Source organism: Haliotis rufescens, unplaced genomic scaffold (assembly GCF_023055435.1).
Source record: "Haliotis rufescens isolate VD_foot unplaced genomic scaffold, xgHalRufe1.0.p SCAF_17, whole genome shotgun sequence".
Lineage (NCBI taxonomy): Eukaryota > Metazoa > Mollusca > Gastropoda > Lepetellida > Haliotidae > Haliotis > Haliotis rufescens.
The window spans coordinates 8,732,654-8,793,601 of NW_025963857.1; the positions used below are offsets into that span (position 1 = coordinate 8,732,654).

Consider the following 60,948-nt stretch of genomic DNA (forward strand, 5'->3'; position numbering starts at 1 on the left):
GACAAGGTTACAGTACACACATGGATTTCAAGAGGTAGGGAAAAGGCCATTGTCAATATTTCTCATTTCAATATCGTATCTCGCCTACCAGAGAGCAGTTTAATGTCAACCAATTGATCACTATGTCAAACCACAATTATTTTGGAAAATTCAGGCAAAAACATTGATGCTGCTACCTCATATTTACTCAGTAAAATACCAAGAAAGGCAAAAGAATTTATGAATTATTCAAAAGAAAGATTTTCCGAAATTCTTTCGTAACCTCATGTTAAGTCTGCTCCCGCGATTCAGAAAGTGGTCAGAACAAATTGTTACTGATCGTAATAAACTGTTACAACACAGTTTCAACATTTAGCACCTTTGGTAATATCAACTGTTGATTGGCATTCTAGATGTTTGTGAGTCAATAAGAAGACATACAACTTTGTGGATGACTTCTGGTTTATAGCCCAAGCAAAGTTTTGCACGCTCTGCATCGACACATTGCTTAAACAATAATTTGTCTTCCATAAGGTTGTATGTCTTCTAATTGCAATATCAGATAACATTTTATCATAAAAACGTTTTCACTGCAAATGCACTTGTCTGAAATTCAAGATACTTTATAACAAATGATTTTTTTTATTAAATCTTAAGGCCAGCGAACAAAATGCAACAACAAAACGAAAATTGATTTCTTTTTTGCCAATTACATCTAGTATAGTAGACATAACACAGAGAGTCAAATATTGCTGGGAAAACTGACCAGACCAGAAATCTTAATCCCTTTGATTGGATAGATGAGGATGAGGTATATATGTAGCATCGTGCCATTCACACAGGAACAGGTCAGTCAGACGATGTACCATGGTACATTCACAGGTCAGCTGATTGATACAGAAACAGTTCAGGTAGCAGATGTACCATGGTACATTCACAGGTCAGTAAGACAGTGTACCATGGTACATTCACAGGTCAGCTGATTGATACATTCACAGGTCAGGTAGCATATGTACCATGGTACATTCACAGGTCAGCTGATTGATACAGAAACAGTTCAGGTAGCAGATGTACCATGGTACATTCACAGGTCAGTAAGACAGTGTACCATGGTACATTCACAGGTCAGCTGATTGATACAGAAACAGGTCAGGTAGCAGATGTACCATGGTACATTCACAGGTCAGTCAGACGATGTACCATGGTACATTCACAGGTCAGCTGATTGATACAGAAACAAGTCAGGTAGCAGATGTACCATGGTACATTCACAGGTCAGTTAGACGATGTACCATGGTACATTCACAGGTCAGTTAGACAATGTACCATGGTACATTTACAGGTCAGTTAGACAATGTACACTGGCCCAGGAACAAGTCAGTCAGAAGATGGACACTGGCCCAGAAACAAGTCAGTCAGAAGATGGACACTGGCCCAGAAACAAGTCAGTCAGAAGATGGACACTGGCCCAGAAACAAGTCAGTCAGAAGATGGACACTGGCACAGAAACAAGTCAGACGGACAATGTACCTGGGTACAGACATAGGTCAGTTATCAGATTACCATGGCAACATTTTGGCAGGATTTCACACAGGAAAGTGACAACGTATTTACAGGGCAGAAAAGGAGGAATGTCACAAATTACACAATGTTGGAGGGGTTACCATGGTTACCAGATAGACAGCATCAGGTGCTGATATTTGCTGATTCTAGATAAAACCTATTAGGACAGGCCATTGTCTTCACTTCTACAATACACCGAAAACTGGGCAGCAAAGTATACAAGATCTGTGTGCTCAGTAGATTTCAGACAGAAAGTTGATAATATTTGTCTTTGAACAGATTTGATTATTACAACTCAATATCAAATTGTCTTTAACGAACAGATGTTAACAGAGTAGAAACAATTTATGGATAACAACTGCTTGACAATGGTATAAGGTTCTATACCGAAATGTTGCCTTTACAGTATTAAAAAAGTTGTTATCCATAAAAAGTGTCTACTTTGTTATCCGTCAACATCCAAGTAATCCCTATCATACAACTCAGAGGCTAACAGTTCCATAACGACAATGTCAGCTTAATGTGGGAGGAAAGTAAAAAAGGTCCAGGCATGGACGCTTACCACATGGATATGTTGCAGACAAAGGATCCTTATCAGGCAGATCCTGGTATCAGTAAGGGATGTAACTCTGCACACCTAATTGCAGAGCCTAAGATCAATGGGCCATCCATTTCTCTCAATAATTATGTTACATATACAGACTGATGATGATGACTGAGTTAGTGGGTATGGTTTTACGCCGCTTTTAGCAATATTCCAGCAATATCACGACAGGGGACACCAGAAATGGGCTTCACACATTGAACCCATGTCGGGAATCGAACCCGGGTCTTCGGCATGACGAGGATACTTTAACCACTAGGCCACCCCATCGCACAGATGATGACTGAGACACACGAGCGGAAGCACCTGCTGCCCCGGATGAGATCTGGCTACATGCCCACTGTGGCGTGGGGGACACAGGTCACATGAGATGCTGCAGGGAAGCATGTATCATCAGATGCACCCTTTACATGACTCTGGAACTACATGCTTATTATAATCCAATACATGCGGGAGCAGCTGAAAATTTGACGTCTGATAAAAATCTTACTTCAAATTCAAGCAGAAATAACAGCTCATATAATCCTACTAACTCTGAATGTGTGGTGTGGTGTGGTGTGGTGTGGTGTGGTGTGGTGTGGTGTGGTGTGGTGTGGTGTGGTGTGTGATGTGTGTGGTGTGGTGTGGAATGTGATGCGTAGGTGTGGTGGAGTGTAATGTGGTTGTGTGTGTGTGTGTGTGTGTGTGTGATGTGGAGAGCGTTGTGTATGCATGTGGTGCATGTGCATGTGCATGTGGTGTACAGTGTGTGCACGTTTTGTGAATATCTCCAAATTTAAGGCATTACATCTTTTATCGTACATCATACTTGCAAACTGCTCCCTAACTCTGACTAGAATCTGACATTATTACTCTATTATGATTGCATTGCATTTATAAATCATTGGCCAGGATATTACATATCCAAATATACATAAATAAATAATAGAAATCATGTTTCAATGTGAAAAGAAGCCAACGTTGTTGGTTGGATATACAGATATTGTTTTACAACTGACAAAGAACAGACATGTCACTATTTGTGGCCTGCAACAGTGAGTGAGTGAGTATGGTTTTACATGGCTTTCAGCAATATTCCATTAATATCAGAGCGGGGGACAGCAGAAATGGGCTACACACATTGTACCTATGTGGGGCATCAAACCCGGGTCTTCGATGTGATCAGCGAATGCTTTAACCACTAGGCTATCCCGGCTTTCAACAGAATAAAGAAATGCAATATCATTCGTATCAACACTTCTGAAGTCAAACGATTGTAATATTTGCACAAAGTGTCGAAGTCTTGATGTCAATGGTATTATTTATACCGTATTCGCCGTACTAAGCACCCTGCTTGTAAACCAATATGTAAGTTTAGTCTATATGAGCGTCCACTACAAAGTCCAAACATGTACAAGTTGTCTATATATTTCTTGTGTATATTACAAATATTATAAAAAAACAGCAGCACAGAAGTGGTATTTTCTTGCCAGGCAACTATTATCAAAAATGATTTAGTGTCATTGACATTTGAACTAAGGTTGTTCACTGCTGTTCAATCCCTGACAATAAATTAACTTGTGTTTTTATGAACTGGCCCCTTTTAAGCACCCAGGGCTCTTATTACAGCGAATACGGTAGGCCTGACATGCTACACCAAAGTCACAATGTGTTCAAGATATGATACATGTAATACGTTTTTCAGAGAAAACGTAGATGGGTATTACCTAATTCTGAGAGGAACAGAGGAAAGCAAACCTCAATTGCCAAATAATGTTATTTTGAAACAATAGCACTCGTGAGTGTGGTTTAACGCCGCCTTTAGCAATATTCCAGCAATATCATGGCGAGGGACATCTTAAATGGGCTTCACGTATCATACCCATGTGGGGATTCAAACAGGCTTTGGCATGATGAGCAAACGCTTTAGCCACAAGGCTACCCCGCCGACCCACAATTGCACAAATGTACAATGAATAATGGGCTTCTCATGCTAATGCCTAAATGTCAATCAATACCAGACTGTGGACCATTTGACAACCCTTTGTTGAATGATATGTACCACGGACTTGGTTATATAGGTCTGTGTATGTACTAAGATAGTGTGAAGCATCTCTATATCATGTTGTTTAATATCACAGTACATCAGTGTGATGTTTCTGTCTTAGCAACTCACAATAATATATCATAAGATTCATTTCAACAGACAGTCAACACAAACAATGAAATATATCATACAACTTAGGTCATGTGGTCTCTTTCAATGAATTGATATGTCATGAAAATATCCATAGAAATGCAAGGTCATATCAAAACTAATCTGACAGCATAGCCTTAATATTTTCACAACCAATAATGTAAAATAAATTGTCACAACCATTCAATATCCTATTATCATCATAATTATATGAATAGTGACAGAGAATTAGTCATTTCATCAAAACCATTTCTACTGATTATATTATGAAGCACCCTGTTGAACCCAAGAGACTTGTAATCTTTGATCAACCTTGGTATACTGCTTGGGTAGAAGACTAACATGGGACTACTGAAGGTAATACAAGCATCAAAAACAGCACCAAAAATCACTTAACAAATTTACTGGTTTCTGTTAATTAACTTTTCATCATTTGAACAAGAAATAAGGCTGAAACTGCCTGACACCAGTTAACAAGAGGCATCAAGAGGAGTGTCTTGTGGTCTGCCTGCTTTAAAGTCAAACAAATTCAAACACATTTTAATCTTATTTTTTTTACTGAATTTTTATTTTTGGATAAAAAACAACCTGCCTGCTTAAGGTTTTATAAAACTGAGATTTTTAATACTTTTTTATATCAAATTTCAATTAAAAAATATGTTTTTTAAAATCTGAATTTCTTAAAACCATAAACATGATAAAGAGGCAGATCTGTGGTTCAAATAATCAGAAAAGGTTGGCAGAGTTCGAAAATAAGTACTGTAGTCAAGAGGTCCTTGTTATAACCTTAATGTTAAAAGTTACAGAACTAGAGGGTCCGTAGATTCAAATACCGTAGAAGACGTCTAGGACCAGCCTTAACTTCCTACACTGGCTGGTGTCACCATGAAGGCAAAGCATGACATAGCTATACACAGTACATTTAGCAACTTCCCTACCAGGAAAGTGGATTCCGGGTGTTCTAATGAGTAAACATTTTGGCTGAAATGATTTTGTAGAACAGTTTTCCATTGTGAAACACAATTGCTGATACACTGATAACCATGCATCTGTATAGATGGTCAAAAGATCCTGGGAATGTGAGAACTGAGGCCACAACCGTCACTGGCTGGCAGGTAAGGGAAGCAACTCTGTGTTGCCTACTAAGCTAACCCTGGCACCACCTTGTGTGTAATCTGATGCAGACTACGTTGTTCATGCTAGTGTTTTTATGAAACTGCTTTTAATTTTAATTTCAATCTGTCATCATTGGTGCAACATGGCAAACAGAGAGAAATAATTGATTGTGAATTTGTGTCATATAATAGTCATGAGTTCTGAAAATAACATCAAAGATAATTGTCATTGTGGGAAATCTTTAAAAAAAAATCAGTGTAGTCAAAATGACATCCATTTCATTTTCTGTAAATAATAGATTGCTGACACACATGCTAGTCTTAAAAAAATCAAAGTTGATAACAGTATTCTATAAGCGAGATATCATCCAGTGTGAGTGAGTGAGTAGGGTATTACGCTACTTTCAGCAATATTCCAGCAATATAATGGAGGAGGCCACGAGAAATGGGCTTCACACATTGCACCTAGTGTGGAACTGAACCCATCTGTTAGGATTCTGTACAATAAAAGATTCACCAGTATGACAGTATTGCAATGAATATAACATCTGGAATTCTGACCTATGCTCAGTAACGCTACAGAACACACCTGTAAACCTCAAGTATGGGTGTGCATCTCCTGGAGATGTGTAACTGTCGTGCAGAGGGTTACTGTCATCCAGGATGTCCTTGTCACCTGTTACCATGGTTACGTCATCAACCGGACATCCTTGAAACTTTAACAACATAATGTCCATACCTTTAAAACATCCGTGTGTAATCATCTTCCTGAGGCAAGGGAGTTAACTGACCATAAAAATCCAGTTCCCATGTTTGCCGAACTATGCTGGAATTATGGAGTTACATTTTGGCTGGACAAATGAGTCTATGCATAGTCTAATCAAAATCGTGTAACGAACTAGACATCTGGTTCATAAACAACATGGACTTTAACATGCAGATTTCGATCGACTTAAGGGTTAAAAACCATGTCTACCGTCAACTGGGCGTCGACAGATATTTTCCAAATCTTTTCATATCTTTGATCAAGGTGCTTAAGTGATTTGATGCACTTCGCAGGGTAAGACCCCTTTTATGACAATATAGATCTTGATCATGATCAGATCGTTTTGACTGGGCACCATTTTGTTTAAAGCAAATGCAAGCGAAAGAGAGATGGAATCTGATTGGTCCATAGGAGGGACGTAGAAGGGACATAACTCTTAACAGCCACTGGTGGCGCTACTATCAAGCCTGGAAATTCAGGCCTCGTTTGGCAAGGGTGGAAACTGGTCTTTCATAGTCGGTTAACGCCATTGACCTGTGAAGATGAAATGTAATCTGTAGTGAACATCCCTGTGAATCTGTATGTTGGTACTACCCGATTCTCTCCATCCAACTCAGTCCCTATAAACATTTCATTCAATGTGGCCCCTTTGGATTTTACACTTGCACAGTAAAACAAATGCAAGTTTTGACATTGGCGGTCTGTTGCAAAAGCACTACTATTCCATGACATAAACTTGTGTTTGATTGTTTGTTAGTTGGATGCTTCAGATCAATCTTCGACCAATCGCCACTCTTGCTACCATCCAATCAGAGATCACTACACATGTGTAGGGAACTGCATCTTCACCCTATGACTCACTGTAAACACAGGATGGTAACAGTCTTTGAAAGCCTCGTCCTCTATTATCCTCTTTCCGACTAGAGTGTCTCCCCACACCGCACTGGTCAGGGTATACGTGAAAATCAAGCGTGCACTTTGATCAGTGATAGCGGAGACTGTAACAGACATAGGGAGAGTGTCCAACGGCATCAACGTTTCCATTTTCCCATTGTGAGAAAAATGTAAATTCCCATTTGAACAAACAACTGCATAAGACCTTTTACTCATGCCTACTTGATCCTTGTAGTTTAGCACTTCTGAAGATATTCCTACTCCGAATAAATAGCCCGTCTTTATATCTCGTATCTGGTTTGTGTTTTTCTCAATTGTAATTGTCCACAGTGAATTTTCTTCCAGTTTTTCGGCTGTGAAGGTGGTGGAGTTGAAGCCCCATGTTATTAGGCTTTTGTTTTGTACTCGAGGGGCGTCACTCTTGCCAGGGGAGGCAACTGACCGGATTGTTGGCACAAGGCTCACACACTTCTCGCTGTCGTCACCTGAAATACACAAATATAATCGCCATGACAACCAGTTCAGAATTTTGTCTTCATCAGGCCATACTGAAGTCTCTCCTCTGGCCTTTATTATGCAGCAGCAGGAAGATGTTGCTCAGGGTTTCTTCTTCGATATTAAGCTAATTAAGTGAGTGAGTGAGTTGGGTTTAACGCCGCTTTTAACAGTATTGCAGTTATATCACGGCGTGTCAGCTTAATGTGGGAGGAAAGCCCCAAGTGATGCAGGTCACAGACGTTTACCACTTCGGTGAAACCCACGAGCACGGGTATGGTGCTGACAAACCTAGAAACATAATCGGGGCGAACCGGGATTCGAACCCACAATCATAGGTTTCTGGCGTGTCCAAGGGACGCAACTCTGCACAGCGAATCGCGGCGCCTTAGACGACTGGGCCACCTGTGCCCCCTAAGCTAATTAAGAGCCCATGACATTCAAATTTGGAAAAAAAAAAAAAAAAAACCCCAAAAAAACAAAAAAAACCCCAAAAAAACAACAACAAAAAACAAACACCCTCGTGTCCAAATTTGGATTTTTACATTATGTTATCTTCTTAAATTTGGGACCCATGAAGACCCAGGGTGGAATAGGTCTTCAGCAACCCATGCTTGCCTTAAAGGCGACTATGCTTGTCGTAAGAGGCGACTAACGGGATCGGGTGGTCAGGCTCGCTGACTTGGTTGATGCATGTTATTGTATCCAAATTGCGTGGATCGATGCTCATGGTGTCAGTCACTGGATTGTCTGGTCCAGACTCGATTATTTACAGACTGCCGCCACATAGCTGGAATATTGCTGAGTGCAGCGTTAAACAACAAAGCTACCAACCAACCATCTTAAATTTGGAGGTAATTTTGCAGGCAATAATCTGAAACTAAATACTGAAACCTGTTTCTTTTCATTTGTATTTTAATCAGTCACCCTTGAAAAGGGAAATTAAAAAAAAGCTTAAGGTACAGTTATAATTACCCGAAAATAGCAAGATCAGACAATTGTAAAGTTGCTGTAATAACCGGCCTAATACCAGCTTCTCAGAACACCTAGACAAATGTCTAGTATATTTCAAGTAAAGATTGTCTAGCCACCTTGCCAAACAGAATCAGGTCAAATACAATGACATGTTACTCCTCTACTGACTGCAGTCCAGTGTATGTTGTTACCCTGAAAATTTTGAACAGTACTCCAGTTATATCATGGTGTGTCAGCTTGATGTGGGAGGAAAAGTCACGCAGGTCTCAGACGGTCACCACTCTATCAAACCCACGGGCACACGTTTGGTGATGAAAAACCTCGAAACATACTATGATAGGTTACTGGTGTGTTTGAGGGAGGCAACTCTGAACAGCGAAATATTGCGTTTTACCCATCGACCCACCCACCGCTCCACCGCCCACCACACACACCCTAAAGTGCCATAGAGTTAGTGTACCTGTAAAACACTTGAGGCTGTCGAAGGCCAGCGATCGGAACCTGAGCACTGAGGTGCGGATGTCCTGCTGGGCAGACTGATGGGTAATCAGACTCTTGAAGGACGCATCACGACTCTGCGTACTGAAACAAGAAAATGAAACGTGCTGACAAAGAATGAACATTGCAGCTCTTTCAAAACTGATTGAACCTTTACTTCAGAAGCCACATAATGCTTGGATCCACACCTAGGTATTGGTCGTGATTGCCTAATGTACATGACATAAGAAAAGCATAAACAGAGGGATGGTACATAGAGATTAATATGTATGTCTTATTGTTTTCACGAAATAAGCATCAGAAAAACAATATTTCCTGAGCAAGAATCCCCAATGCCCAAACATAGCAACTCACTCTTTGGACAACTGGTCCACCTTGGTGACGATAGGACTGACATCCTTGGCCTTCTGGAGGAGCTCCTTGGTATGTTCCTCATCAAGGAGTTTCTTGCAGGCTTCTGCCAGGCTCTCCATGGACTTGACTAGCGCCTTGTTGGCGTCGCACTGGGAGTGGTACTGCAGTGAGGCCTGCGACTGCTGCCTCCCGATGCTGGCCAGGACAACCTCCTTCTGGAGGTCCAGGGCCTGCGTGACTTCTTGCAGCAGACGGCGATGCTGCCTCTCGATCTTCTCTCTCGCGAGTTTATGGAGGAGCTATGTTGGGGAGAAAGAGGCAGAAATAATTCGCACATTCTCAGCAATGTTTCATTTCTGAGTGAGTTGGGAAAACAGTATTTCTGTTTTGTCACAGCCTTTAACCTAATTGTGAAAAGATCAAATTGGGACCATTCACTACTTTTCCCTCAATCTGAAACTTGTGATTCATCCTGACATCAATTTAGATAAGAGCAGAAATCTCAGTTGAAAATTAGTCCTTAAAAATATATATGGTACTTATTCAAGTTTTAAAATCCTTGAAAATGTCCTGATACCATTGGTCTCATGCAAGAATTGACCATACCTCTATTTCATCTGTGACTTCGTCCAGTCGAGTATTCTGCTCTGTCAAGTTGGTCATCATGGACTCCAGTCTCTCTTTGGAATGTACAACAGATTCCTGAAAAAAACAACAATTGGGATGAGCTCCAAAGATGCCTCAAACAAATGCACCCCTGTGGTGCCATTCTATGGTGCTGTCGCGTATCACCATGGTGTACATCAAGGGCTTGGTTCACTCCTTGTACAGGAGATGTGTTGCAGTAAGCGGTGGCCTAAGGTACAAACTTTGCAAGTACTGCTAATATTCTAATCACCTGCACAATGTCTTCATTTTCCCATGTTCAGATACTGATTGGCTGAATGATGTTTTACGTAATGTTCAAGTGTTTAAATAAACACAATGTACATGATTTAGGTTTTAGACCTTCCTGCTTTTGTAAGATGGCATTCCTGCCCATTTCTTTCACAGGTAATTGTTACTGAACACATGAGTATTCAAATCAATCTGGCACTCATGACATCAGGTTAGATGCTCCGAAAAAACAAACAGGTTTCATTTTCATGGAACAATTCAGTTAGGACTAGAGGCAACTATTCCCTATTGCAACTGTATTGCGATGGTATTAAACCAACTTAAAGGATTGATAATTATATTAACTAATGTAACAGAAATGAATCAAGTATGATGCCAGATTCGCTGCGACCTACGATATCATTGATACTAAGGTACATCTGATACTTGATTCATCAGTTTGTGTGAGAGTGATATGCAGAAATAGAACAGAAACTGATAGATTTATCTCTCGTAATGGCAGAAGTAATGTAGCACAACTTGTAAGCATGGTGGAACACGAGGCCGTAGTGAGGACGTGCCGGCTATGAAACTTTAACATTTAATAACCATCCCTTCATTTAAAACTGTTTTATTCTAATTGTTTTGTTAACACATTTTAGTTTTTTGAGATAATAAGTAAATGTTGAATCCAGAGGTTTTAGAGTCATATTTAAGTGATTTCATATTTTTTTCCTATTTGGTGGTGTATCGTGATATGAGTGGTATGGTCAGTCTGTATCAAGATACGTATTGTATCTCAAGGTACAAGGCAATACTCAGCTCTCATGTCAAATGATGTCGAGAATGTCAAAGTCTGCCATTTTTCTCCTTGTCGTAACACACTCACTCACTCCCAAGCTCCTTCCCAGAGCGTGACGCCTTCGTTACACTCTCAGTAACATCGCTGCCATCAGTGTGGGTGCGGCAATAACAACAATCTTGAAATTTGCCTTCTAATCCCAAATGTAGTGATGTGCATATACTTTTGTTTATGTCTTTGGGAATACTTCCATAATGAATTTTGAAACGGTTTATGACTAATCAGTTTTCCCAGATGAATCTATCTTTTTGCTTGTGCAATAAGAAACTTAGGAAACTGGTTAACCTTTTGGTGAACACCGTATTGAGGGATTAATGCGTTTTTCTCTATAAAATAGAAAAGTGGCAACTCACCCTGAGATGCTTCCAGGCGGCATCGAGCGCCAGGATCTTGTGACCTGAATGTTTGCCTACTCCCTCACACACACACAGGTGGCACACCAGCACCTTACACGTATCACAGAATATACTGGTCGTCTCCGAGTCATGGTCGCGACAGAACACCGGTTTCTCCTCAACCTCCACCTTGGAAGGTTTCCGCACCCGATGGTGTGTCAAAGGTCCTCTTTTTGGGTGATACGTCTGGAGACACTTTTGACAATACAACACAGAACACTGTTGACAGAACCAGGTGGCTTTGGCCGGGGATTTGGAATCACAAAGTCCGCAATCCTTGCTCATGTACTCTGGGAACACCGGAACATCACAGTCATCAGAGGAGGTGTTGAGTTGAAAGCTTGTTCCAAGGTCGAGGCTCTTGCTCTTCGTGAGGTTCGAGCTCTGTATTTCCTGGAACCGGAATACAATGTTCTCGAGAGCCAGGTTCTTTGGCAGACTCACTAACTTCTCGTTGGCCACAGCCATTGATTTGCGACAAGACGGACACTCGACATCTGCAGCAGGATAAGAAAAATATTCAACTGAGATCATGAGGACCAAAGTTACAAAATATTTGCGCACTAACATTCCTGAAAAAGAAATCTATGTAACTTGTCATTATGAAGGTTTGTCCTTCAGTCTCTGAAATTGTTTAAAGGCGGGGGCACGGGTGGCCCAGTTGTCTAAGGCAGAGTTGCGTCCCTTGGGCATGCCAGAAACCTATGATTGTGGGTTTGAATCCCGGTTCGCCCCGATTATGTTTCTAGGTTTGACAGCACCATACCCGTGCTCGTGGGTTTCACTGAAGTGGTAAACGTCTTAGACCTGCATCACTTCGGGCTTTCCTCCCACATTAAGCTGACACGCCGTGATATAACTGGAATACTGTTAAAAGCAGCGTTAAACCCAACTCACTCACTGTTTGATAGGCATTACTTAGAAGTTGACGGATGACAAAGGTGGACACAATTTTATGGATAACATCTTCTTAACACTATAAAAAGCAACGTTTCAGTATAAATCCTTATACCGTGACAATGGTATAAGGATCTATACCGAAACGTCGCTTTTTACAGTATTAAGAAGTTGTTATCCATAAAATTGTGTCCACCTTTGTCTTCAGTGTCTGAGTTAAAAAAACCATTGAGCTTGCATAATCTTGCTATTACTTCAATTGGCCACACATGCACCTTAAAGTTGGCCACACATGCCTCTTTCCTTTGGCAAAACATGCACCTTCCTGAAGCATATAGATTTTATATAGAAATAAGTCTGTACATCCTCTATTAACCGATATCCTGAAGCATGTAAGCTGAATGTCTCACCCTCCTTGCCCAGCTTGAGTCTGTTGTCGAGGATGTCCTGGAGACACTTCTTACAGATGCTGTGGGAGCAGGGCAGCATGAGGGGGTCAGCAAACAGCTCCAGACACACCGGGCAGGTCAGCTCATCCTCCATCATGTCATAGGTCAAGTCTGGAAAACAACACCGCCTGGTTAGTACACTGTCTCGGACAGAACACCTTGCCTGTCTTGTCTGTACAGACACCTGCACACCCTCATGGGACCTCCTGTACATCTTCACCCTGTACACTGTGAATAGAGGGGGAGAATGCTTTCAGCAGGATTCCATAAAAGCAGCTTCAAAGGCTGCACCCTTATTGGCACTTAACATCAGATATTCAACACCATTATTACAAATATGATAGTGAGTGAGTGAAGTTTGCTTATTGCTGCAGTTGGCAATATTCAAGCTACGACATGATGGCCAAAAAATAAATCACGCCTGGACCAGAAAATCAAGTGATTAATATAATGAGCAATGACCATAAACCAAGTCAACCAGATAATCAGAATTATCGTCGATCGGAAGAAATATTAACGACTATCGATATGGAAATTGTGTTATCGATAATATTTTACATCCTGGTGTCAACTACACCTGTAGCAGACAAACAACACATTTCATACCTGCTGGCCATACACCATGCACATGTGACTTCAACTTCCAACTCACACTCACATCGCCATCAATCTAACAGTAAAGGCAAGTAGTCCCTGGAGTTGAATGAGTCCAACAAGTCCACAGCTCACACTAATAAGCTTGATGGAACATTACATACTTTTGAAAGAAAACAAGTCTTCCAGGCCTTCACAAGTCTCGAGACTCTGACACTAGGGCTGTGTCTAACCCTGTGATCATCAGTAATTCTGTCCAGTCACCCTCTCGCCTCTCATCCAGCAGATACTTCTGTCACGAGACAAATGCACACATAACACTGTGCATCCTCCTGCTGGCGACAGACTACACGCAGGTCTTCCACGGAGGAGTCTGGTGATTATACCAGCATCACACCTGTCAACTCCGTAGCTCCATGAAATAATGATTTATTAAAAATCTGCTCCAGAAGAGTTAAAGGATGTTTCTGGTCTGTATCAAAGGAGTTCCTTCCTGTCAGAGAGACACTATGTCTTACTTCACTTTTCTTTACCTAAAAACAGTGAACTGTTTTACTGTGTCAAATTAACTTGTTTTTCTATGTGCCAAACATACATGTAATTACAAAGACAGCCTGGCAACATCCAGTCATCTCAGAGTTAAATCAGCTTGTGTTTGATGGTCTGAACTTATACATGTAAAAAAAGTTTCACAATATATTATAATTATGTTTGTTCCTTGCTTAGTCAGCAATTTCATGCCTTTCCTCAATTCCTTTATACAGATAAAGAACGGCAGTTTCCTTTGTACAGGTAAAGAACTGCAGTTTCCTTCGTACAGGTAAAGAACTGCAGTCTCCTTCATACAGGTAAAGAACTGCAGTTTCCTTCATACAGGTAAAGAACTGCAGTTTCCTTCATACAGGTAAAGAACGGCAGTTTCCTTCATACAGATAAAGAACGGCAGTTTCCTTTGTACAGGTAAAGAACTGCAGTTTCCTTCATACAGGTAAAGAACTGCAGTTTCCTTCATACAGGTAAAGAACTGCAGTTTCCTTCATACAGGTAAAGAACTGCAGTTTCCTTCATACAGGTAAAGAACTGCAGTTTCCTTTATACTTGTAAAGAACTGCAGATTCCTTTATACAGGTAAAAAACTGCAGATTCCTTTATACAGGTAAAGAACTGCAGATTCCTTCGTACAGGTAAAGAACTGTAGATTCCTTCATACAGGTAAAGAACTGCAGATTCCTTCGTACAGGTAAAGAACTGCAGTTTCCTTCATACAGGTAAAGAACTGCAGTTTCCTTCATACAGGTAAAGAACAGCAGATTCCTTTATACAGGTAAAGAACTGCAGTTTCCTACATACAGATAAAGAACTGCAGTTTCCTTTATACAGGTAAAGAATTGCAGTTTCCTTTATACAGATAAAGAACTGCAGTTTCCTTCATACAGGTAAAGAACAGCAGATTCCTTTGTACAGGTAAAGAACTGCAGTTTCCTTTGTACAGGTAAAGAACTGCAGTTTCCTTCATACAGGTAAAGAACAGCAGTTTCCTTCATACAGGTAAAGAACGGCAGTTTCCTTCATACAGGTAAAGAACTGCAGTTTCCTTCATACAGGTAAAGAACTGCAGTTTCCTTCATACAGGTAAAGAACTGCAGTTTCCTTCACAGAGGTAATAAAAAAGGACAGTTTACACTTGGTAAAAAACAGAGTCCCCTTTTGCTCTTCCTTGTTTGCCATTCAGCTTCAGTGAACATCACCAGTTTTTATCAAACACAGAAATTATAACAGCTTTAGACATGAAAGCATGGCTCCTTATTAGAAAGATGGTCACTAGACCTAGATGATCAGATAAAGAATAACTTTGAAGATTGATACTGACAAGAGCTGTTGGAATGCCACACTTGATTAGTGATTTGCCTGCTTCCGGGGCAGAATATTGGTGATAGGCTGCCTGCACTCCATGCTTGTTATGAGGTGACAAAGATGAGGACGGGTTTTCTCAATGTGTGACCTGGCTTATTGTGTGGCATCATAATCATATGGTGGAAATAACTGTTCATGCTATCAACCACTGGTTTGCCAGGCACAGTCTGGATTATTTACTGGCCATGATATACCTTGAACAGGGCTGGCATAAAACAACATGCACTCAGTGATTGATTAAGTGACTGTTAAATATAAAGAATAATCCTAATCATTTGTAGAACATTTGATTGCCCTTGACAAAACTCCATACTTTGACATGTTGTAGGGAGTCTTGAAAACTATTTATTTTATGGAAAGTTGTCATAGCGACTGATTTGGGACAGAATTGAATGTAAGAACATTTAATTCCAAAGGCTAATTACCCTGTAGTCATGACATGTATTTGCCTTGAATCACTTAACTGCCGTTATTCATAAGATGCTAATCCCAGTTGTTAATCCCCGTTGTACTGTACATTGACTGCCAGCCATCCTTTGTTGTTTGTTTGTTTGTTGTTAAACGCCGCACTCATCAATATTCCAGCTATATGGCGGCGGTCTGTAAATAATCGAGTCTGGACCAGACAATCCAGTGATTGATATCATGAGCATCGATCCACGCAATTGGGATATGATGACATGTATCAACCAATTCAGCGAGTCTGACCACCCGATCCCGTCAGTCGCCTCTTACGACAAGCATAGTCGCCTTTTAGGGCATTAGCATGTCAGCCATCCTAAACGAGCTGTGCAGCTATGTCACTGATTAATTACTGTTGTTTCTATTTATGACTTAATCCATGTCAGGTGACCTTGGCTATATAATCAGAGTGAGAAGGTCTCACCCTCAGCCTAGCTAGGGTCAGGCTTGGTGCTCGGGGTCACCAAGACAACCACTACCACTATGTGTTGACCTTGCACAGAGTGCTTCTTGTATGAATCTACCTTTGTATATACTGCAAGCACTCGACTAGATGTTGTCACTTCCTACCGAGAGCCATACGCCGACCCAGTGCATATACGAGTATGTAAATAACATTAATCAACATCACACCAACAATTGTCAGATAATCAAAACAACTGTATAGTGTTGTAGGGGTGTCACGATAAATTGAAATATCGATATATTGCTATTGGTAAGCACTTAAAGTAAAAAAAATCGATTGTTAAATTAGTTTCCGATCAATAGTATCGATTTCAGTTAGGAATATTGATAGTTTCGATTGTATTTACTGTATTAATAAAATACATGCAATTTTCAAATTTGTGTTTCTTTTGACCATTCATCATGTTCATGAGTGGTAGTAATTTACACATGGTAATTAATGTGGGAGTTTCTTTTTCTTAAATTATCAGGGCAAAGAAAAAACAAATCAGTCATATCTCAAACTTTACTTTTTATTTGTTGTTATGGTTATCACATTCAAAGGAAACTTCAGTTGCAAGGCTTAATTCAACTCTAAAATCCATCTTAAATGAACCACTGAATACTATCGATATTTATCGCAATAGTTGCATGCAATATCAATAGTTATCGCAATAGTGATTTCCAGACCAATAGACACCCCATACTGTTGAGAACCTTGTAAACAGTATAGTTTGGTGAATCTCATACACATGATAAAAGAAACATCATTTCTACACATACAGTTTACAACAACACATTTCCTGATGAAATATTCCAACAAAACCTAAGTTAAACATGAAAACCGTGTATAACAAGAGCACCTTTCAAAGCCTGGTCACAGAACACACGCTGACACGTCCAGCTAATCTTGCAGGCCTAATTACAAGAAGGGAAATCTGTCTGGCTTCACAGATTGGGAAACAAACCTGTTCCGAGGTATAGCATTATTGGCTGATCAATACATCACGAGCACCTCATCTCTCCTACAGATTGTCTGCAGCACTGGCACGATATAGTCGCCTCGTTCGGTCATCACTCATTTGCCCAGGCTTCGGTTTTGATTGATGCTCCACTGTTTTAAATGGGGACTGGGCTCAAACCAGTAAACAGTCCTAGAAGATTTGATTCAAGTCATTAAAACCCTACGTTGTTTGTCGGCTAACGCAGAACCTATGATGACTATCAATCTGGCTGTTGATGGTCACACTGACTTACAGATACCATGTCTCCTGTGGACTCATGACTACATCAAGAACATACATCAATCATGGGCACCTGGTCCTACTTCCACGAAATGATCTACATGATCTAAGCGCTATGATTGTCGTGACTCCCATACATTAACATGAACATTCAACAATCTTAGCACTACGATAGTCGTTACTCCCATACATTAACATGAACATACAACAGTCTTAGCGCTACGATTGTCGTTACTCCCATACATTAACATGAACATACAACAGTCTTAGCGCTATGATAGTCGTAACTCCCATACATTAACATGAACATTCAACAATCTTAGCGCTACGATAGTCATAACTCCCACACATTAACATGAACATACAACAGTCTTAGCGCTATGATTGTCGTAACTCCCATACATTAACATGAACTTACGACAGTCTTAGCGCTACGATAGTCGTAACTCCCATACATTAACATGAACATACAACAGTCTTAGCGCTACGATAGTCGTAACTCCAATACATTAACATGAACATACAACAGTCTTAGCGCTACGATAGTCGTAACTCCCATACATTAAACAAGAACATACAACAATCTTAGCGCTACGATAGTCGTAACTCCAATACATTAACATGAACTTACGACAATCTTAGCGCAGCATTAATCCCTGGTAAATGCTCAACTACTGGAATATCTGGTCCTATTATTTACTAGCTGCCATGTGGTGGAATATTCTTGACTTGCAGCATAAAAACATTCACTCACAAGCCTGAAGTGGTGGTGAAACCCACAAGAACGGGTATAGTGCTCTTAAACCTAGGATCATAAATCAGGGATTGGAAACTCGATCCTCGGTTTCAGGCGTGCCCAAGGGATGTTACTCTGCACAGTGAATTGTGGCGCCTTAGACCACTGGGCCACCCACGCCCCCTCTCTCACTTGAACTATCAGGAGCATGTTATGGTGAAGGTTTTCCACAGAATGCTTACAAACACACATAGCTGTGTTTAATGTTATGCTTGTTTGTTGTTTAACGCCACTGTGAATATTCCAGCTATCAATGACAGCGGCCTGTAAATAGTTTAGTCTTGGCAAGCCAATCGAGTGATTGACATCATGAGCATTGATCTACGCATTCGGGATACAATGACATGCATCAACCAAGTCAGCGAGTCTGACCACCCGATCCCCTTTGTTGCCTCTTATGACAGGCATGGGTTGATGAAGACCTATTCTGACCCCGATCTTCACAGGACTGTTATTTAAAGAGGCATCCCGAAACAACACATTTTTTCCACTGCATCAACAGTGATCAAGGTACACTGTGAGTCACTTCCCACACAAGATAAACAAGAAAGGGATAAATGTCACAAGTTAGCATCACTAGCAAGTCGGTTTTAAGAAATGCTGAAAAGTAACTACCCTTAACCAAGAATGTGGCAAATACTGATTGGTCACTCAGAGGTTTCAAACCACAATAACAACCTCTGACTGAAACAACTGATTCGATGGCACAATCACTGCAGAATCAATTTTTAAGCAAATTGCTGAATAGTTTCAAAAATTTAATAGCTAAGTAAAAGCTACAGGAAACCGAGCTCTACACTGAAAACATGAATCTCATTACACATTCCCTTTTCCCTGTTAAATGATAAGATCCTGTTTTGCATCTTGTTTATATAACAAATCTGAGAGAAAAGACAAACATAACATCATGTGCACAGCGGTGCACAGCCCAGCTCATGGCATATCTTCTCTCCCACATACAGCAATAATGCAGATCATATAATCATTGTGTATACTGACACGCCCACATCTGAAGCATATCTACATCCACCACATCAACTACCAGCCATCGACAGAATAACAAGTGAATTTCCTAACAAAACATTCAAGGCTCAAAATAGTTCCATTGATGAGGAAAATATTTTCTCATCATCAGATGTCAACATGGATGAAATGTCAGTTTGACCTAGTTTGAATTGTGGAAACAAGGCAAGAGAACATCGTTGTTTGTGTTTTTCCACAGTGGAAATCTAGTTGCAATGGTAAAGTAAATAGCTTGCGTGATGCATTAATGGGCATTGATAATGTGTGTGATACACGATACGGTTGACGTGAGACTGACGCCAATGGACATGATGGAGTGGATCTATACAAGCTGTCCCTTACATACACAAGCAACTAAAACCATCATCCTGAATAATTCATGACAAACACATGTGACGTTTTCTGACGCTGAATGAAAAAGAAACACTGAAATTGGTGACAGAAATAAAGACATTCTCATCCATTTTCAAAGAGGATTGTCAATTCTCAAGAAAATCTCTGAGCTGTAAACATTGTAAACTAAAACACTAGGTTGTATCTCCTGACAGGGACCTAAACTGTGGACTGCTTCTCGTCATTTGTGTGAAAACATCCCAACTCCAATCTGTACTATCTGGCCACTTTCAGCTGGGCCTTGACCCACACTTTTCTATATCACATACAGATTTCTACTGTCAACTAAACATCGGACCTAAACACATCCCCAACTTCAAACATTACAAGCAATGTTTGAGTGAGTGAGTGAGTGAGAGAGAGTCTAGGGCTAGCAGACATAAACAAGAACAAGGAAGGCTGGGCCTCAGTGACCATCAAGTGGCAACTCAAGTTATACCTGACTAGCATACCGAAGGTCCACATGAAAATGTTCAGTGACAGCATGACAGTGGGCCTGCCAAGCCTAAGCCTTAAACAGACCTGCTAAGATTAGCTCAGCCATGTGCAAACATCCAAAACAAACACAAACAAACTTAAAAAGGTCAAACAATAAATTTACACCACGACAGGAAGTGCATGCTTCATAATTGTGAGAACAAAATATGCTTTAGTAAATTCCAACATGGATATATAAAAAACACAATCACTGAAACTCAAACTATTCAAAGGAGGATGTGAAACGCCTGTCATCTGACTACCCAAGTCTTTCTTTCACTAGACTCCCCAACTGGATGAGTAAATCTGTGTCATAAAATAACAGTTAATCACAGACTGTAGTCACGTTTGCTTCAAAGAAAATGTATCTTTTGTTGCAGGGTATCAACATTAGGGTCTGTTATTTTTAGAAAGGTCAAGGTCATGTTCCTTTTTTATAATTTTCTTTGACAGTTGACAATACCCCAAGAGGAAGGGGCATAAAAGAAAACAAAAACATGTAACGTTGGTAATTCTGGGTTGTTTAAACAAAGTAACAGCTTTAAACATGTTAAATAACAGTTTTTACAAAAAGAAAACATTAATTTCAATCAAACACAGAATTATAATATAAAATATTTTGGTGTAGTCAGAATATGTCGTCTCATTAGAGAAAATATATGGGCTTCGTCTAGTTGATTTACATGTCCACTGGATGTGTATAAAAAAATAGTAACACATAAACAACGAGTTGCATATAAACTGGCTGAAGTATTTGACAAGGGGGATAACTTGAACTATATGAATATCATGACCCCTACAGGAGCTCACAGTACATTAGTGGTGTTCTGATTAACTGAAATAGTTGAAGATTGATCAGAAGATCCAAACAACTCTGCTATCGAGCGCATTTTCAATCCAACTCAGATTATTCTGCCCCTTCTCAGTTCTCAACTGTTCTAATCTTTATGAAGTTTGTTTGTTGTTTAACGCCACATTCAGAAGTATTCCAGCTATATTTCAGTGGTCTGTAAATAATCGAGTATGGACCAGATAATCCAGTGATTGTGCAGTGATAAGCATCAATCCATGCAATTGGGATACAATGACATGAATCGGCCATGCCTGTGGGGCCAGCTCAAATTTTGTTAGTCGCCTCTTATGACAAGCGTGGGTTGCTGAAGACCAATTCTAATTCTTCACAGGTTTCTAATTTTCAAGAAAATAGATTATACAATATATTGCAAAAGTATTTGAATGACAATGCTCACCAAGAAGATCACTATTGCAGCAAGGCAGCAGTAATTGATTAAGCTGAATTGCACTTTGGTAAGTGTGATCTAATTTTACTGAAAATAACACTAAGCACAGCAACATGACGCTAACAGATCAATGGATTGTGATGATCCAATCATCCATAATAAATAAATAAATAAATAAATAAATAAATAAATAAATAAATAAATAAATAAATAAATAAATAAATAAATAAATAAATAAATAAATAAATAAATAAATAAATAAATAAATAAATAAATAAATAAATAATATGCAGATATAAAATACTCCAAATCCACACTCTAAAGCATTATATCTCAAAGTGCTACATTAATCCCCCGGTCAAATTGGGTCACTGAGCATTCCGAGCACAACTATACATGTCCAAAACCTGTCCAGTTACGACATTCCATTACACCAAACAGAACATCTAAACATTGCTCAAATAGTCTCAGTTACCTCCTTGTTTCGACCCAGCTCAAGTACAAGTGGACACAAGTCTCCACTGCTGTCAATGTCTGCGATGATCTCCAACTTCAATGGGGATAAATCCACAATGCCTCTCAAAAGCCCCAATTATTCCTAGAGCCTGAACATACCCCCCACTTAAATCTATCCTAATCTCCAGCAGGCATCAGCAGGGTATGATAAACCACACAGTATTTAATAATTAAGTATTCCGTGAACCAGCTTAAGCTGTATATATGTGCTGAAATATTTATATACCGTATTCAACGTAATAAGTGCCCAGGGCACTCTCAAAATTAGAAATAGGGGGCTCTTATTAGAATGTTATTTTGGTGAAAAAAAACAGTTGAAAGATAAATTTCGTAATTTATGCTGACAGCCTGAAATGTTTATGTACGACAGATATATTTTTCCAGAATTAAATGCCCAAAATTAAGGGTGCATATAACACACGAGTGCGTATTATACGCGAATAAATAAGTCTTGTGTACATTGATCAATGGGAAGGGGTGCTAATTGGGATTGTTCACTGGCCAATATCTTAGCAAATGTCGCCTCGGGCGCTTATTAGAGCGGGGCACTTATTACGTCGAATACGGTAGCTGGGTTATGGTAATTCCACACCAATACCAAACAGAGGGTCCCTTCCTCATGAATATCAATGGGGCCTGAAGCACCAAGTATGCACAAGCTCTACCTGAAGATTATTGTATCAGCTAAGCTGAATAAGTCAGACAGTTCTCTTCAATTTGTGTTCCTTTGTATGAGGTGGACTTCCTCTGTTATAAGATAATATTGTTGTTCCTCAGCAATATAATAGCTATATGACGGCGGTCTGTTAATAATCGAGTCTGGGCCAGACAATCCAGTGATTGACATCATGAGCATCAATCCACCCAATTGGGATACGATGACAATGCATCAACCAAGTCAGCGAGCCTGACCACCTGATCCCGTTAGTCGCCTCTTAGACAAGCATAGTCGCCTTTTTATGGCAAGCATGGGTTGCTGAAGACCTATTCTACCCCGGATCTTCACCAAGCGGACTTCCTCTGAGTGTGACGGAACAACTTGTCCCTGTTTATACCATATGGTCAGTGAGTGAATGTTGTTAATTGCCGTAGTCGGCAATATTCTAGCAATGTCAAGGCAGCCAGTGCTCCTTCCAGATGACAAAAGGACTTTTTCAGAATGTCACTTGTGTCATCCGCTTGCTCTTTCACATGAAATTTGACTGATCTCCAAGTTTAGGAATGGGAAAGTCAGCTTTTGCCGTCTTTGTTTTGGTAAAAAACGCAATTGCATCTTTAAATACTTGACACCCAAACTATGTTTTGATTTTCCGATACGCGGAGAGCAATCTTTGCCCATGTTGGCCATTAGATTGTTTATACATGACAAGAATCAATCTGGCTGTTAAGTGTTGTCTACTTCACTGATTGGTCATTGTAGATGGCTAAATTCCCACGACTTAGCCTTATATATGTTATAACAGTGTTCGCGTTTACCGGTAATTACCAGTTTTTTTACTGGTAAAATTAGGGTTGGACCGGTAGTCATGTGACTGTCAGTCCCTGTGGACCGGCAAATAAAATACCTTATAAATCTTTGTTGTTGAACAAAACATTGGTGATCATGGTGATGATCAATGAAGTGTATTTTCAAAGTTGGGACTGACAAAAATTGGATAGGACTGGTAATTTTAAGAGAAGTTTCCAAAGCCAGTAGGAACACTGGTCATAGTCAGTACATGTATGTTTCCATGCATTCAAAGCAGTTCGGATAAAGTCAGCACTTTCTTGTCACAGATACATACACCGATGCATATTGCATAAGGCTTCAAATACAAGCATACTTTGTTTCTTTGTAGGAACACCTAATCTCTGAATATCATTTGTCATGTTTACAAAACATACATGTGTATGCATGGTATAGTGAAGAAGAAACTATTTTAATCCTGATAAATGCCAAATGAATTCCACCTCTCATAAACTGATAAATCCTCTTAGCAATATAAATATACACAAGATATATTTCCACTTGTCACACCTGGGTATCAAGTTCCCATCACACACACGTCATCAGGATCATCCATTAGCATATCTCCTATTACTCGTGACATAATTTCTCACAGCCCCACAATCAGCCAGGTAAATCAAATCTCATGCAGCTGAGGTTGTGGTTACAAGTGACAATTAGACCAGGTATTTGAGATTTATCTGTGGCCTGCTTCCCAGGTGGGTCACGATGACTGCCTGCCAGCTGTGCTGGATGTCTTACTGTGATGACAGATGTCTCATTTTCCACATGATAGAGCTCAATCATTTAAAGTTGACTTTAACTGTCTCCCATCAATGGAGGTTCCACCTCTTGACAGTTATTCACACAGCAGTGACACATATCAACATCATTTAATATTCCATGTCAGTTTCTCAGAGCTCAATATGGTTTTTTTTTCATCAGTAGTTAATAATTGATTACAAAGCAGAATTAATAGATTTTTAATTCAAAACAATCAATTCTATTCCATTTGAAACCGATGTGCTGTGTAACAATATTAACAAATGTTTGTTTGTTTGTTTAATAGCACACTCTATAACTCAAGCAACATTCCAGCTATTATAGACATTGGCCTGCAAATCAAAGTCTGGACCAGACAATCCAGTGATCGATGTTGTGATCCACGCCCTCGGGGTAGGAGAACACACTATGAACATAGTCACCGAGCAGTCATCACCCAATCGTTTCTTATACCCAGAACAGGTTGTCGGAGACCTGTTCTACGCTAAGTCCCCCGGGAACATCAATAATGGAAAATGAATGTTCTGGACTCATGATACTTTACAGTACTTACTTTGAATATAAAAAAACGCAAAACCTCAGCAAGAAATGACATTAATTTCTATCACAAAAAACAGTTTAGAGAGACTTCAAAGGATTGCTTCACTTTTTAAAGGCATTACTATGAAGCTGACAGATGACAAAGTGGACACAATTAATTGATAACAACTTCTTTATTGACATGTAAATAAAGAAGTTGTTATCCATAAATTGTGTCCACTTTGAGACTTCAAAGAGTTCAAGGTATTAGAAATTTAATCATTCAAACATCTGGGAAATATTCATTTATCTCACTTGCTTTAATTAATTGATTACCAGACTTTACTTGAAAAAGAATACAAGGTCCAAAAACAAATTAACAAAATGTCAAATCCAGTCAAAAACATGAATGTTTTGAAATCTGAATTTCTTTTGAGAAGCTGAGCTGTGACAATTACATCAAGTCACAGTTTTACAGGCGACTCACACAAGCATAAGACATCTATTTTCATAAACATGGCAAAGCCTTGTACTTTCACCAGTTGATTTATAGGCATAATACACAGGGGTTACTAAGAAACTAACACTTTTAGTCTACTAGTCCTTATGATACCTTAACTGTTGGGCAGTTTGGCAAGGACTATAGGACTAGTGCCAATTTCTAACGCTGAATACATAGTTAAAATAATTCATAAAGAAATTTCAACTTCCAAATTAATTGAAAACAAACAAGTTCTAACAAGGTAGGTCATTCAGCCAGCAAGTACTGGTAGTCAATTTGAGAGAGAAGAAACACAATGTCTGCATGAGGATGACTTCCCTACCTCCACCCATGAGAGTACAAGGATCCAGTGTTGCATCAGCGATCGTAATACATGGCATATATATATATCCACCAGACCAGCAGAGAGGTTGACCTACATGATCTTCCCTACCGAATTGTTTTTAGGACATTAAAAGCTTAGAGCGGAGTTTACCAAGCTAGACTGTCACGCTGGATGCATCTGTTTGGCACAATTATTCAGGGAGGAGATGACGAGAACGGAGCTGAAGATTCATGAATGGATATTCACACATTGCTATGTTTTTTTCAATGTTATTGCTGTCTGCATTTGAGCGATTTTAATCAAAACGATGTGATCAGTCATGTAGAACTCTGATAAAGTTCACATGAAAGCAGAAACAAGGAAGTGTGGTTGTATACAAAGGCCACAGGGCTGTATTGTGATACTCCACATTGATACGATGCATTGTGTTACACCAGGTGTTTTGGGATACTCCACTTCGATGTTATACAATTACAGACTTAATATGAGGTCAATACCTGTTTTTTAGGCCCAAAAATAAAGCAAAATTGACTCCACATCGATATTATGCATTGTCTTACAAGAGGTGTATTAAGATACTCCACATCAATGTTATACAATTACAGACTTAATATGAGGTCAATACCTGTTTTTATTGACCTCCAAGAAGCAGTATTGACCCCACATTGATCATGATGAATGTATTACCTCACAAGGGCTGTATCGTGTGACTTTATATAAAAAAGAATGCATCCTTTTAAAAGGGATGTATCGATATGATATCACAATATTCCAGCTATATGATGGTTGTCTGTAAATACTCTTTGGGCTTCCCTCCCACAGAAAAATGCAGACACTTCAGTGTACAAGTCCTTATAATGATAACATGTAACAAACCCCTTAAAAATGGCAAATATCTACTAGTCCTTATGATACCTAAACTATTGCGCAATTTGGCAAGGACTACAGGACTAGTGCCAAATTCTAACACTGTGACACTATGATATAACTAAAATACTCACTGTGTTCAAAGTTGTGTAACACTCACTCACTCACAATGGTGACCTACATGAAAATCTTCCAAGGCGTAATATTTTCCACCAATCCCATTTATCCATTTACAATTGATCAGTAGTGGTAGGTTTGGGCTACACAGGAGCCACGGGGCTGCTTGAAGCTGGCCAGAAGATAATCATGATTAATTAAGTATATAGTTCTGCATTCAGTCTGACATGCTCCGAGGCAGTTCAAAATCGTGTAGCTACCAACAGACTCCAGAGAGGCAGCAGACAACATGGGAGACAATGTATCATTGCCACACAGAGTCCAGTGGGACCTGACCTGCAAATCCCTGTGACCATCTCTTGTCATTCAGTGTAATCTCTTCCCCAAAGTGTTCATGAGGGATTGGATGAATTGTGGCAACATTACAAATGACATTACAGTCCTGGGATTTTATTATTTTTAAGTGGGTACTGCCATCCGTCTCCTTGTCATTGTCTATTATTAATCAACATCAATGCTATGTGGATTCTGCTGGGACAGGTGTCAAGGTTTCAACTGGTAGGAATTGCTGGTGCTGTTGTAGCAGACTAGTCCAGGGGGAGATGGATTTACAGAGAGTGACTGTGGTCTGTGCCACTGCAGTAGGCATTATTCCAGTTATATCACAGATCTATAATAATAATGATGATGATGATGATGATGATGATGATAAGTACCAAGTTGTTCGACTCTCCTGTTGACTGGCATTGGGAGAGTACCCGGGTTTGCTACCAGGAATACAGCCCTACTGACAATCTGGGTAATGCAGAAGGCTACAGTGTTTGGGAGTCTTCACATTCTCCAAAAAGCACTGGGTGGGTTGGCTGACTTGGTAATATTGCTGAGTGCGGCGTTAAACAAACAAACAAACATTCACTATGCACAAAGTAAAAAAACATGGATCAAGGGCCATAATTCTGTAAAAATACATTTTTACAGAATCAATTCTCGAACACAGTCTTAAAATCTTAGATGAGCATGCAAAATTTATTCATGTAACTTCAGTATTTCAGCCCTTCTGGCAATCTGGGTGATGCAGAAGGCTGCAGTGTCGGGGAGTCTTCACATTCTCCGAAAAGCTCTGGGTGGGTTCGGCTAGGCATCGTTGTCCAGACTGAATGTAGAGGGGGCAAGGGCCCTGAGCTGATGATGAGCCTAACCAGCATGACTTTTAATGCTAGGATCACCCAAACAATCTTTGCTGCATTTTGTTATTTCAATCTGTACATAATAATATTGTACATTATAACATTTGATGCTGATAATAGTAGGAAGGAAGGCGGAGATCAGTTAGGAAGTGAGTTGTTGTTTTATTGGACATGGTCAGATTTTGTGATGGTGACTGAGTGGGTTAGATTGCTGACTTTGTGTGCTGGCAATTAGGTGCCTCACTCTGGCAGTGAGGGTTTGAATCCCGGATTATGTCACTGGTCATTTGTTTGAGTCAAAATCCATCCGAAAGATATACAGTAAACTACGGTTATAACGAACTACGGTTATAACGAACTACGGTTATAACGAACTCAAAGGGACCACTAATTTTAGTTTGTTATAACCGTAGTTCGTTATAAGCATATATATACAGCATATATACAGCAAATGGTCGGGACTAAAAAATAAGTTTGTTATATCCGTCAGTTCGTTATAAGCATGTTCGTTATAAACGTAATTTACTGTTATCTTAAAGGTCATCATTTTGAAGAAATTATCATATCATGAAAATGACTATCAAATCATTTGTGTGCTGGTGTGCAGGTATTTCAATTTACTGTCATTATTTGCTGTGCTTTCAACAACATTTGCTATCAATACCTGAATATTTTTCCAAACTGTTTTAAGTTCGACTTCTATTACAGTGCAACAAGATGTCCATCAACCATTTCATTTTCATTTGATGCTTAATGCCAAACTCCACAATATTCCAGCTATGTGACAGTGCCTGTAAATAATTGAGTCTGGACCAGACAATCCAGTGATCGATATTGTGAGCAACGATCCACATCGCCGTGGTACAATGACACACAATCAATGAAATCACGGCATGAGACTGACCACCCAAACCATTTGGTCGCCTCTTACGACCGGCATAAGTTGTTGGAGACCTATCCTTGCCCGGAACCTCCACGGGGTGGTGCGACCATTCCATCACATTGCTCACTAAACCAAGACCACCTGATCAATGTGATCATCACCATGACTTCTCGGCTTCAAGAACTAGAAACGCTACATTAGTCCAAGTAACATCTGTCCAGTATCCATCACTAATGACTGCTCCTAAACAGCAATGCATTTAGCATACCTTAACCATCTAATTGTTTTACTGTACAACTCAAGCAAATTAAGTGGCTGAAAATCTTGCAAACTTCATATAACAACATAATTCACAAAATATAACATCTTGATCATGTTGGCGTCACATGAAATATTAAAAAGATATATTCTACACAAAATGTTAAAAAATGAGTACAGCATATATTCACAAGAATATAATTTGTACAAAGAACATATCCTGATCTTGCACATAGAACACACGAAAATCACTTAAATATTAATGTAAAACAACTTTAAATGTTTTTAACTCACAAGAAGCATGAAGGTGCAGCACGCACGTCATCCGTGAGAAGTTCACTATGTATATCTCCCACCTAACTTGCTGCAGAGATTGATCAACCTCGCCATCACAGTTAACCCCTTATCTGCTATAGCAACATCATGAGGCAACAATCCGTTAAACTAAGGAAGCATGGGAGCCCTGGTATCTGAGGTGCCATAATTCACCGAGCAGAGTTGCATCCCTGAGATGTGCCAGAAACCATATGATCATGGGTTTGAATTCCAGTCTGTCCTGATGTTTCTAGGTTTGTCAGCACTGTACCCCTACTTGCCGGTTTCCAAACTGGTAACATCTAAGACCTGACATTTCTGGCCCACATAGCAACACAACTGTATTATCAACAGGACTAGTTGTACTACGAATGATTTGACGTAACTCCTCTCAAAGTTGGTTATATTTTCAGACAAGGTAGCAAGTTTGTAACACAATAAAGACACTTCAGTTCTAGTTTTATTGTGTTTAGTAGTGGGATGCTACATCAATTCATCAGTGGATCACAATTTTTTACTTCTCAATAAAAGTACTCACACTGTCAATCACACACTGAGTAAAAAGTATCGAAAAAGTATTGAAAAAGTAATCTTACCTTAATTGTGTTCTTTAACAAATGTTACACCAAACACTAATTGCAAGTGAAAATGAGTAGCGAAATATTTTCCCCAACGCACCGTACTGTAAATTGTTCGTGTGCCAGGTACTTGGCCATCCCGTTTATGAAACAGATGGCTTTTGCACCACAGTGAAGAGCACATGCAAGTGTCCTGATACGTATCGGGATACGTATTTGGTGTATCGTCCCAGCCCTAATTTTGTTGTCACAACATTCACGTGAATACAGATTGTTTTGCCTTCAGAGATGCTACTGAGGAAGCTCCTGAGTGAACCTGAATGTTTTGAAAGGTAAACATTGTACACCTGGGACATAAAGTGTTAACTCAGTGGATGACGCTCTGATGTAACAGCGAGGTGATACACCTTGACAACCGTCTTCACCTGTGTAAACAATGACACCTCTGTTGTTAGGCAGAAAGTTCAACATTTTGTTCCATAACTAATTATCTGTTTGTTGAGTGAACAAGGAATTGCAGACAAACAAAATGGCGCAATGTTATAGGCTTGGAGAACGAGTAGAGCTTTATCCATCAATAACCTCAGAAAGAATCGGGATGGGTGCATGGGTACAGCAACAGGTGACTCGTTTCTGAGTAATACCTTCAGTTGTATGGGCGGAGACAGTATCTCCGTCCTCTATGGGGCTTAAAGTGCATCTTTATGGGTAGGGTCTTATTGGCCTAACTGGGATATTAAGATTTGGGCGTAGTGTCTCTGCTCTCTGTGGGTGACTGGCAGTGTCGGAAATAACTGCCTGCCAATGTTTGGTAAATTTTCCGTTGGTTTGCATGAAATTCATGAGCATCTTTCTACACAATTGGGATACGACAACATGCATCATACAAGTCAGCGAGCCTTACCACCCGATCCCGTTAGGCGCTTCTCACAACAAGCATAGTCGCCTTTTACAGCAATCATGGGTTGCTGAAGACCTATTTCAACCCGGATCTTCACAGGTCCAATGTACTGTAGCAGCATTCAACAGACAGTTTTGTTGATTGATTGTTGTTGACACATCCCTGTATGATAAACGTTACACTCTGGTGTCATGTCTGCTTGTTCCTGTTGTCACTTGCAGCCAATGGTGGGCATAGGTGGTCCAGTGGTGAGTGAGTGAGTTGGGTTTAACATCGCTTTTAACAATATTGCAGTTATATCACTGCGTGTCAGCTTAAAGTGGAAGGAAAGCCCGAAGGGATGCAGGTCTCAGAAGTTTACCACTTCAGTGAAACCCACGGTACGGTGCTGACAAACCTAGAAACATAATTGGGGCGAAGCGGGATTCGAACCCACAATCATAGGTTTCTGGTGTGCCCAAGGGACGCAACTCTGCACAGTGATTTGCAGCGCCTTAGACGTTCAGCTCATACTAGCCCATATAAGAACATAAAATCTACTAAAAATGTAGCTGAGAACACATTTGTGCTTGTAGACCCAAAAGACCGATGTAACCCTGGTAACTAAGGTTCATATCAATTTTAACTGACATTGACTAACATTAAAACTCATAAATAAAGTTTTCTTATCTAAAATCTTTAATATCTATCTTCAAAATAAAATGTAAACTCCAAATGGAGCCCAGAGCTTAATTTCAGAGATGAGGCAATCTAGACTTGCTAAATCATTCTTGACTTGGGTTGAACTATTTTTTTTATTTCAACTGACATAGACCTGAAATAGATAGACTTATTTCATATACTAGCAAAGGAGCCAGAGAATCTCTACATTTTCATATACTTGAGAAAACTAGACTTGCCAAACTATTATAGACTTGCATACAACTTTTTTGTATTCAATTCCAGACTCTAGGAGAGATGGCAGCCGGCAGTCCTCAACCCAAATGTTCAATAGTAGGTCTTAACAACACTATCAGCAATACTCAGGCAAAAACTAGTTTTGGAAATGGGATATATCTGGTTGGTTTGAAAAGGCAACTGACAATTGACAACAGAAAAAAAAAAAAATTCAGAGCATACTGTCTGTTTCATCAGACTCACATTCATCTATTTATCAGAATGATCAGTATATAAGAAAGCAAAATAAATATTTTATCGTATTCTGCAAAAAAACAAAAACATTTCATCAAGCCTACTTGAAAATGGAGTTGCCATGACAACAAATTTTTTGAGACTCATCAGCACAATGCATCACCTTTAGCATGGTTCGTCAACAAGATATCGGCAACAAAACACAACTCACGACTGGTTTGCCATGAAGAGTTTTGAAATGCAAAACGGAAAGATATGGAACAGCCTGTTGATTGAAGCGTGCCATAATGAACGTTACACCAAACATTTCCTGAACTGACTGTTGAAAATAGGTTGTGTCAAACATCTCCTTGAAAACATGATAAGGAGCATTTTGGATGATTATCAAAAATGCAGAATTACTGCGTCACGTGGAACCCTGGTACCTTGCTCCATGAATCATGATATAACCACTCCTATCATCCCGACATATTCAACAAAATGATTCAAACTATTATGATGATGCGGTTGTTCTTGCAGGTGATTTTGAGCCAGGAATTCACTGGCCATTCTAAACGTGCGTTTTAACAAATAAAACTGATGCAACTAAAGGTCATTATGCAAAATTAGAGAAATCATACATCAACCATAACATGGTTAAAGTCTGAGTAATCACCCAAATTTGTTGATTCCGAAATTAGAATCAACTCCCGGAATAAACAGATTGTTATCATGGTTATGATTTCTTCATTATACAATACAACATGATCATATTATATACTTTTTTAATTTTATGTTTCACAGATTTATACCTGCTCCTCCACACAAGGTCAGTCGAAATAAAAATAAATAGCTATGTCAGTCGTTTATTTATTTATCTATATGAAAGTCATTCTGCCGTGGAGTTTAAATTGCTGCTGGCTTGTTGAATCACGATCGTGATGTAGACAAATTGAATTTATATGCAACATTATATATTGTATAAGAGGGTCTATATTACTAGCAGGAGACATAATTTATTTCTTTTCCAGCTGCTTTTCAGTAGGGGCGGCAGACCGGTGAAACGGAAAATAAAAAATGTGTGGCCTCACTATACAAAACAAACTATACATACACTCTCAACATCAAATGCAACAATGTGACATTTTGGGAGGTAAATAATATTTTAGAAATCCAAATCATCATATACCGTATACGACGTAATAAGCTCCCCGCTCTAATAAGCCCCCATGGCGACATTTGCTAAGATATTGGCTGGTGAAAAATCCAAATTAGCACCCCTTCCGATTGATCAATGTACATAAGACTTATTTATTCGTGTATAATACGCACTTATTTTTCCACCAAAATACTATTCTAATAAGAGCCCCCTATACGCACTCATGTGTTATATGCACCCTTGATTAAGGGCAATTAAACTCAGGAAAAATATATCTGTCGTACATAAACATTTCAGGCTGTCAGCATAAACCTCGAAATATATCTTTCAACTCTCTTTTTTCACCCAAATAATATTCTAATAAGAGCCCATATTTTTAATTTTGAGAGCGCTCTGGGTGCTTATTATGTCCAATACGGTAAGCAGGAATTTTGACATAGCTTTTTTAAACTACACAATTCGTTGTTACAAAAATAGTTTTCCACTCAATACTTTAAAAAAAAAAAAAATACCACATACCGTATTCGACGCAATAAGCGCCCTGCTCTAATAAGCACCCACGGCGATATTTGTTAAAATATTGGCTAGTAAACAATCTCAATTAGCACCCCCTTCCAATTGATTAATGTACACAAGACTTATTTATTTGTGTATAATACGCACTCGTATGTTATATGCACCCTTAGTTATGGGCAATACAATTCTGGAAAAATATATCTGTCGTATATAAACATTTCAGGCTGTCAGCATAAACCCTGAAATTTACGATCTTACAACTCAAAATAATATTCTAATAAGAGCCCCCTATTTCTAATTTTGAGAGCACCCTAGGCGCTTATTACGTCGAATACGGTATTGGTAAAATCCTAACACAGTTAGCTAACAATGTTCATGTGGTACTGACATCCTAGGTGAGGTGATCAGTTCACATAGTGCTAGGCAACTGGACCTCTCTGTTATTCATAACACGATACTGAAAGTTAGCGCAACCACAAGATGCCGAACACTACATTTCCTTCCAGTTGGCCTTGCATACCTTTAGTTAACCAAGCAAGGATTCCGTACAGCAACTTGAAGCTCACGCAGGTTGAGAATTTCATTAGAGATCCATTGATTTCCTCACACCTCTGGAAATAGATGTTATCAGAGGCTTTCATTTCCCCATCATCAATTGATTCCCCATCTGTGTCAGCAGCCCCATCAGTTGTTACAAGGCCAGGTTACCGGCTACAAACACAGTGCTATCAACACCGGAGACCTGAGGCAGTGGCTTCAACACCCCCATGTATACAAACATATGTTGTGTGTATCAGGCAAATGTATAGACGGTACGTCTCATGCTTCACGCCAAACCCTCTTCACAAACACATGATTGACCTTTTAATTCAAGGCCTTATCTAATATCAAGTCTAAAAACTATTAGAGACTTAAAAGAACGTTTCAAGTCAATCATCAGACAAAATTGCTAGATCATGAACCAGAGCACTTTCTTACTTAAAAAGTAGCATGGAATACTAAAAAGAGAAGGATATTAATTTTAAACATGCTCCACTCTCTTGAAGGATTGTGATTTACTTGATGCTGTGAACTTTGTGCATGGGAAATAAATAAATAAACTTGGCTTTATGGCCGAGATGCCGAGAGGCCTTGTGATGCTTACATGTCGTTTGTGAGCAAAATCTTCTGCAATGATTTATTTATTTATTTATTTATTTATTTAATAACACATACTGCTACGAGGTAACACATATAATCAATGTCGGATCACTAAAGAGAATGTTGTGAGTTCCTACCAGTTTTCAAATCCATAACGGGGCGGTCGGGTAGCCTAGTGGTTAAAGCGTTCGCTCGTCACACCGATGACCCGGGTTGATCCCTGACATGCGTACAATATGTGAAGCCCATTTCTGATGTCCCCCGCCGTAATATTGCTGAAATATTGCTAAAAGCGGCGTAAAGCCATACTCACTCCAAACCATTACACATAGCCAGCTGACTTACTCCTCATTGTAATCTACTGGTGATCTGGTTTGCATAAATTAGTTACTGCAAGTTTCCACACTACAAACTGTGAAATACAATGTATCTCTAGCCCTAGAAATTCATTTATTAAAGACTAGTCCTAAGGACTAGAGTAAACCTTATCAATTATTCCACTGAGTCCTCCAACATGTCCAAGTTGTACCATGTCAAGCTAAAACAAGACAAGCATGGTCACTAGGTTCACATTTGCCGTTTTATTCAGTTCCAGTTTGTTACAAAATTGAAGAATCCAGACCCATTTCAGAATTATGGCCCTCAAATGATACTTTACTCAGTCAATGACGACTACCATCATTGGATTTTGACTTGTCCTCAGCACAAGTCTCGTGCTAGCGGACTACGTTTGACTTTTGAAGGCTGTATCTCATTGTGAATGCAAGCAAAACACTGTTCCTCACAGTACCATCAGCACTAGGGAAATATTGGGATGATGGTAATCACGATAATATATAGGCAAACTGTCAAGACAGAAATTACAACGTGCCTAACCAGCCGAAGGACACCAATATCATTGGGCAAATTGTCTTGGCAACTGTCTAATTATTTTCCCAGCCCTTGTATAGTGATGCACAGTGATGTACAATGTTGTACAGTTTCATTTCCCATTTGTTATGATAGTCCTGAAGCTCTCAAGGTCATAGCACTCCCAATATAGTGGGATAGGCCTAGGTTACATGCTGCATAAGGAAGTTATTTCAAAGTTTTGTTTCTTTGTTTATTGTTTAACCCCGCAGTCAGCAATATTCCAGCTATATGACGGCGGTCTGTAAATATTCGAGTCTGGACCAGACAATCCAGTGATTGATATGAGCATTGATCCACGCAAATGAGATACAATGACATGCATCAACCAAGTCAGCGAGCCTGTCCACCCAATCCCGTTAGTCGCCTCTTACAGCAAGCATAGTTTCCTTTTGCGGCAAGCATGGGTTGCTGAAGACCTGTTCTACCCCGGATCTTCATCGGTCCATTTCAAAGTGAATATTCTCTTGCATGACTGCCCATGCTGACTGACAGCATTTGGATTTGATGAAAGTCCGTTATACAAACTGTGGTGTATTTCTGTAAGCAGGTCAACTCACACAACTGAAACTATTGGATCTTTTACGTAATGTCATTTCACTTAGATTCTACTTCCATGTTCTCTTTACATTGTTAATTACCAGCATTCACAGCTTGATCACAACAACACTGCAGCTCAATATCCCTTTTTTTTAAAATGTGTGTTCTACAAATGTATTCCAAGATCATCTTTGTCCCCACATGTTGACAGACAAATTAACAAGTTTAAACAAACTTAGTGAGACGGCAATGAGGAGCAATGAGAGTATTGCCTGAGACCATCAAATATTGACCTGGGTATTACGCCTTCATTAGAGTAATCTACAAGGTCAACAGCAATGGGGGTCAGGGAGACATGTACCTTTCAGGTCTTATCACACAGACACTGGACACAGCCACAATATTACTTCCCCATTAGCTCAATCGAAATCTCTCTCTGATAACCTCAGCATCTGTTGTTAAGGTTGAGAGCATTGATATTGGCTCTGCATTGAAGTTTTGAAGGGGTGTCTAAACATTGCTAAAAGTTTGAACACCCCCCCCCACACACACACATACACAAACACACACACGCACGCACGCACGCACTCACTCATTCACTCCCGGAGTATGGTTTTTATGCCGCTTTTAGCTATATTCCAGCAATATCATGGCAGGGGACACAAGAAATAGGCTTCACATATTGTACCCATGTGGGGAATCGAACCCGGGACTTCGGTGTGACGAGCAGGTGCTTTAACCACAAGGCTACCCCACGGCCTCTCACACCTCTGGGATGCACTTGCCTCCTCACACCTCTGGGATGTGTGGCTGAACTGATCAATTAGAAAGAAATGTGTAAAACGTTGGTGTGATTTGATGTGTTTACTTGATCAGCAGGTGCTAGAAACTGCCAAGCTGTCATGTTAGTGTAATTTGAATTGTTGGGTGTTACGATTCACTCGTGTATTCAGTGAATCCAAATGTTTCCATTCATGAATTGAATTTGTTATTCGTGGCCACAAGATTCAAATATTTATGAATATGCAATCATGTGCATTTACATACCCTGTACCTAAAAATATCAATGAGAACATTGTATGCACAGCTTTCTTCAAAGTCAGCACTCTTATAATATTTAATTTGACAGTATTGTGGTCACTGGTCATTGTCGTATTTGAGCAGATACTAGTACCTGGATAAGTGAAGCATGTAAATGTTTAATATATTAATAATTATCAAACCATGTCAAATAACTTATGTTGTTATTGTTTCACTGAATATAACAAATAATAAATCAACTGTTGACTTGTTATTGTATTCATGAATAAATATTCATATTCGTTACCCTATACTCATGATACGAATTGTATTCCCCTCATAGTGTATTCGTTGCAGCCCTAGTGGGTAACTTCTATTTAGCATGGTTAGTTCTATTTAAGCCATGTCATAATGGCCTGTGATTCTGGCCAAGCTGCAGCAGATTGTAGCCAGGTTACAATGACATACATCAGCAACGTGACACACTGAACATGACTTTGTCACATGGTAGTAGTTGTCATCTCATTGTAGTCAGGTGACAATACTGGATTCTGGGTCCAAAGCCATCTATGATGTCTACAGTTGTAACTCCCATTCTTTAACAGACCTATGACCGTCTTAAAAAGATCGTTTGAGGAACGGAATCCCGGTGACCGAGTCAACACTGCCTTGGCATTCCCACTGTGAGGGAGAAAGTTATTTGTTGTTATTCCTTGAGCATGTTGAGAGTTGAATTTTACACCGCTTTTAGCAATATTCCAGCAATATCATGGCGGGCACACCACAAATGGGCTTCACATGTTGTAAACATGTGGGGAATCAAACCTGGACCTTTGACGTGATGGGCGAACGCTTTAACCACTAGGCTGCCTCATTGCTCCGTCAATCATTGTGATGATCACCAGAAAGAATACAGATTCCTTGATTTTTTACTGCACTAGTTTCACAATGACAACTTCAATTCAGGAAGTTCTTACGCAGTTCTCAATTAAATATTTGAAAACTGAACAGAAGAAAATTCTGGGTGTCTAATAGATGGCTGAGATTGTATGTCAGAACTCCCCTAGGGCAAGGGAAAGTCTCTTCCGTATCAGATGTTTATCCCATTAACATGATTAAAGTGAGAAATACTTGATGTCTAGCATTCGGTATCAGTTGACAGCACATGACTGTAGTTCAGAATGCCATGTCTTAACCTTTTCGAGGTTCCATGATTTAGATAACGGGATCTCGTAAGTGATGGTGAGGATGGTTGGATGAAAGGTCATTCTGACGTGGCCCATAATTATCAGGGCTGTCCTCCGATCTTTGTGTAGTAGTAGCGAGCACCTAAAGATCTGATTTTAATGAGATTGTATTTCAGGCCACTGACAGTTAAGCTTCCAAATTGTCCTCAACCGTTTTGTAAATGTTATTAATTGTGAGTGAGTAAGTGATTTTGGGTTTAAAGCCGCTTTTAACAGTATTCTAGTCATATCACGGCGTGTCAGCTTAATGTGGGAGGAAAGCCCCAAGTGATGCAGGTCTTAGACGTTTACCATTTCGGTGAAACCCACAAGCACGGGCATGGTGCTGACAAACCTAGAAACATAATCGGGGCGAACCGGAATTCGAACCCACAATCATAGGTTTCTTGCATGCCCAAGGGACGCACCTCTGCACAGTGAATTGCAGCGCCTTAGACGACTGGGCCACCCGTGCCCCCTGTTATTAATTAAAAGAAAGAATGTCCAATAACATATAAAAAACATCTTGCAAGTGTCATAAGATAAACTATATACACCAAGACTGGAACAATTTCCTTGTGTGCATTGTGCAGCTGAACTCTGTGAAATGAGTTTACATAACAATGATAAAGTTACAATTCCTATTTTGACTAAATCATAATTGTTTCCACTGAAACTATACCATATATATATATATAAGGAATAGATCAACAACGTTGCACAAATCAGGGACTATTCTGTCACTGGAATATCAATAAAGAATCCTTTACAAAATAACCACACATTTCCATAGATCAATGTTGTATGTGCCATATGGGGGTCCGAGTGTATAGCTGTATTGACTGTGTTTCACAGAAACGTGATGGAGGCTGATGGTTGTCAGAAAGTCAAGAGACGAGTGTCTTGTTACAGGAGAGGCAACAGTCAGGGGCCATTATCACCTTCACATATTGACCTGTCTGTAATTTCATTAGACAGCTGCTTCAATGCCCTAATGCCCAATGTTAACACTGTCTACCTACACCCATGTCTTCTTTCATATTGATTTCCATGAACTGGGCCAAACGTTCACTGCTCGTGCTGAACACTGGGGTTTGGCTGGACCTTTTCCTGTAGCGTAATTATGTAGATTTGAAAGAATGATTCAATACTTGCCATCTGCTGGATTCAAACAAGGTAACAAAATAATGTGTATGTGCAGTGCTTCGAGGATACATTGTGTATGTTCTTAAGCGCTTTACAACAAGACTATTAATATAATTATTATAATCATTATTATTATTATTATTATTATATTATCCTATCTTCCGGAGGCAAGGGAGTTAACTGACTATAAAAGTTCAGTTGCCACCCTTGCCTTACTAGGCTGGAATTTCTGGGCTCTAGTAGTGCCACCAGTCGCTATTACGAGTTATGTCTCTTCTATGCCCCTCCTACTGACCAATCAGATTTCATCTCTCATATCACTTGCTTCAAGCAAAATGGCGGTGCCCAGTCAAGACAATCTGACCGATAACAAACAAACAAACCTTTGCATTATGGTTATGATCATTTTCTGTTGTCAGGTGTTGGCAGTCTTGCTGCAAGACAAATGTCGTCACAGTGACGAGTATGGTTCTGAACCACAAAGCATGGATGGTACCTGGTACATGCATGTATCTTACAGTAAGATATTACTGCGTCGGTGACTGGCATGGTTTTATCAAATGAAATGGATTAAGCCCGTGTTGTGACAGGGTTTGTTAAGTAAATTTCAATCCAGAGTAAATACGTTGCCAAGTGCCACAGGGGAAGCCACATTGTGTTTGTTGTCTATATCTGGCTTGACGAGGTTTAGAAAGAGAACTGAATTCATTTCACTTTCTGAACAGTACAAATATATATACACTTCCACACTCAATTCTCCTCCAAAGCCTCGTTGAGCCAGATATAAACAACAAATAAATATATAACAAGAGCCATCAGAAAGATGACATATCCCCCCGGCAGCTGTCTGTAAAGTAACCACTTGTAAATGTGCAATTCTGTATGCAATGAGTCAACAGTTGAATGTTCTTTAAGAAGCATACATTGTTTACCCACTGAATTGTTTTCAAATTCTGGCCCGGAAACGAACCCTTTCCACAATGGAGTCTAGGTCCAACTTCTTTCCATAAAAATTGTAAAAAGAAATAATATCAAAAGACACCACTTCAGTATGTGCCTGATAGATTTTCCAAGTTTCGATCAAATACATTGAATGGTTTTCGAATTCTGCCCCGGAAACGAACCCAATCCCCAATGGAGTCTATGTCCAACTTCATTCCATAAAAATTTAAAAAAATAAAAATTAGAAAAATCCCAAAATATCAAAAGGCACCACTTCAGTATGTACCTGATAGATTTGCCAAGTTTTGATCAAATACACTGAATGGTTTTGGAATTCTGCCCCGGAAAAAGGAAATGATTACGGACGGACAGACGGACGGACAGACAGACTGGCTGATCGCTATATCCCCCTGCATTATATGCCGGGGGGATAACAAAATGTTTTGGGGCCCCAGTATGTATTGTAATATGTATCCCAATCAAAACACATTGTGAATACGCTTTCAATACAGTTTTCTTCATTTCTTTCTCCAAACACCCCCAACCTACTCAAATGGCTGAGAAAGTTAAGGTAATAAAATATATACAAACATGCCGTTAACTCAAGAATTACTAACAATTGAATGCTCTGTGAGCCCACTTTGTTTTATATCGGCTTCCAACACTAAAACCAATCTGTATAAGCTCTGTCTCCCAATTCAAGACATAAAACCCTGATTATAGACAATACAGCCTGGGTCAGGTGTGACTGCCACAACCCCCAGGTGAGATACTACACCGTGTGAGCAGGACGCCCCCTATACTACCAGTTCATCAGTCAATAGATCATATCTAGACCCCGACTTCACAGAAACCGACACAGCCCTGAACACACAGTGGCTTCACAAATGTCTTTATCTTGAGGAATGTTTTGTCTACAATAAGGCTGTGCGAGGTCAATTATACTGTACAAAAGAGACTGAATTGCATGTTTAAACCTAATTTGAAATAAAACTTGATAGCAGTGACTGAGTGCTTGCAGGGGATCTTGTGACAGAAGTATTTGGATGGATACGTACAGCTTGTCCCTGGGGCACTACAGTGTTATAGTTATTACCTTGTTGGTATGACAAGAATAATGTTTGTGTTATGAATACAGGTGGTTTTACTTTGATACGGCTAGAGTCACCCTTAAGTCGAAACATACCTGTGGGGACCTTGAGTCAAAACACACCTGTGGGGACCTTATGTTGAAACATACCTGTGGGGACCTTGAGTTGAAACATACCTGTGGGGACCTTGTGTTAAAACATACCTGTGGGGACCTTGTGTTGAAACATACCTGTGGGGACCTTGTGTTGAAACACACCTGTGGGGACCCTGTGTTAAAACATACCTGTGGGGACCTTATGTTGAAACATACCTGTGGGGACCTTGTGTTGAAACACACCTGTGGGGACCTTATGTTGAAACATACCTGTGGGGACCTTGTGTTGAAACACACCTGTGGGGACCTTGTGTTGAAACATACCTGTGGGGACCTTATGTTGAATCATACCTGTGGGGACCTTGAGTTGAAACACACCTGTGGGGACCTTGAGTTGAAACATACCTGTGGGGACCCTGTGTTGAAACATACCTGTGGGGACCTTGTGTTGAAACATACCTGTGGGGACCTTGAGTTGAAACATACCTGTGGGGACCTTGTGTTGAAACATACCTGTGGGGACGTTGTGTTGAAACACACCTGTGGGGACCTTGTGTTGAAACATACCTGTGGGGACGTTGTGTTGAAACATACCTGTGGGGACCTTGTGTTGAAACACACCTGTGGGGACCTTATGTTGAAACATACCTGTGGGGACCTTGTGTTGAAACATACCTGTGGGGACCTTGTGTTGAAACACACCTGTGGGGACCCTGTGTTGAAACACACCTGTGGGGACCCTGTGTTGAAACATACCTGTGGGGACCTTGTGTTGAAACATACCTGTGGGGACCCTGTGTTGAAACATACCTGTGGGGACCTTGTGTTGAAACACACCTGTGGGGACCTTATGTTGAATCATACCTGTGGGGACCTTATGTTGAAACATACCTGTGGGGACCTTGTGTTGAAACATACCTGTGGGGACCTTGTGTTGAAACATACCTGTGGGGACCTTGTGTTGAAACACACCTGTGGGGACCTTGTGTTGAAACATACCTGTGGGGACGTTGTGTTGAAACACACCTGTGGGGACCTTGTGTTGAAACACACCTGTGGGGACCTTGAGTTGAAACACACCTGTGGGGACCCTGTGTTGAAACATACCTGTGGGGACCTTGTGTTGAAACATACCTGTGGGGACCCTGTGTTGAAACACACCTGTGGGGACCTTATGTTGAAACACACCTGTGGGGACCTTATGTTGAAACACACCTGTGGGGACCTTGTGTTGAAACATACCTGAGGGTACCTTGTGTTGAAACATTCAATTATTTACAAACCACCGTGATCATGGTGATATGGTGGGAATCTTGGTGACTGCAGCATTAACCAACACACAGTTTGAAACATGTATTGTCTGTCGTGACCCACCCTATATTGACAAAGTACATTACACTTATAGACCCATGCAGATTTGGGGTAGAATAGGTCTTCAGCAACCAATTCGTGCAGTAAAAGGCTACGCCGCACTAAGCAATATTCCAGCTATATGACGGTGGTCTGTAAATAATTAGGTCTGGACCAGACAATCCAGTGATTGACATCATGAACATCGATCCACGCAATTTGGATACGATAACATGCATCAACCAAGTCAGTGAGCCTGACCACCCGATCCTGTTAGTCGCCTCTTACGACAAGCATAGTCGCCTTTTACGGCAAGCATCAGTTGCTGGAGACCTATTCTCACCTGGATCTTTACGGGTCTATTTACTTTTGAATCCAGAACACTGGAATTAGAAACCCATGATGAGAAACCTGGACATAAACATGATAAATGATAAAATACTTCCTGTACCATTCAGCAATGGAAATTGAAAATTTTACAAAAAATTGTATATTTATATACTTATCCTATCTAATAATAATAAGTGCATTTAATATTTATATTTATATTCCATTCACCAAGTGGATGCTCACAGCGCTACACTATTATTACCCCGGTCAATGGATCAGTGAGCACTCGATTTTCATTCTCAGCTCCCTGGGGAGTATACAACCCAAGCTGCCTGTGAAGTGCTAGAAGGTTAACAGCCACATTACCATCTCATCCTACCGGGTACCCACAAACTGCTGGGTGAACAGAGGCACATTTTGAACAAAGTCACTTGCCAAAGGAGACACCACATGTGGTACATGTGCTTCAGTGTGGGGCAGGAACTCACACAACAATGCATTTTTCTCTTAGTGTGAGCTAGGATAAGTTCAAATATTTAAATTATGTTATCAATGTTTCCCATGATGAGTAAGGTATGTTTCTCTGTATGTTCTTCCTTATCATAGATCACGATGAGGTCAGAGATATTTCCTTGGTGCACTATCTTTTCTTCTTACGAAGCATTCTAAGCAGGTGAATATGAATCATATGGTCTTGATAAAAAAACAAAAATAACCCCAGGTTATCAGTCGTACTTGAGAAGAGGTTCAGCAAACACATTGCCTTGCTGTCGCGTACAGTAGAAGAATACAGAGACTGAAACCACTTCTTTGAGTCCAACACGTCTCGTCCGATTACTTTCAGTACATTTAGTCTAGAAACCAGTTCATAACCTCCCCATCCAGGAGTAACCATGGTAACGTCACCTGAAAACGATTCTTAATTTTCTATCAAGATTACTGCATTCCCAATTAGTTACAAAATAATGTTTCCCCTAGTCTGTCTGCCATGGGCATGTTTTTTAACATCCTGTGATAAATACCTGCATCTAGATCTTTTTGGTGCAATTTCAATACTAAAATGTAGCCGTCAATATACACATGGCAAGGTACCGTATTCGACATAATAAGCGACCCGCTCTAATAAAGGCCCACGGCGATATTTGTTAATACATTGGCTAGTGAACAATCCGAATAAGCACCCCTTCCGATTGATCAATGTACACAAGACTTATCTATTCGTGTATAATACGCACTCGTGTGTTATATGCACCCTTAATTATGGGCAATTAAATTCTGGAAAATATATCTGTCGTGTATAATACACACATACCTTTCTTTTGTATCATTTCAGGCTGTCAGCATAAGCCACGTTTTTTTTCATATTTAATAATTATATCTACAATTACTGGTTACAAAATGCAGATGCGGTTACTACAATATTCAAAGGATGTGTGGCAATACATTTCGTGCAAAAAGCATGATAGAAATCTACAAAGGGAATGTATTTACGTTTTGGAGACAACAGAGATTGGAATTTTGGCACTTTTCTATGTACGACTAGCGTCATATATTTTGCGTCACAATAAGCGATATGACGTCATAATGGTGATGTGCAATGTAGAGCGAAAGCCTTGCAAAGCTTGCTTTGTTTTCTGTAGGTATTCCCCACCTCATGTTAGCTTACCAAGCTGCGCGTTCGGTTCCAAATTCAAATTAGCGCAGTTAAATCTACAGGTAACCAAGCTCTACATTGAAAACACAGTATGTTTATCTTCTTATTGTACCCAGTTCTTGACAATATATATATAGGTCCTGTAATTAATGTAATTGTCTTATCTTTCAGTACATTAAACCCATTTTATTACTTTACATGACCCTCATAATTCCTGTATGGGCCCTTGAAATAAATTATTGGTGGTTCCTACTCTTGTATATCAAATAAATACTGTTTCTATAAAAAGGCTATGATTCACTGAAGTATCAGTACCTGAAGACATGTTTTACTACAGTAGAAGTATGTACTGTCTCAGATTTTCTTCACCTGTCAAAGGAACTGCTGTGCAGAGTTGCGTCCCTTAGGCATGCCAGGAGTCTATGATTGTGGGTTTGAATCCCAGATTTGTCCTGATTTCTAGGTCTGTCAGCACCATACCCGAGTTTGTGGTGTCAAATGTGGTTATAATAACAACTAGGATCTGCTTCAATTCTGGATTTCCTCCCACATCAAGAAGCCATGCTGTGATATATATGAAATTCTGTTCAAGGTGACATTAAACCAAACTCACTCACCATGCTCACTCACTATTCAGGGTGTTTGGTTGTGGAACTCACACAGAATTTGTACTTTCCCCTTTGTTGTTGTGGAATCGGTTAGAATATACTACTAAAAAGAAGTAAAGGACACCCGTTTCTTTTATATTTTGAGTTAATCTGTCATGCCATGGCATTAAGGGTATGAAACAAGGACTGGTCGGTTCGGAGCAAGTATGGTGTGGTTGAGTGTGGTATTCATGTTAAAATGCAGCATCATATCTCAGTGGACACACACACATATATACATGACATATGTGCAATAATACTGGACGTGATGTTAAACCCAATTTTCCCTCAGCACATTCATATCCTCAATCCTTTTTTAACAGTATACAGTCTAGACTCACCAGGTGTGTCCGTGGTCGTGCTGTCAGACCGGAGATGGACGACACACCCCTCCTCCACTGTGGCCGTGCTGGAGTACGCCCCCCACATTCTGTAGTGCCAGGACCCCCCCGAATATATGGTCTCAATCAGGCCCCTCAAGTCAACAGCACCGTGGCTCTATAGATGGCGGCCCTTGTCCACTGCTTACTGTGTGAGGAATTTCCTCGATTGTGTCACTTCATCCGATCCAACACATGCATCCGAGTTGTGTTTCATAAAATCAGTTTCAGATCAATGACCTTCAGCATATCAATCTCATATCAATCACCAGACTGTTTCATCAATAATCCAAACGTTTCAGCCCCCCTTATCCAAGGCATGATTTTCTTCTTCCTTCAAAGCAATATATCAATGTTTTGAAAGTCTACCAAAGATCAATGTACACAGATCAATACACAACAGATCAATCTGATCAAGAACAATATCCTGTCAACTGTGTCAGCATGGCCCTGCCACATCAAATAGTCCACTTTCAATGTCAATCCACAATAATCCATACACCAGTGTTCTAACTCCCCAAACACAATCACAATGTCTCCTAAGTCGGTTTATCTTGTGACCAAATGAGCATCGACTGAAAGTCAAATTCCTCAAGATCCAAGGTTGTTAAACTTTAACACACACAGCAACAATAAACTCTGCAGGTGATCCCTCTGTACTTCCTGACGTAACCTCCCAATCAGCTTGTCTCCCCCTCCCTCCAGATCCTCCACACGGACATGACAAGCATCTGGCGGCCATTACATTAGCGTTAATACAAGGCAAACACAGCCATAACACAGCCACCATTACCTGCTCACCGATCCCACTCTCTCCCAGCCGGACACAGAGTAATCTCAACCACTGATAGCAAGCCAGCAGCCATTCATCATTGTAGGCCATGCATGGTTAATCAATTGCTTGTGGTGAGTGAACCCACTGTGGTCTCCTAACCTGGTATTACCTATTGTTGGCCTGCTGGCATGTGGTATTTGTTTACTCTGCTCAACATCCTGTTGAATTTTGTTTATTTATTTGTTTATTTAATTGTTTATCATGATTATTCAGTTTTTGTTTATTTTATCTGAACTTGTGTACATATTCATATGATACAAAAATCTTAAATTCAGTCCCCATATTTAAAGCCCTCTTGTGGAAGAAATATGTGCTTTCAATACAAAAAGTGCAGGTAAGATTGTAAATATAAAATAAATAATCTGAAGATTTAAAATTAATCTTTACAAGGTTGGTTGGTTGGTTGGTTGGTTTGTTGTTTAAAGCCGCACTCAGCAATATTCCAGCTATATGACGGCGGTCTGTAAATAATCGAGTCTGGACCAGACAATCCAGTGATTGACATCATGAACATCGATCCACGCAATTGGGATACAATGACATGTATCAACCAAGTCAGCGAGCCTGACCACCCGATCCCGTTAGTCGCCTCTTACGACAAGCATAGTTGCCTTTTACGGCAAGCATGGGTTGCTGAAGACCTATTCTACCCCGGAATCTTCACGGGTTCCTTTATAAGGAATGTTGAACATACAATATACAACATGCAACAGTTCACTGAATACTTCATGTGTACTATGGCCGGTCGCATAGTCCAGTGGTTTCAGTGTTTGCTCATCATGCTGAATGCCTGGGTTTGATTCCCCACATGGGTTTGATGTGTTACCCACTTAAAAAAACTATAATCAGTAACAAAAATAATAATTATATACCTCTTCACTTTGTATTTCTACTATATGCTGCATCTCAAACTGACGGGGCAGGGGGTAGCCTCGTGGTTAAAGCGTTTGCCCGTCATGCCAAATACCTGGGTTGATTCCCTTCATGGGTACAATGTGTGAAGCCCCTTTCTGGTGTCCCCACTGTGATATTCCTGGAATATTGCTAAAAGCGGCGTAAAACCATACTCACTCTTATGCTGACAGATGTAGAGTTCATACAACTTATGCTGTCATCAGAATTTCCAAAGGATTTGAACAATGGGGGTTTAGTTCAGCTGGCGAGACCCTGAGTGGGCTTCACAAATTGTAGACATGTTGCATGTTTGGATTCATAAACATCAAAACCTTTACTTAATGTTTGTTCAGCATAAACAATATCAAGTTAGAAAGACAAATTCTAGACCATTTGTTCAGCATGTTTAGAAACTGAATAAACATGGTTAAGTTCAAAGTTTGGAAAATGCACATTTTCTCAAGGCTGTGACCTCAGCCACTTGTCTGAGTGCTCAAGTCTGGTAACATCCTGCTCCGTCTCGCATCGCTGTTAACGGTAGTCAACATAATAACACTAAAATCTACTGAAAATGATTTTTTGAGCCTTATTTGGATGAGCAGACTCCAAAGTATTAGGCACTAATTGTTTTCAATGTTGACTGTGGATATATTTGCATGTACTGAATGTAGGTCACGACACGCCTGACAATGTGTAGTTCCAACCCCTATAAACATAAGTAGTTGTATAAATGAGCTTAAAGTACAAAGCCAAAACTTGACAGACAGTCTGTCATATCAGCACCAAGGGTAACCTTCCTCAACGATACAGTCTGACGATGCTAATCCTAACTGTGCCACCAGAATAGACATTTCCTCCATTCAAGCCTCCTGACAATCTCTAACACAGTTGTCGCCATATCATGTCGAGAAACACAGAACACAATGTAACATGATTTAGAGCCAAAGTGGAGGATTTATTCTCTTATTACTGTCATAAATAAACTTGAGATTGAGGAAATCAATGGGATTACTGCTATAAACCAGGGGTCCTTTATTGCTGCTGTGCATGCAACAACGGGCTTGTATTTAATAACAAGCAATGCTTGATGGAGCTCTGGAATTAGCGCCAGAAAATTATATGTCCTGCAGATTCACAACTGTTTAACGTTTTCATTTAGAAACAAGTTTGATGTTTGTAAGGGGTAAATATAATGAAAAAAATGATTGTGATTTTGTTGAGAATATCAGTTTCCCTAGATACATTGAATTAATCCCCAGAGTAGGCAACAGAAGGCATCTTCTATGCTGTTACTAATCTTACTAATAAGTTGTGGACACGGTAATCAAACGGAAGAGCAGACAGAAAAGCCACATAATGCGATTAAAAAATCCAAGGCGGAAGTAGGCAGACTGCTCACAGTCCTTATCCTGGGAATTGCGCAGTGCGAAAACCCCGGAACCCGTTTTAACCCCAGTGGCGAATTGTTTTGTGCCGGTGATGATTTAGGCTTTCATTTTTTATCATCTTGAATATGTTATTTCCATTTTTCATTAAATCATTAAAATCTGCGATGTTGCTGTGGTCAGAATACTTGACCTTTAGCATTCTCCAAAACACAACATGCATTCATGATGTTAACAAGGAAAGGGAGTTTGTGACAAACTTGGGTGGTAAATCGAGTGTTTGGAAGTCTTTTGGCTATGTTAAAGAAAATAAAACTCATCTAAAATGATACACTGAAAACTATTTATATTTATCGCAATAGTTGCTTGCAATATCAATAGTTATCGCAATAGTTTCTTTCAATATCAATAGTAATCGTCTGAGATGCATATTGAGCACTTTAAGGTATTTACATATACATAACAACCTCTGAGATGCATATTGAGCACTTTAAAGTATTTACATATATATCAGGCCACAAAGTTAAAAAAAATTCAAAGGAGCCACTTGGCTCCTAAATCTTTTTTTCAAGGAGCCAAATAGAATTTCAAGGAGCCAAGGCAAAATGTAAGGAGCCAAAAGTAATGACTTGTAATTTAACTGAGCTTCTGCATAACAAAACACAAAAAAATCCATTAGTTTGAATAATCAGTTTTATATCATGAACAACAACTGTTGTTGAAGCTTTTGAGTTTTTCAGACAAACAAGCTTTAGAACATTGTGTCAGTAACATCATCTGACAGTTTACCAGTGCCAGTTGCAGGTTTTGGTTCATCGAACGTGTCGACAGACGATGAAACTTCCGTGTCAGCTTCAAAGCATTCTGTATTTTCTTGAGTATACTGCGCATTATCTTAAAAAAAAACCCACAGCTGTGTAGAAGGGGGTGCGCATTATACACGAAATAATGAGTTTTGATGTTTTTCCCCCATGGAAAGACATTACCGTGAGCACGTAACACCGGAAATACCATGTCAACAAATCCATACTGAAGTATGCAAATTAATCATGTAATTACACTGTCTGACTATAAAAAGTGTTCTTTGTATATCTGGACTTATGTTTGTAACTTATTTCATTAATTTTATTCAAAATTACTTTTAATATTGTTTTAATTAATTTCAGCGAGATCGTGTGTGAAGCGATCGGAAGATCGCACAACTCACCGTTATTGACAGAAACCACGGTCAGATTACCGCTATTGACGCCTTGAAACGAACTTTAGTTGACAGAGAATGGATACATATGTCATAAATGCCATACTTTGACACGTTAAAAGTCATATTTGTTTTGGGAGTAGTGCACTTTACCGGGCGCACTTTTTCAGATCCAATTAGCGCTGTGGGGGCTCGAACGCGCTTCGCCGGCTCACCGGCTCTGCTAATTAATGCGTTAATTAGCCTACGCTCTACCACTGGACCACAGGCGCTATCACATGTAATCAGTGCTCGTTTAACAGGTCATCAGAATCCCCATTGACATGCATGCGTAATTCAGTAAACAATGAATTGCGCATGCGTGTGACGTCACTGCCCGCTCTCCAATTCATCTTTTCTTGAAACCACACCCGCAATTGTTTATGTCAACATGACCGACCAATGGGATTAACTGGATTAACGTTTGAAAAGGTAAGAATTTATGGCTAACCCTTGCCCAAACCCACTGACCCTAATGACCGAAAAGGGGTTTTGGATCGTAAAGACGTGTAAGTTTCCCTAAGACCGAAAACGGGTGTTGGATCGTAAAGACGTGTAAGTTTCCCTAAGACCGAAAAACGGGTGTTGGATCGTAAAAAGTTGTGTAAGTTTCCCTAAGACCTAGAACGGGTGTTTGATCGTAAAGATGTGTAAGTTTCCCTAAGACCGAGAACGGGTGTTTGTTTGTAAAGATGCGTAAGTTTCCCTAAGACCGAAAACGGGTGTTGGATCGTGAAGCGAGAGTCACCAGAGCGTGAGGCACGGTAACGGTATAACGAGACAGCGGTGGCACTATAGCGCGGTAATTGAGCGGATGGTAGAGCTCGGGCTGCGCCCGGTAAACTGCATTGTTGCCTTTGTTTTTGTTGGACGATTCTATGTCAACATGTAATTCCCGCGATCACGTGCGCGGGAGCCTTGACGGTGATTGGTCAGACTGGTTCCATGTAAAACCATGTAATACCCGGGTATTGCAATCAGCTGCTTCGCTTTGGGTTATTATTATTTCAAATATGTTTAGCAAAAGCTGCATCTAAATTAACAAGATATTGGAATATATTATTCCTGATAAAAAAATAGTTTCAGGTACAATTTTTGCCGATCCTTGCATTAAAACCCTGTAAAGTTATATCATTGGGTGTGTCTTGACTGAATCACCGGTAAATTCCAAGAAAATGTGTGTACAGCTGATTGCTGTGTCCGGCTTAGTTTACGAGAAGATACACATGGTATATCCTGGATATAAATCAATGCCTAGCAGAACAAAAAATACCATTTAAACGGTAAATCAACATGTCTGGTGATTTTTTTCTCTCAAATCTCGAATTTGTACTAACCAAGTTTCTCATCACCCGTTCGTTTGCCGGACTTCGCTAAATGGGTAGATATATCTACGGTGTAATTTTTTTTCTGCGCTTGGAAGATCTATTCGAATTTTTTTCCCAAAAAAAATTCTGAATCCGCTAGAGAGGGGTGTGCACTATACTTAAGAAAATACGGTATACATCATTTGCCGACTGACAACGATTTGTTGTTGTTTTGACTTGCGCAAATATGGAAAAATACTTCGTGTTTTTGAACGGCGAAACGACCGCCACAGCTGTCACCTGGGCGGATGTCGTACAGCGCATGCGTGGGTACTAAACTCTTGACATCGCTAGTGCATTACTTAATAACGGAAAGTGCTTCCTTCATTCCAGGTATGGAGCTTCATATCGAAAGCGAAAACAGTACACATGGCCTAGCAGTGATCTAGTCAATGTTATTATGTTCTGATATCGATTTTTTCCACTGAAGGTACCGCTCTTATATTAAAAACGATCTTTTTTAATATCTAATGACAAGAGATATTTAGTTGCCAAACTTAATTAAAGACAAGGAGCCAGTTGGCGGCTGACATGAAAATACCAGTCGCAAAATACAAAACTAGATCGCCATGGCGACCAATTTAGACGCAACTTTGTGGCCTGTATATACATAACAACCTCTGAGATGCATATTGAGCACTTGAAGGTATTTACATATATATATATAACACTGACCCTGCTGATGTATGTACATATCAGCCACTCCAATATGTTTACAAAGCATCAATCAACAGACACATATCTGGTGTCAGGTTGTATTTGACACTGAACTGAAAACATTTTTATAGCATATTTACAAACAGCTACTAGAGCTACATGATTTATAACATGTAATACATACATGTACTGACAAAGTAGAGTATTAGCTGAAGTCGACATTGTAAAGTAGTTCCATAAAACTAAAGATTATTACTGTCTCACTACTTGTGAACATGGTGAAAGGAGAAACATATTAATATATTTTACAAATATTTAAACGTGTTGAATGTATGATTTGTTTTGGCTGGTTTATCATGTTTATTCCACTGCCCACATAACCAATGACAGCAGTCATTTTCTATTCTGTTGATCAGTGAGAGAGGGTAGGTTTTTTCCTGCCACAATATTACAAATACTCATTAATACAGCTATATTACAACTATATCACAGTAAACCAATGGCTGACAGCATGAGCAAGGACCTCATTTGTCTGCTCTTGAAACTCAGTAGTAAGAGGTCTTTCAGGCCTATTCTAATCAGATTTTGAAATTTACTTAAGTTTGCAAGCTTTAGCCACTGATTTGTGCTGAGGACAAGTTAAAACGCAATGGTGGTAGCCCGCATTGACTAGAATCATTTAAGGGCTATAACTCTGAACCAGTTCTCACTGCTTCAATTTAAGGACTAGCTACAAACTCTGAGGACTACTCTTATAAGGTTTTACAATCGTCCAATGGACCATGTGTACTAGTCTTAATATTTTCTTCAAAATTGTAAAGCTGCAGTTTCTAAATCCTTACAAGGGACATTATCATCAAAATCAGTGGTACCTGCTTATCCAGACCCCAGGAACCTTGCCTACTGGAAGATAATTATTTGAAACAAAATACACACTTAACATAAAATGCTTCTTTCTGGATACGGACAGTGAACTTCGATCACCAACAGTGTAAAAACTCAGACTATTGTGTCCCACTTGCCAGACAGCGACTATCACTTGACGATGTTTGTTTTCACCATCATCATTTGCAAAACATCAAAGAGCCCGGTGTCACGTGATGTTAATTAGTCACGTCTTCATCGATAGTTGGGCAGTCTTTGTCATGTGACATTGAGGTAGAGTTTGGGAAGGGGAGGTAATCATGGTCAGTTCGGATATAGGAAAACTCGTTTATCCTGAAAATATTTGAGAAAACACAAGTATCGGGATAAGTGATGTTTGACTGTACTTCAGCCCGGGTGATGGTCGATTGTATTGTGAAGAAGACCTTAAAGTATTAGCAATGAGGAGACAAGGAAAATGATTGTCTGACTGTTTGTTTTTTTTAATGCTGAAGCAATATTCCAGCAATATTCCAGCCATAGGACAGTGGCCAGTGTTTGAAAAACAGTCGGGCAGGTCTCCCATAAATGTTGCCTGTCCATCTTCAAAGTTGCCCGCCCACATTCAGACATTATCAATATTGAGAAATCGTGAAAAATGAGAAAAATCGCATCTGGATTCATTTGAAATAACGCAAACAATTACTTGAATCTACGAGCAGCTAGTTTAAAACTGAATACGTAAGTAGTCTTAAAATTACCTGCCAGATAGTCAGGCAGGTGGAGCAAAAGTTCATGCAGCCCGACAGAAAAGTTAAGTGCTACGGGCAGGCCGGCAGGCAGTTATTTTGGTCAGTGACAGTGGCCTGTAAATAATTGAGCATGTACCAGATATCCATTGACTGAGTGAGTGAGTATGGTTTTACGCCGCTTTTAGCAATATTCCAGCAATATCACGGTTGGGTACACCAGAAATGGGCTTCACACACTGTACCTATGTCGGGATTCAAACCCGGGTCTTCGACGTGACGAGCAAACGCTTTAACCACTAGGCTACCCGACAGCCCCCTATCCATTGATTGACATTATGATCAGAATCCCATGGTTTCAGGGCAACAATGTAGACAAGCACAGTCTGTTAGGGATTAACATGGAAACTTCAGGACAGGTAGTATGAATAATTGACCTACCTGCCGATGCAGCCTTGGGGTGGAACGGCCTTGGCCTTGGCCTTGAGGACTCCGACATGTTGATGTCTAGATGCCTACCACAGTGTAGCTGTCAATCATCTGTCAATCAAATGTTGAGTATTAAGCAAAGAAAAGTAGTGCTTGTTTCACCATGTTTACAGGAGTGTGTAGTGAGGTCGGTTTAACACTGCTTTTAACAGTATTCCAGTTATATCACAGTGTGTCAGCTTAATGTGGGCGGAAAGCCCAAAGTGATGCAGGTCTCAGACGTTTACCACTTCGGTGAAACCCACGAGCATGGGTATGGTGCTGACAAACCTAGAAACATACTTTGGGCAAACCGGGATTCCAATCTCATTAAAATCAGATCTCTTAGTTCTTGCTACCGTTAAACAAAGATCTGTGGACATCCCTTACGGGTCACGTCAGAACGACCTTTAAACCAACCAATCAGAGCTTGGCTGACCAGATCAAGAAAGTGACAGTCGGAGTGTGTTTTCTGATCATGCAACCTCGAAATATTTAACAGAGGGAATTCCGAACGACAGTTACAGGTTTTATGATTATATCCATACAATCTAGGCATTCTATAACATAAAAGCCATTCCAGAATGTTCTTTTGATCAGTTATAAAAAAATTTAATTGAGAATACGTCCAAATATATTTCGAAGCGCAGTCGCCAGTTTGAAACTAGTGTCGTAAAGCTCAAGAAAGCTGGCTTCTGATTGGCTAATGTCAGTTTCTTGTCAGTCATTTCATTTGTCAGTCAAAGTTTGCGAAAGGTCGTTCTGACGTGACCCGTAATGGGATGTCCTCAGATCTTTGCTTAGCGGTAGCGAAAACTAAGATCTGATTTTAATGAGATTGACCAGGATTCGAAACTCACAATCATAGGTTTCTTGCATGCCCAATGGAGGCAACTCTGCACAGCGAATTGCGATGTCTTAGACGACTAGGCCACCCATGCCCCCTATGTTTACAGGAAAACCTGTTCGATAATGACTGTACTAGAGCTTAGTATTTCTAAAGCAAGAGGAGAACATCACAGTTTGTAATTTTCAAAATTACTTCTGTAATACGACACGATACAATGCATGGCAGTGTAAGGATAATGCAGGGTACCATGCCAGAGCTGCTTTTAGCAATATTACAGCAATATCTGGGGACACCAGAAATGGGCTTCACACGTTGTATCCATGTGGGGAATTGAACTGGGCCTTTGGTGTGATGGGCAAACGCATTAACCACTAGGCTACCCCACTTCCCCTGACCCCACCAGAAAGTAAAGTGCAATATACATGATTATCATATCTCCATGTCAGAATGATGAGATCTGATTGGTCCATGTGATCTTGATAAAAGTGTGTATCCCGCCTTGGGGGGAATAAATTTCTCAGTGGGGAATAAATCCCTATTTCCCTGCTTCAAGCAAAAAGCTGCACACTTTTCCTGAGTCAATGGAAGTCACGTGACATAGGTGCACGCTAACCTCAGCTCAATCGAACAGCTGTTTTCTATCAATTTTGAATTTGTTTGAATTATTTTACAATTTCACATTAAAACATTGTCGATAAGATAAATTCATTGTCCTCGGGGTACATGGGGTTTTATGCCCTTGGCTCGTGGCACACATAAAACCCCATGTACACCTCATGATCCTGCTACAACTGATATTATCAGTGTTTGAAATTAACATAAATCTGCTGGGACAAGTGACATTTCCTTGCAGACCACTGTTTTATCATTAGCATGATGAGGCAGATGGCTGTTCTGTAGCAGGTAATGTTCACAGAACGGTGAAAATAAGATCCTCATCAAAATAGTTCTAATTAACTTGTCATAAATGTTATATATGATAAGATTTACGACTGATAGAGGTCAGGGGAGTGAGTATGCTTGCCCTGACAAGGTTTAATAACACTTCTAATGGGCCATTTGCCCTTCCTAGCAAGTTTGATGTAACTTCCTCAAGCAGCCTCTTCATTTCTCTGCTTCCTCAAAATTAATTACACTTACAAGTACAAATCTAGCAGTTAACGGTTACCGCATTCACTGTAATAAGCACCCTGTGCACTTAGAAAATTGACAAAGGGGGTGTCTATTAATTAAACACAACAAATTTAATTTGTTTGAACAGATCAAGTGGCGGTGAACAAACTAAGTTCAAACGTTGATGAAACTAAAACATTTTAGATAATCATAATAGTTACCATGGTTACATGGCAATATTTATACTCATTCTACACTGCTGTTTTCTGTGAATAAACATCAGAAATGCACACCAGAAAATATGGACTGTCATGTAAATTTTCAATCTTAGAAGAGGCACTTATAGAGTTTACTTACAGATTGGTTTAGAAGTTGGTCAGGGGCACTTGTTGGAATGGGGTGCCTTATATGGTGAATATGGTACTCTAATTACCATTGATTACATGGTTCACTCTAGGAATTTTCTGACATGGGCTCTGTAAGTGAAAATTTCAAATATTCCAGAGGCACGCCCACACTTGCCCATGCAGCACAATGTTATAATGACCCATTGTATTTAATAAAAAAAAATTAATTTACAGGCTAAAAGCACCAGGCCCCGCCCTAGAAATATCCCTGTAAGTACCAGGAGATACATTCTCAGTTACACCATGTACACATAGGCACCAACTGTGATAACTATGTCCAATCAATGACTGCAACATCACCCACTGTGAAGCAAGGGGTCAACTGAGGTAAGGCATCTGCGCACACATAATGAGGCTGTGAATTGGGAAAGGCTGCTAGTGTCCATGTTTTTATCAAATTAAGAGTGTGTTGCCATGGTTGTTGTGCATGTATTTTGTGGAGTTATATAGGCAGAAGGGATACTGGATGATGCTGGACAATACTGAAAGATATTAATCATTGTAATCATTTTTTATCCAATTATAATTTTTTGCTTGGTTTTGTTTACTCTTAAACCTTCACCATGTTCACTTAGCTATATTCTAGCTACATGATGATGGGCTGTAAATAATCGAGTCCGGACAAGACAATCAACATGATCAAGTGATAGATCGTGAACATTGATTTACATAATTGGTATACAATGACATGCATGAACCAAGTCAGCAAGTCTGACCACCCAATCCACCCACCATGCCTGTGTGCAATTTTAACCCAGATGTTTACAGGGGATCGATCAATTATATAGGTGAGTGAGTGAGTGGATTTTGATTAATTTCCCCTGTATTTTAGACATGTGAGAAGTTATATCATGGCACATGTGGTAGGATAGCCAGAAGTGATGCAGGTATTTGGCGTTTATAAGTTTGGAGAAACCTATGGGCACAGTGAGTGAGTGAGTGAGTGAGTGAGTGAGTGAGTGAGTGAGTGAGTGAGTGAGTGAGTGAGTGAGTGAGTGAGTGAGTGAGTGAGTGAGTGAGTGAGTGAGTGAGTGAGTGAGTGAGTGAGTATGGTTTTATGCTGCTCTTAGCAATATTCCAGCAATATCATGGCCGGGGACTGCAGACATGAGTTTGACACATTGTACCCATGAAGGGAATTGAACTTGGGTCTTTGGTGTGATGAGCTAATGTTTTAATCACTAGGCTACCCCACCGCCCCCCTGAGCACAGGTGGGTTCTTGGCAGGCCTATGGGATGCACCACTGCACCGCCCAATTCGGCGCCTTAGACAACTGGGTGACCTTCCCCTTTAACTAAGTGGATTTGACAGGAGTATGAAATAAATAATCCATGAATGATTATTACAGGAAATAGGTCCATAGAAAATATATATGGTACAAACAGTCCTATATATATCAGCAAGAGAGTTCAGAATGAGTTATCACTGATCACTGGTTGTGAGCAAATATCACCAAGTCTTATGGACTGTTCCGTTATGCATGTTCTGATACATATCTTTTAGAATTAGTATGAGAGTTTGATTTGAAATATGAATACCGTATTCAACGTAACAACCACCCAGGGCGCTCTCAAAATTAGAAATAGGGGGCTCTTATTAGAACATTATTTTGGTGAAGAAAAACCCAGAGTTGAAAGATCGTAAATTTCATGGTTTATGCTGACAGCCCGAAATGTTTATATACGACAGATATATTTTTCCAGGATTTAACTGCCCATAATTAAGGGTTCATATAACACTGGAGTGCGTATTATACACAAATAAATAAGTCTTGTGTCCATTGATCAATCGGAAGGGGTGCTAATTGGTATTGTTCACTAGCCAATATATGAGCAAATATCGCTGTGGGCACTTTAATTTAAGCAGGGTGCTTATTACCGGTACGTCTAATTCCACAGATGCAAATATTGTTTGATTGCATATTGAAGCTGAATATGTTTACATGTAGTTATTTAAATTTTCAATATAAAAAAGTGCATAAAATAACATTTTTCTCCACACTTGATTTTAGATACTTACAATAAATAACCAGCATCAGTACAGGGAAACTGACCAATCATTAAGGCGCATTCATTATGATGGTAATACTCTGAATAATTATAGGATATTTTCAAACATGAAACTACTGTCACTTCAAAGAATAATGGTCTAGCTGTCAACTTGTCAGCAGTATCACAGCCTCATCACAGCCTGTAAATAATCCAGCCTGGACACGGCAAACCACTGCAACTGTTTGTTTGTTGTTTAGCGCAACACACAGCAATATTCCACCTATATGATGGAGGTCTGTAAATAATCAGGTCTAGACCTGAAAATCCAGTGATTGACATCACGAGCATTGATCAACGCAAATGGGATATGATGACATGCATTGATCAAGCCAGCAAGCCTGACCCCGATAGTCGCCTCTTACGACAAGCATGGATTGCTGAAAACCTTCACGGGTCCCACATAAGCAATGATCCAAATCATTGTGAAATGATGACACACATTCGACAAAGTCCCCAAGCCGGACCACTGATGCTTGACCTTTAAGTAGGGCCTTATGGGATGAAATAACAAGGATGTAACCACACGTGGAAGTTACTGTTTTCATGGAAAATCTGGAAAAAAATCACAATGCAAAAAAGAAGTGAATGCGGTTGATTGAAAAGAGCAAACAGAGATTCTTTTCAATCACCACAATCACTTCCTTATCACTATGCGAGTTTTTCATCTTCATGAATGATTTCCCACCAATTACTAAATTAGAGACTATAATACTTCCTTCATGGTGTGGAATATGGAGGCTGTTGACACCGAGGCTAATGTCTCACTGTTTGTGGTTCAACCACCAGACGATGTTGTAAATTGTCTACTATATTGTTTTACGCCGCTTTTAACAATATTCCAGTGATATCACGGCAGGGGACACCAGAAATGGGCTTCACAAACCACTAGGCTACCCCACGGCCTGTCTACTAGATGCGGTGTAGTTTGCTGAATTAAGCAAATTTCTTGTTTAAGAAATGTGATCTTGAAGTGACATCATACTCCACCACAGATGAGATGCGCCAAGGTAAAAAGTAGGTTATGGTTTAATAAAACTTTAAAAAAATTACAAAAGGTTTTCCTTAGCAACAAATCCTCATAGGAACAAGTATTAAACGAGGTGTTTCAACGCTGTGGAAGATATAGGTCGAGAAGATACAGACAGCATCTCATTCACTTGTCTCGCCAGTAGTGCTACACCACTAGGTCTAGATCTAGCGAACTCGGGACCTGCTCGTACTCAGGCCAAATACATTTCTTAACAAATCGAATCAAGTCTCTTAATTCAACCTTGGCCATGTACTACTGACAAGGTGTGTTTCGAGTGTCGGCTGCTGTCTGTTCAAGCACGCTTGCCACCGTATTGTTTATTCTTCCTGTCAAAACATTTCCCTTCAATGTGGTCAAGCTGATGTGCGGCCATAACGACTGCGATGCTCTCGATATATTGTCATGCACAAACCAAACAGGATCTTAATTTCGTTTTTGAAACAAATAACTATGAAACCACTTACCTTGCAGTCAACGTCCAAAATGTCATTTTCTTCATCTAAATCCACAGATGCACTGCAAAAGCGGGCAAAGCTAGGCCCACCTGTGATTCACTTCCGCTCTCACATACGCTGTTCGTTTAGTAATCCAGTTTGGGTTTGGTCACGTGGTTGATCCGAGCAGGTGCGACACGCCCCTTTAAACCCCAGCATCGATCGCTGTACCACAAATCATTCATATTGAACCTTGTTACACAGAAAACTGTCAAGCGCTTCATCAAAATAATGGTCTTAATTATCATTCAATTGATTAACCATTGCCTATCGCCGAACAACAAACATTCTTTGAAGCACCATCGCGAAGTAAAACATGTAAATCAATATACAAGGCTGCATGCATTGAGAAGATGAAAGCTAGGGCTATCGTGATATAAAACTAATAAGAAAATAGCCTGGGGTGTGTTTTCTGTCTTCGAACTGTCCTACATGTAAATGTAATTATAAAGTCATGCAATGCAATTATTGTCAGGCAATTTGTCGCGTCATGTAACTTTCCTGTGATGACATATATTTGTATATCCCACATTCCGGCACATTGTTTCTTATATACATTTTCTAAACA

At 39.9% G+C, this 60,948-nt stretch overlaps 1 protein-coding gene across 3 annotated transcripts; it reads right to left on the bottom strand.

Moving 5' to 3' along the window:
* Positions 1 to 6,542: 6,542 nt before the first annotated feature.
* On the bottom strand, positions 6,543 to 60,460 carry LOC124132832 (E3 ubiquitin-protein ligase Midline-1-like). 3 transcript variants are annotated; one of them, XM_046497086.2, is made up of 8 exons: positions 60,351 to 60,460; positions 54,408 to 54,506; positions 12,860 to 13,009; positions 11,511 to 12,049; positions 10,026 to 10,121; positions 9,420 to 9,718; positions 9,028 to 9,149; positions 6,543 to 7,582 (listed from the first exon to the last, which is right to left on the bottom strand). In XM_046497086.2, the coding sequence occupies exons 2-8, from the start codon at positions 54,463 to 54,465 to the stop codon at positions 7,023 to 7,025; spliced, it is 1,824 nt and encodes a 607-aa protein (XP_046353042.1). In that variant the 5' UTR covers positions 54,466 to 54,506; positions 60,351 to 60,460; the 3' UTR covers positions 6,543 to 7,022. The 3 variants fall into 3 exon arrangements, with proteins under 3 accessions (XP_046353042.1, XP_046352965.1, XP_046353121.1); XM_046497009.2 differs by lacking the exons at positions 54,408 to 54,506; positions 60,351 to 60,460 and adding an exon at positions 45,940 to 46,780; XM_046497165.2 differs by lacking the exons at positions 54,408 to 54,506; positions 60,351 to 60,460 and adding an exon at positions 25,615 to 25,645.
* Positions 60,461 to 60,948: the final 488 nt, after the last annotated feature.

Bases quoted from the DNA above. Each gene is read 5' to 3' on its own strand.
- LOC124132832 (XM_046497009.2), bottom strand. From the start codon at position 46,027: ATGTGGGGGGCGTACTCCAGCACGGCCACAGTGGAGGAGGGGTGTGTC. The intron at 10,122-11,510 runs GTGAGTTGCCAC...TGTTTTTTTCAG, and splicing joins CCGCCTGGAAGCATCTCAGG to GAATCTGTTGTACATTCCAA. The intron at 7,583-9,027 runs GTACACTAACTC...TGTGTATTTCAG, and splicing joins CAGCCTCAAGTGTTTTACAG to GTGACGACAGCGAGAAGTGT.